The sequence below is a fragment of the Garra rufa genome, chromosome 10, assembly GCF_049309525.1.
Source record: "Garra rufa chromosome 10, GarRuf1.0, whole genome shotgun sequence".
NCBI classification, from domain to species: Eukaryota; Metazoa; Chordata; class Actinopteri; order Cypriniformes; family Cyprinidae; genus Garra; species Garra rufa.
Window position 1 is genome coordinate 9,270,527 of NC_133370.1, and position 71,497 is coordinate 9,342,023.

The 71,497-nt window shown below is 36.1% G+C and overlaps 6 protein-coding genes and 1 long non-coding RNA gene across 11 annotated transcripts in view; 2 read left to right on the forward strand and 5 right to left on the reverse strand.

Moving 5' to 3' along the window:
* svilb (supervillin b) overlaps positions 1–1,556 on the forward strand; it is a 78,347-nt gene extending 76,791 nt beyond the window's left edge. For all 5 annotated transcript variants that reach the window (XM_073848073.1, XM_073848071.1, XM_073848069.1 and 2 more), the window contains one exon: positions 703–1,556. In XM_073848073.1, coding sequence (XP_073704174.1) covers positions 703–789 — 87 coding nt within the window. In that variant the 3' untranslated portion in view covers positions 790–1,556. The remainder of the gene's footprint in view (positions 1–702) is intronic.
* A 12,799-nt stretch (positions 1,557–14,355) lies between these two features.
* On the forward strand, positions 14,356–18,007 carry LOC141344999 (uncharacterized). Its single transcript, XM_073849896.1, has 6 exons — positions 14,356–15,112; positions 15,459–15,539; positions 15,645–15,794; positions 16,287–16,445; positions 16,549–16,647; positions 16,753–18,007. Exons 1-6 carry the CDS (start codon positions 14,835–14,837, stop codon positions 16,955–16,957), a joined length of 972 nt encoding a protein of 323 aa, XP_073705997.1. The 5' UTR covers positions 14,356–14,834; the 3' UTR covers positions 16,958–18,007.
* A 2,547-nt stretch (positions 18,008–20,554) lies between these two features.
* On the reverse strand, positions 20,555–27,186 carry LOC141344916 (uncharacterized). The gene is made up of 6 exons (XM_073849808.1): positions 26,960–27,186; positions 26,372–26,632; positions 26,150–26,251; positions 24,494–24,534; positions 21,682–21,819; positions 20,555–21,457 (listed from the first exon to the last, which is right to left on the reverse strand). The coding sequence occupies exons 1-6, from the start codon at positions 27,045–27,047 to the stop codon at positions 21,293–21,295; spliced, it is 795 nt and encodes a 264-aa protein (XP_073705909.1). The 5' UTR covers positions 27,048–27,186; the 3' UTR covers positions 20,555–21,292.
* A 7-nt stretch (positions 27,187–27,193) lies between these two features.
* Positions 27,194–38,810, reverse strand: LOC141343921 (CD48 antigen-like). Its single transcript, XM_073848597.1, has 6 exons — positions 38,783–38,810; positions 37,889–38,212; positions 36,643–36,903; positions 35,242–35,291; positions 34,373–34,429; positions 27,194–27,268 (listed from the first exon to the last, which is right to left on the reverse strand). The coding sequence occupies exons 1-6, from the start codon at positions 38,808–38,810 to the stop codon at positions 27,194–27,196; spliced, it is 795 nt and encodes a 264-aa protein (XP_073704698.1).
* A 14,707-nt stretch (positions 38,811–53,517) lies between these two features.
* Positions 53,518–57,352, reverse strand: LOC141344914 (uncharacterized). Its single transcript, XM_073849806.1, has 6 exons — positions 57,235–57,352; positions 56,550–56,858; positions 55,990–56,253; positions 55,736–55,852; positions 55,206–55,255; positions 53,518–54,257 (listed from the first exon to the last, which is right to left on the reverse strand). Exons 1-6 carry the CDS (start codon positions 57,287–57,289, stop codon positions 54,087–54,089), a joined length of 966 nt encoding a protein of 321 aa, XP_073705907.1. The 5' UTR covers positions 57,290–57,352; the 3' UTR covers positions 53,518–54,086.
* Positions 57,353–62,979: 5,627 nt separating this feature from the next.
* Positions 62,980–63,996, reverse strand: LOC141344915 (uncharacterized). The gene is made up of 2 exons (XM_073849807.1): positions 63,691–63,996; positions 62,980–63,373 (listed from the first exon to the last, which is right to left on the reverse strand). Exons 1-2 carry the CDS (start codon positions 63,977–63,979, stop codon positions 63,012–63,014), a joined length of 651 nt encoding a protein of 216 aa, XP_073705908.1. The 5' UTR covers positions 63,980–63,996; the 3' UTR covers positions 62,980–63,011.
* A 4,281-nt stretch (positions 63,997–68,277) lies between these two features.
* LOC141344905 (uncharacterized) lies at positions 68,278–71,316 on the reverse strand. Its single transcript, XR_012356865.1, has 3 exons — positions 71,204–71,316; positions 69,519–69,644; positions 68,278–69,256 (listed from the first exon to the last, which is right to left on the reverse strand). It is a non-coding gene; the product is annotated as an uncharacterized lncRNA (long non-coding RNA).
* Between the last annotated feature and the right edge of the window lie 181 nt (positions 71,317–71,497).

Sequence of the window (71,497 nt, forward strand, 5' to 3'; positions counted from 1 at the left end):
TTTGTTTAGTGATAATTGTTCATGAGTCCCCTGTTTGTCTTGAACAGTTCCACTGTCTGCTGTTCTTCAAAAGAATCCTTCAGGTCCCACAAGTTCTTTGGTTTTTCCAGCATTTGTGTATTTGAACCCTTTTTTTTTTTTTTTATCAATGACTGTATAATTTGAGATCCATCTTTTCACACTGAGGATAACTGAGGGACTCATATGCAACTATTACAGAAGGTTCAAATACTCATTGATGCTCCAGAAGGAACAACGATGCATTAAGAGCCAAGGGTGAAAACTTTTGAACAAAATAGATTTTTCTTATTTTGCTTAATATCATATTTTTCATTTAGTACTGCCCTTCAGAGGCTACAGAAGATAGTTACATGTTTTCCAGAAGACAAAATAAGTTAAATTTACCCTCTAAGTTTTCACCCCCTGGCTCTTGATGCATGGTTTTTCCTTTTGGAGCATCAGTGAGCATTTGAACCTTCTGTAATAGTTGCATATGAGTCCCTCAGTGTGAAAAGATAAATCTCAAAATCATACAGTCATTGTTGGAAAGGGTTCAACATGCATTTTGTATGATCCCTCTTCATTGGTAAAACAATTAACATTTAGCAGATTCTGAAAAGGGGGTGTAAACTTTCGACCTCAACTGTATATGCCTGTGTGCTTCTCTCTTTTAACTCATTACAATATTTTCTGTGTTCTCAGCGAGTGTTAGACATGAAGAGAGAAGAGTTTGACACTCTGCCCGGATGGAAGCAAGTAAACCTTAAAAAAGCCAAAGGACTCTTTTAGAAACCTGACGAAAGTCATCCTGGTGACAGAATTATCGCTGTCTATTTCCTCCATGGTCACCGGTTCTGCACTCACCTCGCCATTTCGATTAAAAGAGGTGGTCGTGCACTGAGAACAGGGTAAACGGTCAGGTCAAAGGTCACTTTAGGATCTACAGATGCACCTGCTGTGGCGTCCGCTTTTGATGTATTTCTAAGTCTGTGGAGGTGATGTCTGTGAGTCTGTGTGCGTCTCTTCACCACATTCATGTACGACTATTTGCAGTTTGTGAGTGTGTCTAGTACATGATATCAATTCATTCATCTTCCCATTCGGTCCGATCTGCGATGGGTTTTTGTTGTAACGTGTGTTTATGTTTGATAAGTCTGCTGAATAATTGGAAATTGTATAAACTTTGTAGCAAAACAAAGAAGTGGCAGAAAATCCTGTGTGATCGCGCTAAATGTTGTCAGATGTCTTAGAATATTCCTTTTTGATTCAAGAGGAGTTTACATGCTGCGTCTGTATTTTTTGTGTGTGTTATTCTTGTGTGAATGGCTGTTGGTTGTGATGGTGCCGGTCTCTTTTTCTTGAGGTGTGAGGGAGATCATGTTTGTTTGTGTTGGGACGGCATGGAATAATGGACGAGAGAAAGATAAGATATTAATTTAAATGTACAGTATAGTGCCTTGCTTTTGTGTACAGTTTCTATACCAAACACACTAGTCTGCATTTCAGAGACTTTCTTTGTGATAAAAGAAATAGTGAATAAAGAAAGCATATTCAAATATTTTGTCTAATTTCATATATACCTTTTAACTCATTCTACGGACTATATGGAACAAAACAGGCTGTGATAGTGGATTAAGTATTTTGAATTAATAAGGTCAATGTTCAGTTACACATTTTGTCTTTTTTTGTCGTCAATATTAATAGCCCCTATTTAATAGTAAATTGCCATAAAACTCCTGGATTGACTTTACCGGTAAGTACAAATATGCACTGTTCACCTATCCAACGTAGTTCTGTTTTTTTACCGGTAAAGCACCATTCACATATGTTTTAATTTTTGTGTTAAGCGAAAATTAACCTTGGTTTTATTATAGTAAATGTGTAGTAACCATGTTTTTTTTTAGCGCATTGATTACCATTTGTATAACCTACAAAACTATGGTTATACTATGTTTAGTGTAGCAAGACCATGGTTAATTTGAGTTTACCATGATTTAACTATAGTAACCTATGTTTTTTTTTTTTTTTTTTTTTGATTTGTAGTAAAACTATGGTTAATTTTTGTAAGGGTTGGCCCAGAGACATCCTAGTCCATTAGAGGACGATTGGCCCAGACATCTTATGTCTTGACATCTGAACTCATACATGCTCATACTGGTATTCTTTATTCTGCCTGCACACAGGGCAGATTACTGGCAATTTACTGGAGATGTTACAACTTCTGATAATTTGCTGGAACAAATGTCCTGTTCACACATGGTCTCTTATGGTAATTTACCAATAATGACTACTGTGTGTGTGTGTGTGTGTGTGTGTGTGTGTGTGTGTGTGTGTGTGTGTGTGTGAAAGGGGCTATTAATGTCAACACCATCACAAACTGAAAGGAAATATCTATCTTGTGTTACTAGATGCTAAAAAGAATTATTTAAATTAAGATAATCTATCAAAAGACATTATTTTACCAAATTAAGGTAGGCCTATGTGGTTACATCTTTGTAACCTCATAAAAAGGTGGACTTTCTTTCCAGTTTTTTTTTTTTTTTTTTTATTCTAAAGGCATTCATTGTGGTGTGAGTAAACGCATTCAGTTTCAGTTTTGATCTCTTTTTCGTGACATAAGCCCAGAAAATGTTGCTCACTCAAGGCGGGTGTCACTTGAAATGAAAAGTGAAAGTATTTTCCTCCTCGGCATCATTTCAAGACAAACTGTCAGGACTGCACAGCGATGCTACAGGTAAATGATTGTTAAATTCTTGACTTTACAACTACTACAAATACATGTTTTTTTAGTAGGCATATTTCGTTTATTAAACATCTCCAATCGATGAGGCTATATAACGTTAGACGCGGAAGAAAAAGCCTTTATGACGTTTAACAGTAGAAACTAATTATAATAACATTTGTGATCCTGGACAACAAAACCAGTCATAATTAGCACCGATATTTTTGTAGCAATAGCCAAAAATACATCGTAGCCTATGGGTTAAAATTCTCCTTTTTTTCCTTTTATGTCAAAAATTAACTTTAAAGGCTTTCTCAATATTTTGATTTCTTTAGCACTCTCAGATTTCAGATTTTCAAATAGTTGTATCTAGGACAAATATAAAAGCATACATAAATGCAAAGTTTATTTAGTCAGCTTTCAGATTATGTCTCAATTTCAAAGCTTGAACCGACTGGTCATGGTCAATGGTCATATTTATTTTACATTTTCTTAACAAAGATAAAAAGCGAAACTAAACTATTAATAACCATGACAAATAGCTCGTGTGCTTTCGTTTCTTTTCAATTCATTGAATTCAAGAAAAGCTTGTCAGCCATAAATCAAAATAACTATCAAGATATTACAAGCTACACCAAATCGTTTTACGAGTGGATGTAGTCCTTATTTTCCAGTTGTTGGTGTGTAAATAGTTGTTACTAACGTAAAATCATAATAAATTAACAGTATCGCATTCAAGAAGCTTTTAGACTCTTTCTGTCAACGTTTATAACAATGCTAGCGGCACGTTTAGCATGGTTTTACCGACCTGACGCTGTTGAAACTATAGTTACCATGGTAAATATTTGTGGAAGAAATGATTGTGTCTGGTCAAATATCTAACAAGTACTTTTTACTAAACAGTAATCGCCTTAGGGGTAAATGGCAGTTATACACTACAAACTACTGGAACATACAGCTAAGCTAGTAAGTGAAACGCAAGAATTATTTTTTTACAGTTACCTACATGATCTGACTGTTCTCCTGAGCTGGTCATTTCAGATTACATGAGTGTACAGATATACTGAAGACAGCCGATGGGTAAGCCTAATTATGGTAATTTACAGTCACATATAACAGGCCTTTCAGGTCAGGGCTGATTTGCATGTAAACTGGCTGAAAATAACATTAGGCCTATAGTGACCTGTCTTTTCTTTTCTTTCCCACAGAACACAAAGGAGGAACTGTGGGGCGGCATAGTGCTGTTGACTCTAAAATCAGTATTACTGCTCAGAATAGAAGCAATATTTCAGCACCTGTGCTATTAAACTCAACAGTCACTGGAAATATTAACATTGCTAATAATTACTTCACAGGTGTGTTTGTGTTTAAGCATCCCTCTCTGTTGGTGGAAGTAATATAACTAATATATTGTTAAGCATATCATAATTTATTGTTTTAACTTTGTTTTTGCTATAGGACCTGAAACTAAAGTCACAGGTTTGTTAATATGTTTCTTAATTTACACTACCATGTAAAATTATTGTTCATATTTGGGATCATGTTAAGTGCATAAAGTACATATAAGAGAATGATTTTGCAATATTTTTACATGTTAATCCCATTGTTGTTATAATAGAAACAAAAACATTAAATTTGTTGTCAATAAAGTAAAAAATGTTACTACTCAAGTTTGTTTTTCCTACTGTAGGGTCTGGAACTCAAATCATAGGTATGTAAATTTATTTGTTTATACTGCACTGTAAAAAGTTTTCACCAGATTCAACTTAAAAACCTAAGTTCAGCAGCTGCCTTAAATTTTTAAGTTAAATCAGCTTAAAACTACAAGTCATTTGAACTTATTACAATGAAAATTAGTTGATTTAACTTGTGAGTTTAAATGACTTGTTTGACTTGACTTGAAGTTGGTTTAACTTAACATTTTAAAGCAGCTGCTAAATTTAAGTTTTTAAGTTGAAACTGGTAAAAACTTTTTACAGTGTATAGGCAAAATAACCCTGATCTAAAAATTGTATTGCGACAGCTGTATAAACACTTTTTTTTTTTTAACAGATACAAGCTTACTGATCACAGAATACAAGCAGTTCCTGCTGTCCGAGTATGCCTACATTACAGAATACACCACCCGTGCCGGTGAACAGGTGCTGCTCAATGACCGCTACATTGACCCACTGATACTTCAGAAACACAGAGAAAAGAAAGAGCGTGAAAATGAAATGCGCTCTAGAGGGGAAAGATTCTTCAACACCAGAGAAACCAACCAGAGAAACCAAAACGTAAGGCTTGATCAGCTTTTCGGTCCAGAGAATGGCTTCAAAAAAGTGGCTCCAAGAGCTGTAATTCTCCAAGGTGATTCTGGAAGTGGGAAATCAGTCACTGTGCAAAAGCTCATTCTGGATTGGGCCGGTGATGAGCTGTACACTACACTCTTTGATGTAGTATTTCATCTGAGATGCAAAGAGCTCAACAGTCTTTCTGGTGAGATGAGCCTGGTGGATCTCCTGGACTGTAGTTTAACTCCAAATGAGATTGGTCAGGTCTTAAAAGACATACCACAGAAGATCTTGTTCATTGTTGATGGTTTTGATGAACTCATGCTTTCTGGAACCAAAGAGACACCACCTATAAAACCAGACATCAAATCTCATCCACAGGCCATTGTTTGCTCTCTTCTGAAAGGACGCATGATGAGAGAGTCCTTCCTGCTGGTTACTACGAGATCCACCGCTGTAGACAAACTGGAGAACATTCTAAAAAAGCCACAGCGCTTTGTGGAGATCATGGGATTTTCAGAGAAAGGAGTGAGTGAATACTTCCAAAAGTTCTTCGAGGATGAAGAGTTTTCAAATCAAGTGTATGAGCAGGTTAAGATACATGAGATGCTCTACACCGCTTGCTTCATCCCTGTCATCTGCTGGATTATCTGCACAATTTTCAAGAGAAAAGGAAAAGATGGAGTTGTAACAAGCGAGCTGACGACAACCACATCTATATTTGTTGATTTTGTTTTCACACTCTTGAAGCATCACAATAGTTTGAATCAGCATGAAGATCTTGACCTTCTCAAAAACCTGGGTCAGCTTGCAGAGAGAGGAACTCTGAAACATCAAGTCCTGTTTTCCAGCTTTCCAAACAGCCTTCCAAAGCCAATCTCAGACTTACCAAACATTCCCTTCCTATGCACATTTCGCCAACAAGAGAGAACTTATTTAAAGGAGATGTTTGGGTTCTTGCACCTCAGCTTTCAGGAGTTCTTCACGGCTCTCTTCTACATGTTAACAGACGAGGAAGAAGCAAAAATAAAAGTTAAGGAGCTACTGGAATCAGCAGGCAATGGGAGGCGCAATGTGCATCTCTTACCTGTCATCCAATTTCTGTTTGGTCTCTCAAACAAGAAAGTGAGCCGTCTAATCCCAGGAGAACATCCAAAGTCGACAGCTACTGTTATTCGTGCCCAGCTGGAGAAATGGATCAGCAAGGTTATAGAGAAGAACACCATGGGTGGATTCTACATGAATGATTTCATTCTTTATTGTCTGTATGAGCTTCATAATAGGGACATATTGAAGAATGTCATGAAGCTGTGGGAACGCTCGGGTATTAAGATTCACTGGTCTTTGAAAGGAGTCGACTGTCAGGTTGTGATGTACTGCCTCCAGTATTCTTCTCGCATTATGAGTATGGAAGTCAAATGCAATGCAAAAGATCTAAAGATGCTTCACTCTGCACTTTGTAGGTGTACAACTTTATGGTAAGTGGTCTTCAATTACATGCTCTTACATGTGACCCTTTACCACAAAACCAGTTCTTAGGGTCACTTTCTTAAATTTAGAAAATATAAGCTGAAATAAGCTTTCAATGTATGATGTATGGTTTGTTAGAATATGACAATATTTGGCTGAGATACAACTATTTGAAAATCTAAATCTGAGGGTGCAAAATAATAATAATAATAATAATAATAATAATATTAGAAAATTGCCTTCAAAGTTGTCCAAATGAAGTTTTTAGCAATGCATATTACTAATCAAAAATTAAGTTTTGATAAGTATGGTTGAAAATTTACAAAATGTGTTCATGGAACATGGTACAGTCTTTACTTAATTTCCAAATGATTTTTGGCATAAAAGTAAAATCTTTAATTTTGACCCACACAATCAATGTATTGTTGGCTATTGCTACAAAGATACCCATGCTACTTATGACTCTTTTTGTGGTCCAGGGTCACATATGTAACGCATCCCATTGGATTTACTTTGTATTCCAGCGAATACCATCACAGTAGTATTCAAAAGTATTGTTGCTATCAAATGATCTTCTAAAAAACCTTGCCATGTATTCTCAGTATTGTTCTTTTTATTATATCAAAGGTTTGGTTTGCAACATGAAGACTTAACAGTTTCTGATTTGTTTTTGTTTTTTTTGTAGGTTGCATTTTGATTCAATTTCTGACACTGATGTTGACCTCCTGACATCAGCCCTGGGGAGTAGAAAGAACGTGGGCTATTTGACGTAATGTTCTCTTGGTTGTGGATTTTAAGCTACCCTGCTTATATTTGTAAATGCAGCAATGACACAGTTCTCTCAAAAATTAGTTTAGACACTAAATGACCTGGGCTGCGTTTCCCAAAAGCATCGTAAGCTTAAGTACATCGTAGACCCATTGAAACCAATGGAGCTACGATCAACTTAAGCTTACGATGCTTTTGGGAAACGCTGCCCTGGTCAAACCATAGTCTGGTTACTAATTTAACTCCTGCAACGTTGTCATAGAAATTTTGTTCTTTATATTTATGAATCCACCACAAATCCATGTTTTACTGTCGTAAACGATAGTAAATAAGACAATTAGGACATGTTTTTAATGCTATATCATGATTATTAAAGCATTGTTGTGAATGCATTGCAGTATGGAGGATGGAGCCCTATCCGATGAAAGTGTGCAGAAGATCCTGAAAACTCTCAGTGGACAAACATCAGTGGGTAACATTCGTCTGGTGGTGAGGAGCATCAGCAACGCCAATGTGGATTTAACTATGAACTTCCTTGTAAAAGAGATGATGGGAAAAAGTTTCAGGTAAATCAAACACAATGACAAATGTAACAAAGTAAATCATTGTCATAAGGGGTGAGGATATGAAATACTTTGCAGATGATTCTAAGGTGATAATATACTGTTTTAGTTTAGTTTTAAGGTCACTATCAAACATGATTTATACATTATTGAGCTGATTACTGGCTTTTAGTGATAGAGAGTCAAGAAATGAATCAATAGATGATTTCTAGGCATCATTATAAGATAACAAGTATACCTCTCATCTCAACTTTGTTTAGCTGTAGAAAGGAAATATGTTTTAAATGCTGTATCTGGTCACAACATTTCACAACTTATGTCTTATTTTTGTATAAATATTCCATTTAGCCATATTAAACTAAATGCATTATAATTTAAAAAATAAAGAGTAGAAGAATGCTTTAACATTTGTTTTTGTACTGTGGATTAATCTTCATTTCATTTGTTTTTTTTTTACAGTGTATGTATTGCCAGTCAAGCAGAAAACATAGACAAAAGTCTTTGCTCAGAGTTCACAATGGCAAGCAAAAATAATTCTGTCTGGTAATTAAATTCATATTTATTTCATATTCATTTATTCATTAATTCTCAGTTAATGTGTCTTTGATTTGTTCGCAAAAATAACATATTGTAACTAAAATAAGCCATTGAAGATAGATTTGTTAATAGAAAGTAATGAATAATTTCTCCTCTTTGTTGCAGGTTTACTATTGGCCACTCAGGGCATCAGGGTGAAATCTTAGAAAAACATGCTGTTTGTTACTATCAGGCTTTTTCGAAAATATCCTTTGGTTTTTGTCCTTTTATTTCAATACCTATGACTGATTTCCTCAAGACATCCCATAACCTCAAATGCTTCTCAGAGATGTAGGTATTCTCATTTTACTCTGCAATTTTGCTAATATCTCCATACTTTTCTTTTTTTAGTAACACTTGTATTTGTGTATTTTTTTTCCCCAGGAAAAATACTGAGTTTGGTGTGAATGTGGAAGCACTGCTGTCTTTCCTAAGTTGTGTTCCTGGTTTAACTCAGGTAGACATACATGCTGAGTACCTCACAGATATTTGGACTTCAAAGATTGTGTCCTACCTTCAAGTCAATCCAAAGATTTCTCATATAAAGTAAGAGAAAGTGAGAGAAAGTAAAAAGTGTTAAGGTCACTTATTCAGACTGATCTGTTTTTAAAAACACCTGTGATGTTTTAGGTTTCATGTGAGCAATCTCTTGATTAGTGATGAGGAAAGGGTCTGTTCAACATTTTCAGTCTTTAGAAAGCCATTTGAAGCGTAAGTCATGCTTTCATTTTATTTGACTTGATATGTCAAGACTGTGTTTGTGTTAACTAACTGTTGGTCAAATCTATTGCAGGTACAAGATGCATGTCAGTGAAAGAAAAAATCCATCATTGAGTCTGGCAATGGACAGATGGGGTTATGATATTGCGTAAGGAGAAGCATGAAATATCCTAAACTTCTGGAACAAAAATTTACAGATAATTTACTCACCCCTTGTCATCCAAGATGTCCATGTCTTTCTTTTTTCAGTCGTAAAGAAATAGTTTTTTGAGGAAAACATTTCAAGATTTCTCTCCATATAGTGGACTTCCATGGTGTCCTCGAGTTTGAACTTCCAAAATTCAGTTTAAATGCAGCTTCAAAAGGGCTCTAAATGATCTAGCAAAACGATTGGTTATTTTCTAACAAAATTGACAATTTATATACTTTTTAACCTTGAATGATCTTCTTGTGTAGCTCTGCGTGAACTCTGTGTGTTCCAGTTCAAGACAGTTAGGGTACGTCGAAAAATCTTATCTCGTTTTCTCCTCCAACTTTAAAATCGTTCTACATCATTACAAAAGTATCGACGCAGCGTTTATAAAGTGAACGTCTAAAGAGGATCAGACGCCCTTTACAAAAAAAAGGTAAAACAGCGATGTAGGACGATTTTGAAGTTGGAGGAGAAAATGAAATGGGAGTTTTTCGACCTACCCTAACTGTCTTGAACCAAAATACACAGAGTTCATGCAGAGCTAGACATGATGAGTATTTGAGGTTAAAAAAAAAAGTATACCAAATTTTTTTTTTTTTTTTTTTTTAGAAAATAACCAATAATCTAGATAAGACCCTTCTTCCTCAGCTGGGATCATTTAGAGCACTTTCAAGCTGCATTTAAACTGCATTTTGGAAGTTCAAACTCGTGGGCACCATAGAAGTCCAATATATGGAGAGAAATGCTGAAATGTTTTCCTTTAAAAAACGTATTTTCTTTTTTGACTGAAGAAAGAAAGACGGGAACATCTTGAATCTTGGGCGTGAGTGAATTATCTGTAAATTTTTGTTCTGGAGGTCAACTTCTCCATTAACCACTTTAACCAATTTAAATTCAGGATAAAGCTCAAAACCATTTCAAATCCTTCTGTGTGTACATTCACTGTATGAATATGAATGTTTCTTTCCAGATCTGGGTGCAGTGGAGAGTCGGTATACTCACATCAACTGGACAAACCAGCAGTGGTGAAGCTCAACCTCAGTTTTCCTCCTCTTGAAGGGTCTAGTGTCAGTTGGGAGGTTCTTTTCAAAAGGCTTTACCAACTCATTCAATTGACTGAACAGTGAGTTTAATGACTTAAAGAGATTTCGATACATTATCATGCTTTTATTCAATATGTTTATTTTTTGTATTAGATCCCCTGAGTTAGATGAGCATGTGGATTCTCTGCTGCTGTTCCTTCAGTCTGTTCCTGGTCTGAAGGAAGTAAAAGTTTGTCTAAACCACCTGATTGAGAGCTGGGCGGCTGGACTATTTACCCTCTTCCAGTCTTGTTCCACCTTACTTCACTTGCAGTAAGAATAACCTTAAATCAAACACATACCATGGTGCAAATACCATTTATTATTAATATGGTAGACATTCAGTACCATGGTATATATCAAACTATAATGTTACCATCTGATACATACTAAACTAAACTTAATGAATTCTCTTTTGGCAGATTAAAAACGGATATATCTGTTGTAAATGATGTGGAGAGTCTGGGTATAATGAGAAATGATAGAGTGAGGTAAGAAATCTACTATTAAAGGGTTACTCCAGAATTTTGTCGTTAATCACCCATGTCATTCCAAACTTGTAAAACCTTGGTTCATCTTTGCAACACAATTTAAGATATTTTAGATGAAAACCAGGAGGTTTGTCACTGTCCCACTGATGGCAGATGGACTATTTTGACGATGCCTTTCATGTTTTTTTTGCATCTTGACAGTGATATTTACCTGGGAGTCAATGGAACAGTGACAAGCCTCTCGGTTTTCATCCAAAATATTTTAAATTGTGTTCCAAAGACAAATAAGCTTTTACGGGTTTAAAACAACATGGGGTTAAGTGATTAATGACCAAATTGATAATTTGAGATGATTTTATAACACATTGTTTTTATTTGTCACAAAGGTTTTTTTGGTAGTATGTGTGTGTACAAGGTTATGGTGCCTAGTTTTTAAAAATCTGTTCCAATTTTAAAAGTTGTGAAATCTATTCCAGCATTTTGCAGTTGTTTGTATTTTCCTTGAGCTTCTTGGATTGTAAGGTTGTCAAGTTGCTTTAGATACTCGAAAAAGCAGCTGCTACAACAATATCACTAGCTTTCCAACAAGTCTGGCTTAAACTGTCTTTTATGCTTTTAGTAGCGGTTGTCCTCTGTTTTTTTGTAGGCTTTCTATCGGCTGTAATCATCTGAATTATATAGATGGCTGCTGTGATATCAACTCCTTTGAACCCCCAGTACACAAAGTGCTTCCCTGTGTCACCATCACATTAACAGATGACCCTGAGAATGCAAATGCTGACTGGAGGAAATTCTTTCAGGCCTACAACCAGCTGAAAGACTTGACTGGGTGGCAAGTAAACATTTTGATACCAGAGAGAGAGAGTGTGTGTTTGTATGTGTCTGATTTTAAAATGGTGAGAATGACAGATAAATAAGCAAGGTTTTACTTCAAATTGATTCAAGAATTTGTATTTGTTTTTTTTTTTGTTTTTTTATACAGTTCTTTAGAATATGAAGAGGGTGTGAGTGATCTGCTGTCTGTTTTGAACTCGGTCTCTGGTCTGAAGGAACTGGATCTCATCTTCAGATTTATGACTGTGGATGGAGCATCCAAAGTTCTGGACCTCATTCAGACCAACTCCAGTCTGACTGCATTAAAGTGAGAATTCACTCCTTTTTTGTTTACACATACACATATATTGCAGTCTCTCAGAACAAACACAGTGAATTTGTAATAGTGGCATATGCACACTAAACTCACAATACCATATTCATGATAACAAAAGCTCACGTTATTATATTTGTGGTTTAGTTTTGGGGCAGTCAAGCTTCCTGAGACAAGTAAAGTGAAGTTCAAAAAGGATGGCAGGGATGAATTCTTCAGGTAAGGCATTAGCGATTCCTGTATTCTAAATGACTAACATCCATGAAGATGTGTTTCCTACTATCTAAAGCTTTATTAAAGAGGACATGGTTACTAAACTTACTGAAGAGCCAACTCCATCCCATTACTCGACATCCAACGCCCTCTAGTGATGCTACGAAGCAAAAACATTGTTGGTGTGTATCAAAATACACAACAATTTTAAAACTTTCAATAACAGGTCATTAACAAACATGCTTAAGGGATTTGTAGTTTTGTGAGCATTTGAGTATGTTATATACAAAACTAAATGTGTATGTAAGATGATGAAGCTTAGACACACACAAATAGACACAAATTTGACTCAAAAGCTCAAATCTGACAGTTGAATGGTCACTGTCGCAATGCTCTTTCTATTTTATATTTCACCCTGCTTTTATTACCTTTTAAATGAAGTTATGTCTGTGATTGTTTTTCAGTGTCCAAAGGACGAGTGAGAGTGAAGACAGTGATTCAGACCAACTGAAAGGTATTTGGTAAGATGATATTTTAAATTTTTTAGTCACTTAAACACTGCTTATAACCCATTTTACTTAATCTAACTTGGTACTACAGAGTGAAACAAAATAGTCTGGGAATTGATTTTATTGATTGTAAAAAGTAGGTGTTTGATGGGGAAAAAATGTTAAAAGGATTAGTGATGTTATCTGAATGATTCATTACTTAAAATATTCACAGGTCTCAGTCTGCAGGACAGATGTCAGATGACAGTGATGAAGAAGGCAGGTCCTCACCTATCAATAACTCCAGCGATGAACTCAAGTGAGAATCATAAACTTACATTTTAAGACACTGTTAGAATTATTATTTTTGCCTGCAACTTAGGGATGTAACGGTATCAAAACTTCACGGTACGGTAATACCTCGGTATGAATGGCACGGTACGGTATTTATTGAATTATTTACAGGAAAAACAAAACTAATGAAGAGACTCGAAAAAAAGTGCCAGAAGTGTTTATTAAACAGTTTACATGAACACTGAACACATCAATGGCATACAAATTAGCCATCTATCTGTAAACTTTGAAACAGAAACTTAAATTTTTCAATTTTAGTAACAAAAAAATATTAAAGCATGTAAAAAACAGTCAAATCAGTTTAGCTGAATGAGTTGTCTGAATCTAGTTGTCTGCTTGAAATAAGATTTTTTTCTTACCCCATTGGCAGATTATTTAACTTGTTTTAAACAAAAACTCACTTAATTTTGACATGTTTTTACTAAAAACAAGACAATAATTTTTACTTGTCTAGAAAATCCTTCTTGATTTAAGAATTATTAGAAAAAATTTAGATATTTTGGCTGGAAACAAGACAAAATTCTAAGTAAGAAAAGCATTTTTTTGCAGTGCAGTAGGCTCTCATGCCTTTCTTTCGCATTAAATTAAAAACAATCCTTTAAAGAACTTTTCTACCTGGACAAGTGCATCTATTATGTTGCCTAGTTTAGCCTCTTTAAAACTGCACCTTTCCTTATTTTAAACTTAGCCCAAAAGCCACGTGTTGACTGTGAAATTTATATGCATTTATGGTACATTTCCGTGTCAATCCATGTTCATTTTTACAGCGAACAATGCACTGTAACATTAATTCAGCGCATACAGCGCAGCAAAAAATAGACTCGGTACCGAAACGATCGCTGCACTGCTACAAAGGCACCGCTTCTAGGACGTACTGCCGGACAGCAACCGCGTGCAGTGTGAACGCTCTAATCCGTTAACATGGGTGCTAAAAAGAATACGTAACGCATACGCACTTCAGACGGAGCAGGTTCGACCATTTCCATCTCTTTTCCTTGCTGCTACAGTCTGACTCTGTAGCGACAACAGACCGCAAAGGATGATGGCCACGCCTGGGCTGATGGGAAATGTAGTTCCCGCTACCTCCCGTTCGCTCCATTCGCCTGAGCAAACTTTTCTCAGAAGACCTATTGTTTTATCGAGTCATGCGACCACGGTAGTATCGAAAAAAATTGTTATTGCGGTATGACGGTATTTACAATACCGTTACATCCCTACTGCAACTCCATACTGTGATCAGTTACATCTGCAAAGAAACTTAACAGAGTCTATGTGTTTTTCACATGAAGTGATTCTGATGAACTGGACGATGTGAAGTGTATTCTCTGCTCAGATCTCAGGATGTGGAGGAGATTACCAGGCCAATACAAGTAGAGAACACTGCATTTCTCGAACATAAACCGCCAAATAACTGCGCATTCACTATATGTGTTCAGTTGTTTTTTTTTTTATATATATTTCTTGTTTAACAGACATTTTAATTTGTTGCAAGACATTTTTAATTTTGAGGTAAGCCTGTTTAGAACCAGAGAGAACAAAATGCAGTACATTGTTAACATTAGTCGAAAGTCCATAATATATATCCCCACCATTTGTGTAGTGTAATGTGGTATTTTGTTACGATTAATTTTTTTTTGTATTTCAGCCTGTTTTTGAAGTGCACCGGGTCCAGTCCCAGTACAAAATCACTGTTCTCAAGTGTACAGATCACCTTGTCTGAAAACTCAGCAAAGACTACCAGTGACTGGAAAAACTTCCTACATGCATATAACCAATGCAAAGGGATCTCTATACAGTAAAAATAATCATTGCATACCTAAATATTTTGGGTTTCACCATGAAACAGAAAATTAAATCAATATTTTTGTTCAATCAATTTCCATGCAACAACAGAAGTCCTACATTTGAGGAGAGTGTGGACACTCTGCTGCTATCTTTGCACTCTCTGCCTGGTCTGAACAAGGTGCAACTGACAACAGACAGTCTGACTGAGAACTTTGCTGCAAAGATCCTCTCCATGTGTCACACATGTCCCAGTCTCCAAAACCTCTGGTATGAAAAACTAAAGAGACTAAAGAGCAGTCTGGATATACAGCTACTGTAGATAACTGTCTTTGTTTTCCAGTTTGGAAAAAAAAAAGATTTAAAACATGTTTAAAATGACAATTATGATGACATTTGTGATAACCGATTCCTTTTAAATCAATTCCTTTCAGCCGAAAATATAAAATTGTTGCCAAAATCAGGCCAATTAATATTATTTAAATTGATGTAATTTTTATGTTGTTATTTTATTCTTAAATTTGAATATTAACTTAAAGCAGTCAATGATTAGATATTAAAATGCATTAAAGTGTTCATTTTTAAAAACATCAGCCATTTTTCTATTGCCTGTCAGTTTGCAGGTGGAGTACAGTAAGAGATACAGTGAGCTCAATGTGTGTTCCTCTCTCAGCATCGCCAGAAACACAGACTCTATGTAAGTTTATCCCTAACTGTGTTGGTTGTAAAGAAATTACACCGAATTCTAATACAACCATAGAAAAATGAACTTGTGACTTAACTAGTTGTCTTTTATTTCAAGCTTGTCAGTTGACGTCCAGTTGGCCTGTGATAGCATGATTGAAATATCTCCATCATTCATTTCATTCACATCACCATGTTCAGAGATTCCTAAACTGGATGGACGAGAGCTCTTTGAAACTCTTGACATCCTTAAAGGTTTAGAAGAAGGGTAAGGATTCTGCCATTTCATTATGTACCTGAAAATTAATTATCATTTGCCATTTAGTAAAACCAATTTCAGTTAGCTCACCCAAAAAATGAGAATTAGCACACTATTTACTCACCCTCAAGCCATCCTAGTTGTATATGACTTCCTTCTTTCAGATGAATCCAATTGGAGTTATATTAAAAATTGTTTTGGCTATGGATATTTTTGTTACAAGTACACATTGATTCGCTACATGAGACCTTTTTTCAACCCCTGGAGCCATGTGAAAACTTTTTTTGTGTGTTTACTTGTGTTATCTTTGATTATTTAAATTTGTTTAATGATCTGAAACATTAAAGTGTGACAAACATGCAAAAAAAAAAAAAAAAAAAAATCAGGAAGGGGCCCAACACTTTTTCACAACACTATACACTTTAGATTAAATAATGTGCTAATTTTCATTTTTCCGTGAACCAAACCTTTAAGTTGTCTAAATTTTTGCCCATAAACTAGATGTGAAGAGCATGAAGAGCTTGTGGGTGATTTGATGTCCACCTTGGTCTCTGTTCCTGGTCTGCAGAAGGTCAGACTCAAGATCAGCAGTCTAACGGAGAACTGGGTGAAGAGGACTTTGTCCTTAACTGAAATCTGTCCCAGTCTTCAGGAGATCAGGTATGTGGATGTTTAAAAGAAATTCCTGATTGTCCTTTAGTGTACTTTATTGTTTCTTAAATTAAAAATGAAAAATAATGGAATTGAAATGTTAATGTTTCAGATATGACTGCAAAGAAAGTGGAGGCTTGTTGTTGGACGAGGTAGAGGGGATTCTGCAGAGCTCTCAGATTGATTCAGATTGCAGGATAATTATCACAGGGTCTGTCCTATAGTTTTATTTAACCATTTATTGTTTCCAGTTTTATCATCACCAAAAACTGTGCTTCACTGATGGTTTAATAATTGTTGCTCAATCTCTTTGAAGGATAAAGCGCAGTAAAGCCACAGATGGGTGGACTGAAATCATGATGGACACATCCAAATCATCATCAGCCTCTAATGAGAAAGTAAAAGTCACCTTTTTTAGGGACTCTCTCACAAGACTATTTGCAATAGATAACATTGAGACAGAAGACACTAGTGACGACGAGCCTGAGGACCCTGAGGATGTAGACTTTGTCTTTCTTTAGATAAATGGCAGAAAGTAATTCTGAAAATTAAGTCTGTTTATTAAACATATTGTTTATTATATTTTACTCATTGAGTGAAAGAATTATAGTCATATGGAAAATGTAAAAACTGTGGCTTTCCTCTATATTGTAAAATTAAATGAACCAGGACAAAACTAAACTGGGTGTCATAAAATGAATATTGAATGTGTAGTCTGACTGCAGGAGCACAGATCTGACCATGTTCTTATGATGGTAGTCATTTACAGCAATACAGTAACGAGTCTTTTGACAACGTGTTGATTTTGAAACAAGAATTATTTTCAAGGCTGTTATGGCATTTACGTGCATTAAACACGATCACTAAATACTATTAATGAACTAATCTTTACACAATTATTAGCAATAATTGTATAGCAATAATAATTAAGTTAAATAACTTTATCATTTACTTTAATACATACCTAATTCATTCATAAGAAGTGATTGAGTTTGAAGCGATATTTGTAAATGTTTAATAATTAACTTTAATAATATTATTTTATCAACTCGGGCATGAGACTTGGCGATCAAGATTGAGCCCGAGGAGATTGGTTTTGGTTTGAGATTGGTTTTGAGCCGATGATAGTGAAACAGTCACGTGGTTTACTGCCAATCCAGCTTCGAATATTATCAGTCACGTGTTATTGCAAAACGAAACTAAAAAGAGTTAACATAACATTCAGTTGTATCTGTTTCCTGCAGTCTCAGATTTTATGTGAATTGTGGTTTCCAGACTTCAACATGGTCTTTATCAACATGGTTCAATTTTATGTTGTGTCTCTGTGGCTTAAGTTGATACTGTATATGTCTTTTATTTAATTTTAGAATTGTATTAAACAGAAAACCTATAGTCAGCCTGTCTTTTCTACGCTCAGAGCTTGTCAGCATCGACTGGATAGATTTTTTTCAAACAGTTCTAGAATCGGTCAAAGATATACCACTGCTTCCTCTACGTTCTTTGTCTGCACGAAAGTTGAAAATGAAGTTGACAAGCCTGACAAAGGCCTGGGCTAATTCAATCCTTTCATTGACTTGAGACTGTTCCAGTCAAAAAAAAATCAGGTAAGAGTTAGACCATGGCAGTTGTTATTCTGTGGATTTAGGCTGAGACTATATCCAAGGCTAATACTAGCTTAGCCTTACTTTCAGCTGTACATATGCCCTCATTTACAACGTTGAAGTGACAGAACTATTCAGATAAACTGAAACCAAGTTGTGTTTATACTGTAGCGTAGAAGCTGACTGGTTACTGGACGAAGAAGTAAGTGTCTTGAAGAAGTCACACCCAAGGCCTGACTGCACACTGAGTTTTCAAGGGTTTGTACATGTTAATCAACACATTTCTCATTTTATATCTCTGATCCTATCTAAATAGGACAAAAATGACTGAACTTGTAACTTGTTTTGAAGAATTCGCTAGTTACTTTGTCTTTGCATGGTTTGTTATAAAGGTTCAGATGCAATAAATCTAAAGAGTGCAGAGACTATGTGTTCTCGAAAAACCCAGCAAATTATAGCTGTAACCAGCAGGTGAAGATTCATCTGAACAAACAGGGATTGTTGGCAGAGCGTTTGCGAAAGTAAGGTTTACACATTCAGGTCATTTGACTTATTTTTTTTTTTTTTTACAATTTTCTATATGTGTATGATGATTCATTAGCATGTATTTGGTCATATCCTGTTTGTGTTAGAAATATAAAAATAATCTGCCGTTTAAATCACTTGACAAAGAGAAGTCTTTCTCTGATGACAATGTTTTCTTCACGCTCTTTCTTTTTAAGGTCTTTGTTTCCGGACTGATTTACAGACTAATAACTAGAAATGCGCTGGAGGGAAACAGCTGGATGAGGATTCATCAAAGTCTCTCTTTTTTTTAAATTAATATTGTTGTTCTTTGAATGACATGTATTTTCCAGAGAAAACAGGTGAAGGGGTGCATTTTTCCAAATGCAAGTTTTATTTGATTTTATTTTGATTTATCTTTGAATTATGAAATTACGAGTGATTTAAATGAATGTATTGCTCTTAATCATTTATGTACACTCTTAAAAATAAAGGTGCTTTAAAAGGTTCTTCACAGCGATGCCATAGAAGAACCGTTTTTGGTTCCACAAAGAACCATTCAGTCAAAGGTTCTTTAAAGAACCATCTCTTTCTTACATTTCTATAATCTGAAAAACCTTATTTCGCCATAAAGAACCTTTTGTGAAAGGTTCTTCAGTTGTTAAAGGTTCTGTATGGAACCATTTAGACAAAAAGGGTTCTTCTATTGCATTGTAAAGCACCTTTAGTTTTACTATGGACTATGATTTCATACACCAACTGCCAAATTACCAGCAATTATACAGTATCTGGCTTCCACAGAATATATGCTGTTATATTTCATTAAATTAGTTGATCATGAAGTTTAAACAATATTTCCGAGAGAGTGATTGGTTTATCTATTGGTTTATGTTGTAGAACTCTATTGACAGCTTTATAAAATATGATTGCAGTGTGTTTTTGCTTCATATGAAGGTTTTGCTTCATTTTGCCTTGCAACTCTTTCTGCAAACTGTTTTGTTTAATGCATGCATGTTCTGTCTAATCAGTCTGTTGAAAGTCTTAGTCATATCTAGTAATTTGACTTTCTAATAATGATCGAAAGATGTAACTTCTCAGAAGGGGCTCTAGTGACACCAACAGAAAAGGAAGTTACTTTTTGCCACCCCATGATACCTATTTTTATCATTTTGTAGTTGTGCAAGTAGGGCTGCCAAGTTAAAGTGTAGCGTTTGTCTAAATACCCAATTATTTTATATAATCAAAAGGTTTCATTCTGTTATGTGTTTGTTGATCTATGAACAGACTACAGTAGAATTTTCTGGACTCGACACTATTTTTTCCTGCAGTGGTTCAGATTTGTACTTATTCATTTTTATTTCACTCACTAATTTTTTGATCTGTATGTTTCTGAAAAATATATTATTTTTTGAGGCCTAAAAAGTTTTCTTTAAAAAAAATAAAAAAATAAAACAGAACTGTATGTATTTATGTTTGAATGGTAGCTTGATAATACATTAATTCATAAACATTATAATCAAACTATATGTCACAGGCGTGTTGCAGTTGAACAAAATTGTGTTGCAAACACACCAGATTAGGTTGTAGTGGTTCAATATAATAAAGTTAATTTGTGCAATAGAAAATATTTATCAAAAATGTGCAATGCATACAATCACTTTAAATGTATTGTAGAAGACAATTGATAAACAACAATGCTAAATTACACCTGTCTGCATAAATGAATAAAAAAAAAATGGTAAAAGCTGCAAATTCAGTGGCTTCATAACATGAGGACAGCCTAAAACAAAAATAAACAGAACAAAAAGAGCTATTAAATAAATTATTGAAGCAAATTGAGAAACAGTACAACATAAGTACTTGGCTTCACTTCACCTCAAAAATAAGTAAAGGGTTTGTTACAGGAAAAATCCCTTTTTTCACATTCTTGGATATTTTCATATATAAGAGATCACTGTACTTTTAAAACATATTAAGTTTCATGGCTTCCTCTTCCAAAATCCTCCCCATTATTTAAAAAAGCATTTATTTAACCAAGCTCCAAAATGACAGGGCAAGATATCAAAAAATAGTTATCAACCACAGGCCCTGCCCCTCTGGCGTTTAGTTGCTTAAAGCTGCAGTCACATTAAATTGCAATGCTTGTAATATGTTGTCACACATACAGCAATGTTTCAGTCATTCAATCCTGCTGATTTTAAGTTTGGGTTCTTTTAATTCAGCACTGGATACAGTAAACAGATGCTTGTTCAGTTACGAACATACTCAATGTACACGAATTCAATAATCTTTACCGCCCTTAGAGCAAAGTGGCTTTTTACAATGTTTTTAATTATATTCTCATTACTTTTTGTATAATAAACTTTCCAGAAGGAATGGGGGCGAATGGGCAAACAACTGTTTTCTGCGACCCTTCAAAATAACTCATAGACTGAGAAATACTTTCCAGGAAGTGGTTTTCAGGTGTTGCCTGCAAAAGCGGTGGGGTATCTCTAACAGAAATCAACAGAAAGCGAAAGAGATTTTGCATTTCATCTTAGGCCACATGTACAATTTTACAATAAAAATCATTCAGTGCTTCTTTAAAAAAAGACCAAATGTACAAATACAAATCTTTCACACACCCTAAATCAACTATAATGAGAGCACATTGCACTTACGCTGCTTATTTAATGAGAATAACACTGCCTTCCTGAACACATGAATCACTTTGAATAACAGCAAGGGTTCAGCTTTATTTGAAAATCACTTTTATTCTGATTGTGGGTGTGCAGATTCATACCCGACTGGCTGTTTATTGACTACAGCATAAACAGTGTTTTCAGCTTCAGTTTTGGGGGGGTTTGGTTGCTTCTGAATGGCACAGTAGACAGTGACTGGTGCATCTGGCTTCTTGTTCTCTGTAAGTGATGAACTCTAAAATAAAGAACAACAAAATCAGCTTCAGATCATTTAAACAACTACAGATTGCGAACTGGCAGGTTGTTTCCCAAACGGATATAATAATTCTGTCATTTGAATGTTCACTTAAGCTTGTCTTCACTTTTATTCTTTATTAAGACATCTAAACCAAACTAACCATGAGTTAATTTTCAACGAATTGTAATTAAGTGAGATTAGAGTCATTGTTTAATCTTCACCTGATTCATAGAGTCATCTTTGGGTGTGGTGTGGATGGTAACATCAGTTTTTCCTGGATCTCTTGCAGTGTCATACACTGTCTGAGGTTTTTCTGATTTCTCCAACATCTCCAGTGACTTTTGGGGCTTGATGTTCTCCTGTGGACACAATCCAATCAAAATGTCAGACTGCTGCTTTGGCTGAAATGAGTGGTGAATGCTTTTATTCAGATAGCATTACCGACAACCATCAGCCACCTAAGTAGTACCAAAGAATATAGAATACCCAAGACATGTCACTCGTATAGATCTGAATGGGGAAAAATGCAAGGATCATTATGGCCGCGAAGCCCCGCCCTCTTAATGAAAAAGCCAATCATTGATTAGTAAAGTCAGCGCGTCATTGCAGCTGCCATTAGAAGTCCCGGTTGCAATCAGTGCCCTAAAGCCGCGGTCACACTAGACTTTGAGCATGCGAAATTCCCTCGGATGCCGCTGCAAAGGACGTGATATGACGCGATGCTCTGCAGCGTCTTTAAAAAAAAAAGTATTCTGCAGGACAACTAATACATTTAAAATGTAAAAACATACAATCTTCTACACTTTACCGCAGTGCTGCAGTTTTAAATGTTTCAATTTAAGGGTCTTTTCATTCAGCTAGAGGTCATGTTTTGACGTATCGATCTCCTGTTGGTCACACAGAGTCATGTGATGCGAATTCGTTGGTCAGAGTTCACCAAGCTTGAACTTTCAAACGCAGCGAAATGCGAAAAATATTTTGCACGGGCTTGCGTTTTCCACAGAAAAACAAACAGTGTTCCAACCAATCACCGTCAAGGGGTTGGTGTTGTGGACTCTGCTCTGCCTCTCGCACATTTTGTGCACCACCACGAAAATCCACAACACCAACCCCTTGAGGCAGCCGTGGCCTAATGGTTAGAGAGTCGGACTTGTAACCCAAAGGTTGCAGGTTCGAGTCTCAGGTCCGGCAGGGATTGTAGGTGGGGGGAGTGAATGTACAGCACTCTCTCCACCCTCGATACCACGACTGAGGTGAGTCCCTTGAGCAAGGCACCGTTCCCCGGGTCCCCGTTCCCAACTGCTCCCCGGGCGCCGCAGCAATGGCTGCCCACTGCTCCGGGTGTGTGTTCACTGTGTGTGTGTGTTCACTACTGTGTGTGTGCACTTGGATGGGTTAAATGCAGAGCACAAATTCCTAGTATGGGTCACCATACTTGGCCTCACTTCACCTCCTTTCCTGTCCTCTGACCACAGAGACGCGTTTTTTTTACAGCCAATTTATGGGGCAGGCAGCGAGCGGATCGTGAAGAAAGGTCAGCTGACTGTGACACTTTGTTTCAGCCTAGAATCGCTGATACAGCCTTTAAGACGTGCGCTCAAATACTGCACATGCGAACTGGCTGATCGCCTGAAAATAAGCGTTTTTTAACGCTATTGGAGCACAAGGAACCATATTTATGAGGCAGTTCTTGTCAGATTTCATTGGTGATTTCAAATATGAAATTGAATCGTAAGCTTGGTTTACAGTTTTGAAGAATTTGATGTTTCCCCAAAGAGATAAGAGCTGCACTTGCATGCCAGAGAGGCATTTCAAAGATGGCCGCCGAGTGACATGACTTGCCTTAAAGAGATAGTTCACCCAAAAATTAAAATTTGATGTTTATCTGCTTACCCCCAGGGCATCCAAGATGTAGGTGACTTTGTTTCCTCAGCAGAACACAAACAAAGATTTTTAACGAAAACTGGTGCAGTCTGCCAGCCAAATAATGGAAGTGGAAGGGCACCAGACCTTTACAAGTAAAAAAAAACATGCACAGACAAATCCAAATTACACCCTGCGGCTCGTGACGATACATTGATGCCCTAAGACACGAAACGATTGGTTTTTGCTAAAAACTGAACGGTATTTATATAAATTTTTACCTTTGATATACAGCCAAGTCCATCTGTCCTGAGCACGAGTTTAGCATCCGGCTTGTTACACGTGAACACGCTCTGGCGTAGGATACGCAAACACCGGAAGCGATCTGTGGCGTGTATACGACACTCATTGTTTACACAGTGCACAGAGGTTGTGGGTATAGTGGCTATTCAAAATGGTAATTACTTGTGCTTATCCTGATTGTTCAAACAGATTTAAAGCTAAAAGATTACGTTTGCAAACTTGCAAACTCATCCGGGACTTTTCACCGATTTCCCCTTACGGCGTTTGCGTATATTACAGCAGAGCGCGTACACGTGTAACAAGCCGAATGCTAAACTCGTGCTCTTGACAGATGGCCGTGGCTGTGTATCAAAGGTAAAAAATGATATAAATACTGTTCAGTTTGTTGCAAAAACCAATCGTTTCATGTCTTAGGGCATCAATGTATCGTCACAAGCCGCAGGGTGTAATTTGGATTTGTCTGTGCATGTTTTTGTTTACTTTTAAAGGTCTGGTGCCCATCCACTCACATTATTTGGCTGCCAGACTGCACCGGTTCTCGTTAAAAATCTTCGTTTGTGTTCTGCTCAGGAAACAGAGTCACCTACATCTTGGATGACCTGGGGTTAAGCAAATAAACATCAAATTTTCATTTTTGGGTGAACTATCCCTTTAATGGGACTTTGATAGTATATAGTATTAGTATGAACCAGTATTTTGAAAGGGTACACTCTTTTCTGCGAGTGTAGGATTTTATTACCAAAAACTATACTTTTTGTATAGACCTAGAAACAAAACATGTTGGATACTTGTTTCAAAAGAGAACAGATCTTGTGATACCATTTATTAGTGTCTGCGGTTAATGAAGAATAGTGATTTAAAACTTACGTCGACTTCCGCATAGATTGTTTGTTCAGTTTTCTGTGCACCTATAAATGTTCAAAACAGAAAATCAGTTTTCAAGAAGACAATTTTCAATGACAAAATCATTTACAAGATATGGCTATCTTTTTTATACCAAAAACAATAAATACATTTCTTATTTCCATCTGGAACATTCTAAAAGAAATATTTGTTATATTCAACCTTACTGTTTGGCTACAGTATAATCATCAACTGTGGCAACACTGAGAAATAAACTGGAAGTACAATTACAGTAAATGAATTGCTAATGGAAGGCTAGTAAGTGAGTCAGAGGTTTTAAACAGAAGTTTCTAAATTTGTGGGCAGTTAACACGAAATAGGAAGGTGGCAAACCATGTGGTGTGACATGTAGAACTCTGTCTCAAGCTATTGCAAACAGCAATGTGCTATTTCTTTTACACTTATTATGCATGTAGCTTTTATGACCTTTAAAAAAATACATTTGCTACATTGCAAAATGCTGTCTTGTGTTGAACCACTCTCATATGCCATGAATTCAGGATCTGAATCCAGGATCTGAATCCAGTTTAGAAATAACAGCTTGGACTTTTGCTTCCAAGTCGATATAGCTGCAAAGTCAACATAGGCCTCCACATGCTTTTCTAGAGATAGATCAACTCAAGTTTCAAAATGTTTTAAATGTGAAAACTTGGCATGCAGAAAATTTAGGGCCACTTTAGTTTTTATAGTCCATTTGCAGATATAATCATTTGTGTCCCTGTGCCACAAAACCAGTATTTAGTAGCATGTGTATATTTGTAGCAATAGCCAAAAATCATTAGGATATTAAGTAAAGATCATGTCCCATTAAGATATTTTGTAAATTTCCTACCCTAAATATATCAAAACTTAATTTTTGATTAGTAATATGCATGGCTAAGAACTTAATTTGGACAACTTTAAAGGTGATTTTCTCAATATTTTGAATATTTTTTTATTTTTTATTTTTTTTTGCACCCTAAGATACTAGATTTTCAAATAGTTGTATCTGGGTCAAATATTGTATCCTAACAAACCATACCTCAATGGAAAGCTTATTTATTCATTTATTCTTTCAGATGATGTATACATCTCAATTTAAAAAAAAAGAACCCTAATGACTGGTTTTGTGGTCCAGGGTCACATTTAATAATTGCAGCTTTTTTTTTTTTTTTAATTTTGAAGACTCTCTTTTAGAGGTCTGCCAAGTTTTCACATTTAAATTATTTTGAAACTTAAGTTGATCCGTCTGTTAAAGTAACACATGGGAAGTGATGTTATTTAAACTGCAGCCCTAAACACTAACAAAACTACTGTATTTTTGGTCTAGAAAAAAGAATGAAGTTATACACTCCCTGCAGAAAAGGGTAGGGTTACATTACTATGTGATGCCAAACTTTGTAAGGACAAATTGTTGAATTTTATTTAATTTATTTTTTTTTACTGCTGAAATACTTTAAAGGGCAAACATTCAGTTTATAATCATGGCACAAATATCTGAAATTATCTGACCACATTATAAAATTATTAAAACACATTTGACATACAAATGTAAAGTATTTTGTTTTCACAGAGATACTTTTGAGCTATTTACTAGTTGCAGTTAATATGAAATATTAATGAATTTCTTTGTGATGATACCTTTTTTTATCTTGCAGACCACCAGCAATGAACAAATTATGAATATGCAAATGGGAATGAGCCAAAGAAGATGCAAAGATGTTTCTTCAGCTTGCTGTCTTTCTGGACCCGAAAGAAGAACATCAGAAAATCAATTTTCCCATACTGAAGTTTAAACCAACAGGCATTTCAGTTCAGTATTTAGCTACATGGTTTCTGTTTCTCCTTCTCGGGGAGACATACCTTGATTAACAGCGCAACGTTTATCAACCATCTTTGTGTCAGTCCTCCAGCTCACTAGGTTGCTGTAGTTACATGTGATGGAGTCACCAATGCAGTTCAGTCTTAGAGTGTGATTAGCAGATGATGTCTCTTCCACTTGTGAACAGCTGCTACTATCATAGATTAAGCTAATGATAAAGTTACTTCCATTACATGTAAAGTTACAGGGGTCAGGACTGGATAAATTTGATGTTAAAGTCAGGATAGGAGCATCCACTGCATCTGAAACACACGCATATGATACATGAAAAAATTTAAGGTCACACATATTAATTCAGACATGGTAGAATTTGCCAATAATTTATTTATGCATAATTTATTTTGTTCAGACTTTTTGAAATAGAAGTAATTTTGTTAACATCAAAATATGTTCAGCAGGTTTTTAAAATCATTATAAAAATTCCTTATACGAAGTAAGTACAAATTCTTAGGTTACAGCATTTTCTTGTGCTTTACTTATTTACATTATTTTCAGATAAAAGATACAGATTTCAAATATTGAATAAATATAAATAACAATCTAATCTGCACTTATATCATCACTCTCACCTATAACGGATACTCTGTATGTAACAATGTTTTTGTCTGATTGTCCACTTGTTTTTGCTGTGTAGAGTCCACTGTCTGTCTTCTGCATGTTCTTCAGTGTCAGAGAAAAGGTTTTATCATTGAAATCCACTCTGTCTTTGTAGGAATCATGAGGCCTTACTTTTTTCGTTTCATTAAAATATTTAACTATATTCACTGATTTATCATTTGTCCAGGATAATTGATCAAACTCTGTTAGTCCTTGTGTCTGTATATCCAGTTGAACAGAAGCTCCTGTCTGAACAAACGCAGGGATCTCAGCACTGAACCCTGAGGAGAGAGAAAATAAGAACAAATTAGAAAAAAAAAAAATCTTTTATTAAAATAAAAAATAATAGCTGTTTGGTTTCCGGTTTCATGGACAGCAATTATACAGCTGACACAAGCTAAATAGTTTAGCTGAATTCTAATTTAGTTATTACTTCTTGTAGTAAAGAACACAAAGTTGAAGACCAATATCAAAACCAAAAAAAATCAAACACTACACTAAACAGTGTAGTGGGGACATCAAATTACACGAGCTATAAGAATTCCATTATTGTAGAATCCCACAATTCACAGTGATCTGTATTTATTGTAACAAATCAGTTAATCTCGTAAAATCCTGGCAACATTTCAGTGAAACATTTTTGAAGTAAGACCAAAACAATTCCAAAAAAGACTTGATTAATATGTTATAAAAAGACTGATAACTAAACATTAAGAATAAAAACTTTAATTTCAGAGATAATTTTTTTTTTTTTTGCTCTTTACTTTTGTGATTCATCACCAGAACAAATCATTAACCGAAGACTTATTCAAAATAGTAAAATGATTAGATTTCGTACCTGATGTAAGAAGAACACAGGACAGGAGCACCCTAAATGCCATCTTAACAAACAGAAATAACAGCTTTGTGCAGGTTTTGCAGAAAAGGAAGTTGAACATGTGACTTATTCGACCTTGACTTACTACCACTACAGCTAGTTAGATGTAGATTTCCGTATTGTGTGTGACACATCGCATAAGAGGCGACAGGCAAAGTGTAAATATACCTGGCTTTTTGGCTAAAACTTGTCTATTGAGCTCATGTGAAATTCCACCCTAACTATTTAATGATCATGTTTTTGTTCCACAGGGTCTATATGTAGTGTTCCACTTCACCCTCATCTCACTTCTTTAACACCATCCCACATCCTGTCAATCATGCCTCAAAACATCCCCCACCGGTTAAGAATGCGCACACAACACGTACACATCTTCACAATCATAATCTAACACAGTTTATAAATATGCTTATAAAATTAAACACTAAATAACAGTGAGCAGCTTCAATGTTCATTAGCTATAATCAGACCTAAATGTTTTTACATGACTTATAAGCAGCTTATTTTTATAGCTATAGCTATACATTATAGATGTGTCATTATTTGAAGTATGAACTCTGTAGTGTTTTCACTTTTATCCTGCTAACCATTCAAGACCTGGAATCCATCTGGTGGCCAACTAACAGTTATTGTGAAATGGCAAACATATCAGTGCAGTTTTATGATACTATTTTTAACACTGGCATGCCCTATACTGCCTTAAAACATGACTGCTTACAAAAGGGTAAACCTGACTTCCTGGGTAAATCCTCTGACTCATGAGTGATTCCTGAATCATTTAAGCTGGTATGCACATTAAGGCATGGTTTCCAGTAATAAAAATCTCATTTTAAAACTAATTTGAGAAAATTTTGATGGAATAAAAACAGCTTTATTAGATAAGACATCAGATGAAATCCACATATAGCAGAGAACTGTTTTGATCTAATCCATGAAAAAACAAGCCAAAAAATATACTTAAAGACACACATTGAAAATTAACAGAAAAATACAATTAAATTTCTTTTTTTTTAAGTTACAATGTTACAATTTTCAGTCTACATGTTAGAAATGAGCAATAGATAATACAGAAATACACAATTTAAACAGTTATAAAAAAGGCCATAATATCAGCACATCTGGATAAACACCTTACATTAAGCTATAAAATAAATATCAACAGATTAGATTTTTAATCTCTTGTTTCTTGTTGCAAGCATGTATACAGTGTGTAGCATACAATTGTATATGTACAGTGCAAAATACTTAAAACGTGCTACAGTCTATACATGACACATTTTTATTTTATTACCGTAGGAGCATTGATCCTCGAGGTCCGGTGTACCTGCTCCAACCCTAATCAAATACACCTGAACAAGCTAATCAAGGTCTTGAGGATACACGTTGTTGTTTTTTTATTATTACATTATCACATAATTACAAGACCTGAGATTCAAGCATAGGCCTATCCACCTCATTTTTTTACGTAAAAAAAGGCCGCCATTGTAAGTTGAATGTACACTGTAAAAAAATAAAGCCGTAAAATGTACGGTAAAAAACATTAATTTAACAACATTAGATGCAACATACAACCCTAATGTACAAAACTGCCAAGAAAAAACTAAGAAGAAAGTTATTTCAACAAAAAACATCAAATAAAAGAAAAGAAACACAGGGAATTCTGTGAACGTCAATTTACAGTAATTTACTGTTCTTTTTCACTTCCAAAAACGGTATAGTACCATAAAATTACTTGCAATGTCCAACACAGTTTTACCGTTAACCATTTCACAGGTTTTTACCGTTACCGTTAAATACACGGTCATTTTTTACAGTGTATGAGGCTTCCAGATTTTTTCCTATTTATTATTATTATTATTATTATTTTAACTCTACAGCTCCTGAAATTGTTTAATATTGCAAACTGGTATTTTTTTCTCATTATTTTTATGTATTGTCACATTGGTTTGTATTGCAAATATTTAACGGTTTACTACACTTTAGGCAGAAGACTCACACATTCAAAGAAAATAGTTTACTTGCAAAATCAAAGCAAAGCTTTCATAAAAGCCATAGTTAATCATCTACATTTTTGAATAAAAAACTGTGAAAAACTTACGCAAAATATGAACACTTCTTAAAAAAACATTTGTTTAAAAATCAACCAAACATTTAGTTTATGTTGATAACTGTATTAAATACATTTCCAGTACATTTTATTTGTAATATTTCTGCTATTCGGCTATTGAAGTGATTTATCAACCAAACTCTCGCTTCACTATCGGAAATATTTCAAAGTGTCTGTGTGCTGTTGACACGCTAATGGCTCGTATCGATTCTGTTCAATATGAGGAGTCCTTCAGTCCTTTACTTAACAGAATGACATTGCTTAAGACTGTGAGGTAACCTAAAACCCACTTTTATGTGGCGTTTAAACCTGTGTATAAATCTGAAATTCAAGATAAACATGACGAGAAGCATAGCACATAAAAATAAGATCGCCATCTAGTGGTTATATGTTAAAATGCACTAAAAAGGCTTGTGGTTTAGCTACTGAACTACTGTAAAGCAATTTCTGAGAAACACTGTTGAAATGAATTGAAATGAACTCCTAGACAAACAGATTTGTGAATATGTGCTTGCTTTCTGTTCTGTGTGTATGCTGGAAGAAATATCTTGTTTGTACATAGTCCTGGGTGTGTAAATAGCACCACAACACTCTTGTAGCTAATCAGCAATAGGTTGTTTGCAAGCATGAGATTCTGATGACACGCAAAATGCAGCTGGAGGGCAGTTAGTGATTTTTCTTTATAGGAATCGCTAGCAGAAACTCAAAATGCCTATGTTTTGAGTTGTTTATGGAAATTGGTGAAACCAAGAAATTTCATTTCGTAAAGTGTATGACAAATTTGCTGTTCATAAGGAGGAAAAGGCAAGAAATTGAAAAGTGGCTTGTAAACCTGCGTCTGCGGTCAGGAGGAGAGTCGGATAATGCTTGTATGTGCAAATAGTTAATAAAAGATATAATAATATTAACATATAAAGAAATATATAAATAGATAAAGGTACCTGTACAGCAGTAGTTTCAGGAGTGACATATATCCTGCATCCTTCATATGTGGGAATTACTTTCGAAATAGTTTGTTTGCAATCAGCCTTAGTTGCTTAGCTTATATTCATGGCAGGCATTTCAATTTAGTTGAAAAATCACTCCTCTTCATAACATAAGGATCACATCCAACTTATGTTGTAATTTTCTGTTCATACCTTTCTCTTGTAATAGTAGCTAAACCAGTAGAGTTTCCTCCTTCTCACCCATCATGCGTGCAGTCACGCATGTAAAGCCAAAATTTTATTTAAATTCTGAACTGATTATAGCCTAGAAAGCGAGTAAATACTGCTTCCATAGTCACTAAAAAGCTGTCACTCACTTCAATTTACTGCAATTTCACAATGTTCCGTTACAATCAAAGAAGCTCTCGAAACCACAAATATGTGCGTTTAGCATTGAGTGAATTACTGTCTCACCCTGTATCTATTCATACATTTCTTTATTAATATCTTAACATATTATTATATCTTTTCTTAACCATTTGCACACATAAGCATTATCCGACTCTCCTCCTGACCGCAGACAGAGGTTTACAAGCCACTTTTTTCCAAGTTTTTCTGTGATTTTCAGTCAATTTCTAGCATTTCCCCCTTATGAACAGAAAATGTTCATTCATGATAAAAAGATTTCCTTGGAGGTTCTGCTAGTGATTCCTGTGGAGAAAAATCACTTCCTGCCCTCCAGCTGCATTTTGCACCACAGCAACGACGTCATGTGCAAACAACCTATAGGTTCATGATGGGTAAGAGAGAGAGTGAACAAGCAAGCAGGAGGTTTGTAGAAAGACTGTAGAGCAGGCCCAGGGCTGTCAAACTCAGTTCCTGAAGGCCACAGCCCTCTGCAGAGTTTACCTTTAACCCTAATTAAACACACCTGATCCAGCTAATCAAGTCATTGGCTGTATCCGAAATCGCCCCCTATACCCTCAAATAGTGCACTATTTGAGGGGACAGCCATTTTAAGTGGTGTTCAAACCATAGTGAACGTTCCCGAGTGCACTCATTCAATCCCACAATGCACCGCAAAAATTAGTGTACAACCGATGTACGCTCAACAGCTAGAGATAACTCATAATGCACTGTGAGAGTCGCGCGCCGACTGAATTGTCCCGCGTCTCGCCAGACGATGACGCCCGCAGCTGAATCATCCATCTATTCGCTTGTCCACTGCGTAATACAGCATACCACACGGGTACAAATTCGTTGTAAATTGATTATTAAATTGTTTAACCAGGGTTTATATGTAAACTCCTTGACATAGTTCAAGATAAATCCTTTAATCTTACTACTCGAACTGTCCGTTTTAAATGATTGTTAAACAGTAAGCAATACTATGCAAAAGCGGCAGTCCTTCCGGTGCACTCAGTGTCCGAATCAGTGTTGCCAGACGTACGATAATTATCGTATTTGTACCATAATTTTGACCTCTGTACGATGTACAAGCAATAATACCACAATGTACGATAATTTCAGAATTTTGTGACACCATGGTTGTTGTAATTATAGAGCTTCTATTCTCAAAGATCTAGCTGTGTGGATCCTACGTCTACCTGCATGATTGTGAGGAGACGTGAACGTGGCGTTACGCATGTCTTTCATCCAATCTTACGTCTTCTCAACCAATATCATCGTGGAGAATGGCTCTCTCTCACGAGCACAAGTTAACGTTCCTGTCGCACTTAGGTCAGTTGTTTCAAAACTGAGGTTATTAGTTTAACAATAAAGTATAGAAAATGAGTGCTGAAAAGGATAAATAGTTGTGACATCTAGATTAATAGCTGTATTTTGAACGTTTGACTCGGGTAAGATAATTAGTTTAGCATTGCAATAAGGTATAGAAAATGAGTGCTGAAAAGGAGAAATAGCTGTAACATCTAGATAAATATCTTTATTTTGAACGTTTGACTCAAATACGATAATTTTCTCCCAAATACGATAATTTTGAGCTTCTGGTACGATACTTGGACATTTCCAATCTGGCAACACTGGTCCGAATTCACGCACTCGTTTTCACTCACTCCTTCAAGTGGACTGAATGAGTGGACTAATGTAGGGAATAGTGAATGAGGGTATAGGGGGCGATTTCAGATACAGCCCTAGTCAAGGCTTATTTGGAAACTAGCCTATTACATGGTTTGTTTGTAGGAACAGGGTCTGAACTAAACTCTGCAGGGCTACGGCAGTCAGGAATTGAATTTGACACCCCTGCTTCTAGGCCTAACTATAGGAGAAAAGCCGGTCAGAGGACTGTCACCGGAAAATGAAAGGATACGATCAGAAAAGAGCTGGGAAGTACGACCTGTTTTAATACTGGAAAAGCTTTCCAGCTCTGGAGCGACGTTAGAGATCTGGAAGGCCTACAAAACGGACACTGAGGTTGCTTTGCTTTATGCTCGACACGTGAGTAACATTTGATTAAGCATGTTATTGCTACACGCTTACACGAAAAGTAATGTCAAAATGCACCATCTTGGAGAGTATTCATGCAAATGCAGTCGGCTTTGTCTTGACTGAATTTGAACAGTTGGGAGAAATACAGATGTGTCAAAATATATGATGAAAAAACATTGCTGGTGTGCATGTTGAGACAAAACAAAGGTACTGATATATTTAAGAAATGGTGCAAAACAGCTCAGACTTACATTTTAGTCGAGGACTAGGCTTAAGCCTCGTCTGTGAAACCAGGGGATAATGTCATAAGATACAATGTCTTCATCTACTGGTATCAGTCAAAATGCATGAAAAAGACTCATTTGGCATTCGAACTGTAGGTATAAGTAATACTATATTAGCATTTATGCTGCATTAGCTCATCTGCCTTCATACCCTTTTTAAATTGAAATGTTATAATTCATATTTATACATAAAAAAATAAAACTGTTTGGATTTGGATGTTTGAAACTAATATTAAACTAGAGGTAGAGAAAGCACATTTAAATTGGACATCTTTGGCTGAATTTCTAAATAACATACTAGCATGTTGTTCGCATTATGTCTACCATGTAAAAATATGACTGAGATAGTAAGAGGATGTCATTTTGCGATCAGGCTTTGTGACAACTTCCCACATTTTTTTTTGAAGTGTCACCTGGTGAAATGGTGGGTGATGTATTGTTTGGTTGTTTACACACCATTGCATAAATTGTATTGTCTGTTTCAGGGGGGACTGTTGGTTTTTGGTGTTGTCCTACGGTGCAGTAGGTTGTTTCGGGCCGTTTATCTCCAGTTTCATTTTGTGTCTGGGCCTGAACCTAATGAAATAAATATAAAAAGAATATTTTAAAATGCATTCCTGAACAATAATGTTTAACAAGTACTAAACTAAACAATTTAATAAAACATTCACTAACCTGCAATATAGCCTATACAACAAGCATTTTATAAAAGCATAGCCTGTTAATATATAGATTATTCATACCTGGTTTGGAGTATCATATGTATGGCAGTCACTGTTGAGGTTCTGCATTTTTTGACCCTGAAATTTAAACAAAACAGTTTATTTACAGTATAATGTTCCATTAAGAAGAGTGTTTGTATACTAAAGTAATGCAAAGACTTGCATAAACAGAACAAAAAATGCTACATTAAACATGCTGTGTTAATCAAACATGTCAGTTTATAGTTTGAAATGCTACATTGTGCCACAGTAGTCAACATTTGAAGTGGATCAAAACCTTTCATCAAAGTTGTCCTAAAACCACAACAATACCCATTCTTTTCTTAGGACAACTTTGATTTTTTTTTTTTTTTTTTTTTTTATCCACGTCAAACTATATTTCACTGTATTGTGTTTTTACAACTACTGTATAATTGTTATCTACCATTTTCTCTTTGAACCTGCATGACATGCATATTATGACTCTTATCACAAACAATTCAATCATCTTTCATCTTTGCTGGTGCCTAAAAGGACATTTTTATCAATTTTAAATGACTGTTTTAAGTTGCAGAAGATTCATTTGGGATTGGGCATATCACTGTTTTCTTGAGAGGGTTTAATTATAAAATAATCTTTTCTATTTATAACTAAAATGTGTGTAAATGCTTTCTGCTATACAAAGTCAAATATTGCCTTTAGGAAAATAATGTGGTTATGCCTCTTGTTTAGGTCATTTATAGTGATGTTTGCTTTACATTTTTTTTTTTTTTACATCAAATATATGATACATGTTCTGAAAAGGCTGGTTTGTTAGATGGAAGCTTTGTGTGACTGAAACCAAAACATCAAGGCAGCACATGACAGCACATCTCTGATTTAATTAAGGATGAACGTAATTCGAAGCTTACCTCAACTTGTGCATAGAGTGTACTATTCTCTACTACCTCCATCTGGGCACCTATGAGGTTTAGAATATACAGTAATAAACATCAAGACTTATCAAATAAAAATAATAATAATAATAATTTATTCATCTAAAAAAGCAAAATTGTATTTTTGCAAATTAAATTTAGCACACGGTTGAGGAAGAACAGTAGAAATTTTTTATACTGGCTGTGAATTACAAACTGCTCTAAACTGAGTTTCTTTATGTTGTGAAATTGCTGCATCTGATGGTTTCCTCATGTGTTCAGTGTACACATGTTGTGTAAAAATTTCAGTTATTATTGAAGATAATGATTACATTAGTCTTGAGTAGTAATCCATTGTATTGGATTTGTTCTTGAATATTATTCAATTGATGTTTGCCATTCCTTTTTTACCCCCTTTTTTGGCACCAGCAAAGAACAAATGTTCAAACAAATGTTTCTGTCCTCCTCACCATGTGCAAAACATTCTCATGTTTAAACCTGAACAGACTGAATATTGTGTCGAGCTGAATATGGGATCTAAAAATTAAGCTCTGAACTAGAAGAACTAATGTAATGTAAAATTAATAGTGGTTCTAGGGATATTTCTGGCGGATTACTAATTTAGGATATTTATTAATGATGCAATCTGAGGATATTCAATAGAAAAAAATTACTTGTACCTAGTGTCAGTTTTACAAGGTGATTTGTAGCATCGTATTCCAAGCCAACAGTTTTTAGACAGTTTTTCATAGAGAAAGGAAAGGAGGTGAAGTGAGGCCAAGTATGGTGACCCATACTAGGAATTTGTGCTCTGCATTTAACCCATCCAAGTGCACACACACAGTAGTGAACACACACACACCCCAAGCGGTGGGTGCCCGGGGAGCAGTTGGGGGATCGGTGCCTTGCTCAAGGGACTCACCTCAGTCGTGGTATTGAGGGTGGAGAGAGTGCTGTAGATTCACTCCCCCCACCTACAATCCCTGCCGGACTTGAGACTCGAACCTGCAACCTTTGGGTTACAAGTCCGACTCTCTAACCATTAGGCCACGGCTGCCCCGTATGTATGTATGTATGTAAGGCAACATGGACATACCTTTTATACACTTGCGATAGAGAAATCCTGCCAAAATGAGCAATATCATCAGAACACCTACACCTACACCTACTAGCCACCAGGGGGTTGACTTCTGCTCCTCTGTGGTTTGATCTGGAAAATGAGATGTATATCTTTAAAAACTACAGCTGTCAGTTCAGGGATTGTGATGTCACTCTACAGTTTAGCAGTTAAGATTAGATATAGTAAACCAAAATGAGCTATTTGATCTGAAAAATGACTATTAAATTGCACTTTTACCATATGTGCTTGAGTGTGTGTATGTGTGGTTAGTCAGATACCTTTAACACAGAGCTCTTTAATGTTTATTCTGTGGTCTTTCCAGCTGACAGGGTTGCTGTGGTTACAGATGATAGATTCCTCATTGCACTTGAGAATGAGATCGTTGATTTCAACTGATGGCACTTCCTTTGGAGAGCAGCTGCCACTATTATATGTGGAATTAAGTGTGAGGTTATTACTTCTGCATGTGAAGTTTACAGTACAGGAGTCACCACTTGACTGGTTTGAGTACACAGTCAGATCAGGATCATCCACAGCATCTGAAACACATGTTGGAACATATAACACTAAGGTATTAGAGATCCTCTAACTATTGTTATAAATTTTCAAATACCAGTAGCTGTTAACTAGGTAACTTGGGGTGTACCAGTTCACAAAATCACATTTCGGTTCGATACGTTTTCAATACATCAAAAAGAGAAATGGCAGAGAAATTTCAGTAATTTTAATTTCTTTTTTTTTTCTTTTTTTGAGTAAAACTCTTTCATAAGGTATGATATTTTTTTCACTTTAAACAATGCAGTGTGCAGAACAACTGTCACATCTCATCACTTTAACATTTGCTTCTTATTTATTTGGTTCCACAGTGTTTGCTGATTTTCAGTGTTTCATATTTAAACTTTGTGTAATTTAATTATTTTATATTAGGTCTGTAGAATGGTGTATTTGTATTCGTTTTCAAATGAAATAGGATTAGTCCAATGAATCATTCAGTTTGTAATGCCTACCGATCTTAAAGCCACCTACTGAATGGTTCAGTATGAATACATGTATCTGTACACCCCTGTTAACATAAGACCTTCAGTTCTAGATGGTTCTCATCACATTTAGAAATTATTGTAAAAACATTTTTACCTATTTATTTTATTATATATATTTTAAAATCTTTTGTGTTGTCAATTTTATATCTTAATGCATTTTATCTTTTGGTGTTAACTGAAATGCTTTGCCTTTTTACAAACAAGTAAATGCCAAACTATAACCTGCAGCCTACTATTTGTTTGCATCATCTGTGTGTGATTTACTATAAAAGGATCCAAATTTGCAGAGTTCATAAAGTGGCAAATAAACTAATGACTCAAACAAATGTATACATATATTAAACATTAGGCTATATAAAATAATTTTTTAAAGATGTATAACATTTCATTTCATAGCATTTCACAGAAATTGAATATTGTTGAACATAAATGAGTTTTATGAACTGAACACACCAAGTGTGTAACACTCTTTAATCATACTCACCTAAAACAGATATTCTGTATTCAGCAAAAAATGTATTACTGTCTTCTATTGATTCTGCTGTGTAGAGTCCATTGTCTGACTTCGTCGCGTTTATCAGTGTCATAGAGAAGGTTTTAATATTGAATTTTACTCTCTTCTCATAAGAAATGCCATTTAACACTTTATTTGTTTCAGTTAAATATGTAACTATTGTTGCTGATTTGTCTTTTTTCCATATGAAGACTTGAATCTTTGGTAGTTCTTGTATATCGAGCTGAACAGAAGCTCCTGTCTGAACAAACACAGAGGTCACCGCACTGATCCCTGAGGAGAGAGAACATAACTCTGATGTAGCTGGTCAATTTGTTAGATCAACTATACAGCCCCCCCACCCCGCAAAAAAAAAAAAAAAAATATTATTCATGCTCGCATAAATTGCTATCTTCCCTCCTATTAGGAAAAATTCCATGATTTGTTTTATTTTTCTTTTTTTTTAAGACCTGACTTTATTTTAATGTTTGCATCCCCCAGGGTGCTTTGCCTCTTTTGGGGGTATAAATTCCTTGAAAATTCCCTAATTTTCTCTTATAACATTCCTGGAAACATTCCTGGTAAAAAATCTTAATTCCCCATCAGTCATTCATGTTCGATGTTATGTCGACTGACGTCTATGGGGTCTCGCTTGGGAGCCCAATCACTCTGAGCTTAAGAAAAAAATAAACATTGGCAAGTTGAGTTTGCATGCCAAGCTACTCCTTTGTATATACAGGTATATAAGACACCAGCGTGCAACCATTAATTCAGCTTTTTGCTTCAGAGCCGATCGCTTCAATTTTTCACTTCTGAAGAAGAAAGAAAAAGAAGAATAAGAAAGAAACCTGCTCTGGCTGCACAGAGAAAGAACATCTTTCTCACCTGCCCCCGCGTGATTCCAACAAACCATCGGGTGCAAAGTGTTTATCTGCTTGTCACCAATGGCCCCCACCCCCGGTACTTTTGCTGCAGATGTGAACAGTACCAACTCTTTCAGAGAAAGAGCAATTTCTTCTGTCTCTGGGTTTGTCACACCCAGGTCAGTTTACGAGCGATGCTTTGCTTCCTCAGACTCAGCCTATCCCTCCAGCCAAGATTTCACTGTACCCAAGAAGAACGGTGAGTTACAACCCATCCTGGACTATTGAGTCTTGAATGGGTCCCTGCACAAGTTACCGTTCAAGATGTTAACCTCAAAGCGCATTCTTTCTTATTCGTCACCAAGATTGGTTTGCAGCCATCGACCTGAAGGACACATACTTTCTTGCCTCGACACAGACCGTTTCTTTGGTTTGCCTTCGAGGGTTGGGCGTATCAGTACAAAGTCCTCTGCTTCGGGCTGTCCTTGTCTCCCCATGTCTTTACCAAGATCACGGAGGGAGCCCTGGCCTCACTTTGTGCATCTTGATTCTCAACTCAACGACTGGCTTATATAAGCTCACTCGCGAGATCTGTTGTGCAAGCACAGGGACTTGGTGCTTCAGCACCTTAGCCATCTGGGGCTTTGGGTCAACTGGGAGAAGAGCATCTCTTTTCTCTATATGGAGCTGGATTCGGTCAACATGACAGTGCCCCTCACGAACAAGCACATGCAGTCAGTGCTGAGTTGCCTGAACCTTTTCAGGCACAAGACAGTGGTTCCTCTAAAACTTTTTCAGAGGTTCCTGGGGCATATCCTGAGGGAGTCTCATGGCGGCGCACACAGTTGCTGCGGCTCAGTGCTCTACCAGTCAGTGCTTTATTTGGCTATGTTCGTACGCTTTTTATTTCATCTTGTGCACTTTCTGTGCTGTAAATGGCATCTTCAGCCGGAGTGAGCTCCTAGAAATTGGAATTTGCTCTGGGGGCAGTGTTACAGCCGAGTTTATCAGCTTGCATAATATCTCAGCGGATATAGCGAGAACCCCCGGCTCACCATGGATTGCCGTAGAGACAGGAAGCTGGCTAGGCTAAGAAGGCAGCCTTTCAAACCATCGCTTCCTAGCCTATTACTCTCGAACGCCAGATCTCTCACAAATAAGATGGATGAACTAAGGCTACAGATTGCTACCAACAATGCGGTGAGAGACAGTTGTGTACTGTTAATCACAGAGTCTTGGCTTCAACCATCTATTCCGGACTCAGCTATTGGGCTAGCAGGCTACACTACACAGCGTCAAGATAGGACAGCAGATTCCGGTAAGAGCAGAGGAGGGGGGCTCTGTGTGTACATACAATAACAGCTGGTGTACAAACACAGTGACTGAAGACAGATACTGCTCCATGGACTTGGAGTATATTATTGTTAAATGCAGGCCCATTTATCTTCTGAGGGAGTTTACAGTTATTATAATAACCACTGTTTATATTCCACCTGACGCTAATGCTTGCTAGGCTATTGGACTTTTACATGGGAGTATTAGTAAACAGACGAGCATGCATCCTGACACTGTGTTCATAGTAGCAGGGGATTTTAATCACACCGACCTGAAAACCGCAATTCCTAGATTCCATCAGCATGTTAAATGTGCTACTAGAGGGGCTAACACTCTAGACAAGGTCTATTCTAACATCAAGGCTACAGCACTACAGCACTTCCACACCTGGCTCAGTCTGACCATGTGTCCCTGCTTTTCATCCCTGCATATGCCCCCCTCTGTAAAACTGCCTCTATCAGCACAAAAGTCATCAAAACTTGGCCTGATGGGGCCTCTCAGCATCTGCAGGACTGCTTTGACAGGAATGACTGGGAGTTGTTTGAACATAAGGACATAGGAGTGTTCCCAGACAATGTGCTGTGCTACATAAAGAGCTGTACAGACATGGTCACAGTGGACAAACATATCCAGGTTTTTTCCAACCAGAAGCCCTGGATGACCGGGGAGGTCAAGCGGCTGCTCAAAGGGAGAAACACCGCTTTCAGGTCTGGAAATCGGGAGCAATACGGTGCTGCCCAAGCTAACCTGAAGAGAGGCATCAGAGAAGCTGGATTATAGGAGGAGGATCGAGGACCATCTGAACAGCAACAACAGCAGGCAGGTGTGTCCAGTATCTCATTAATTTCAAGATCAACCCTGTAGCTGCTGAGGGTGATGCCACACTAGCAGAGGAGCTAAACCTCTTCTTTGCATGTTTTGAGGTGGAGCCACCAGAGACTGCCACGCCACACATCAAGGCACTCAGCAGCTTAACCCTCACAGTCAGAGAGAGGGAAGTTAGGCATATATGCTGAGGTCCCATTACCAAAGAAATGTCACATCTCAAGCCTAAGTGACTACTGGCCAGTTTCACTCACACCAGTGGTAATGAAGTGCTTTGAAAAACTGATCCGGAGTCACATTACATCATTCCTGCCACCAAGCTTTGACACTCACCAGTTTGTCTACAGGGAAAACCGATCCACAGAGGACGCTGTGGCAACAGCTCTCCATGCTGCGCTTTCCTACCTGGAGAAGCAGGGGAGCTACGTCCGGATGCTCTTTGTGGATTACAGTTCGGTGTTCAATACCATCCTTCCCGACAAACTGATGGATAAACTTTAGTATTTCCAGGGATAAACTTAGGGGCTTCCACACTCCCATCTGCATGTGGATTAATAGCTTTCTGTCTGACCACAGTCAGAGGGTCAGAATGGGCCGATACACCTCCATGGCCCTTAGCCTCAGCATCGGCTCCCCACAGGGCTGTGTTCTGAGCCCCCTGCTCTACACTCTTTACACCCACGACTGCACCCTCGCTCACCATAGCAACACCATTGTGAAGTTTGCAGATGACACTACGGTCGTGGGACTCATGTCAGGAGGGGATGAGTTAGCTTATAGGGACAAGATGGAGCGGCTGTCATGGTGGTGTAAGATGCTCATATAAGCCTAATATTTTGTCCTATGGAGTCCATTCATTCTCATTCAGAGATCAACACCTCTTGACTGGCAAGACGGCCGTGAGCGGAAACTCAAACAGTGAAAGTGAGTTGTTCAAAAACTTTCTTTTTAGTAAACTCTGTGTACACAATGTTCTCAATGCTCGAGTTCATGTGTAGAAACCCATGCGATACTTCGAGCAAAGTTTAGAGCCAGGACAAACAGACTTAAAAACTGTTTTTATCCAACTGCTATAACCACTCTCAATAAATCAAAAACACTGGTTTCATGAGATGTGAAACAAAATAGACAGACAATGAATGTGACTGTGTACAATTTTCCATACCTATTTATTTATTATTTTTTTTTTCTCATTTATTTATTTAATTTGTTCTTAGACTAATTAGGGCAGGAGTGCCCTTAGGTCAGGTATCGAGGCATGTAGTCATCAACACAGATGCCTCCAAGATGGGCAACGGGCAAGCAGCCTCGGGCTTCTGGACGGGAACTTGACTGCAGTGGCACATCAATTGCCTCGAGTTGCTGGCAGTGTTTCTTGCTCTTCGCTGTTTTTGAGCGTTGCTGCAGGTGCAAGCACGTGCTAGTCCACACAGACAACATGGCGATGGTCACACACATCAACCACCAGGGAGTATGTTCCTGTCACATGTCGCAACTTGCCCGCCATCTCCTCCTCTGGACTCAAACGCGGATCAAATCGCTGCATGCCATTCGCATTTTGGGGGAACTGAATCGTGCAGCTGATTCACTCTCACAACTTCTTACCCTCCCCGGAGAATGGAGACTCCATCTCCAGGTGGTCCAGCACATATGGAGTCGAGTCAGGTAGACCTGTTTGCCTGCTGGTAATTCTCCTACTGCCAGTTGTTCTTCTCTATGGCCGAGGCTCTCCTCAGCAGGGACACATTGGCAGATAGCTAGTGCCAGGGCCTCCTGGCACAGACCCTGTGCAAGATCAGGGAGGACAAGAAGCAGGTTTTCTGCGAAAAGCTGGAGTGGAGGCTGTCCCCCTTCACTTTGAACGTGTACGTTGGTGCCATCGTGGCCCACCACAATGCAGTGGATGGTTCGGCCCTAGAAAAACATCATCTGACCATCAGGATCCTGAGAGGTGTGAGAAGGCTAAATCCACAGAGACCGCACCTCATCCCATCTTGGGATCTCTCAGTGGCCCTCCAGGTTCTCTTCGGGCCATTTGAATCAGTAGAGCTAAAATACCTCTCTCTTAAGATTTCGCCACTAATCGCGCTCACTTCTATCAAGAGGGTAGGTTACCTGCACGCATTCTCGATCATTGAATCGTGCCTTGAGTTTGGTCCGGACCCGGTCTTAGCAAACTTTCACAAGATTTTACAATCTTCACGTAGCGCCTGTATCCTCCTGTGTTTTAGGTAACATTAGGTAGTTTGCGGGAGGTCGGCTTGCAGTACTGTTCCTTACTGCTCCGTGCATTCTTTTCCAATTGTTCCCCTTTGGTGAACCCTGGGTCCTCCGTTGCCCCACAGTTCTAAGTGAACTAAGTGGAGTACTTTGTTACTGTGTCTGGCGGGGGGTCTCCTCCCCCACCCCCCTCTGGATGTGGCTTCAGTATTTCTCCATGGTTTATTCCCACCTTTTTCCCCACTATCTGACATAACGTCTCCATTCCCTCCTTTGGGGAATGAGGGTTACAAGACTAACCGAGGTGTTTTTCAGTCATTGATTTCTGTAAATATTCTTTCTAAAACTGTTCTAAACATTCTTGGAAACCTCACCAAGACCAAATATTACTGGCAGTGAAATGTAGAAAAACAGTTCCTAGCAACATATAATGTTAGTGTGCAAAATTATGCATTATTGTTCCCATTTGTTTCTACATAGGTCTAATGCTGGAACATATAATATAATTTAATAATCCTTTGCTAATATGAACTAACAATGAACAAATGTATTTTTTAAAAACATTTAAGAAATATAAATAAATATTGTCAGTTAATGCTACTTAAAGCTACTCTTTTCTTAAGGGCAGCTTATTAATTAAAGGGGTCCTATTATGCTTTTTCACTTTTTGAACTTTAGCCAGTGTGTGTGGCAGTGGCGTAGGCAGAAATTGTATTTTGGGCGGGCCATTGAAAAAGTGAGCGGACCAATATTTTTTCCTAGAAAAAATATTACTTAAATAATAATTAAACCTTAGAGTGTAGAAAAAATAATAGACAAACAAACTGCAAAAACACACCTTTATTTTGCAATATTTGGCAAAGGCAATAACAAAACACCGTCTAACCATCATGTTCAACAGTGCTCAATAAAGGCTGGACAAACCACCAGCATAGACAATAACCTGTCTATTTTATTCAGGTTAGTCAGCAGTGCAGAGCAGACAGTTCACCCGAAAATAAAGTAGGCTAAAAAAGTAAAAGAAATTAAAATAATGAAAACTCTCAGCAGAGAACGGTTTGAAATAAATAACAACACACTCCCTAATTTCTGTTAAATCAACAATATACAATGCAATCAGCGGCTGAACAAGCTTCTTTAATGTTTTATTTAAAAAAAAAAAGAGTTGGCAGGGAAATACCTTCAGATTGGGTTGTGAAGGTGGTTAATCTATTGCAGTTAGATCGGCGGGAAAATCCGCGTCAGGCTGACCGGGGGAGATCACTGGCGCTGCCGCCAGGGAGCAAGCGGCGGCCGTCACCAGCGCCTGACTATCCTTCTCGTGAGTTAATGAGTCTGAAAAACTGGACTGGGTGGACTCGGTAGATGAAGGCAGTGGCGTGTCTTCTTCCTCAACTCTTTTTTTTTAAAATAAAACATTAAAAAAGCTTGTTTAGCCATTATTGTTTAGCGATGTTAATACACTGAATGCCGCCAGAACCCGGCGCGCAGAGAGTCTTCCTGTCGCCCTAGCAACCATAACAACCAATTAGGCCTAAAGAAAATATATTCATATAAACCTGGTTTTATTCGGCAATGAATAAATAAATCAGGTTTATATGAATATATATATTTAATACATTTGAATAATGAAAATAAACTAAAAATGTATTTTGATCAAACTTGCCTGGGTGGGCCAGGGAGTAATGTGGGCGGGCCAGTGCCGCCCTGGCCCATTACTGGCTACGCGCCTGGTGTGTGGTGTGTATGTTTGGGCATAAAAAACATCTACAAAGTTACAAATCTCTAAGTCCACTCTAAAGGGAGATTAAAAAAAAAAAATCCCTTTTCAAGAACTACAACGAAACGACACATTTGGACTACAGCGTTTGTTTTCCGGAGGCTATTATGTCACAACGTAAGTCCCGCCTACTGAAATTCAATTCGTTGGCGGGTGGGGGATTCGCCTAACTTTAGCCATGTATTATGGACAGCCGCTTTTGGGATGCTACAGCGAGCCTAGGTCGGCTCGTTTAAATGCAACCTTTAACTAAAGGGTCCGTGAACTGCTCCGGTAGCCGTGCTGAAGCAGCGCCGTTCACGTGTGTGGTCCAGAGGGTTCAAACACAAGCAGATCTGCGGCTGCTGTAAACACGAACACTGTTATCATCCGTGAAGGCACGTGCACAGGTAGGGCTCAACCTGTGCAGAGCACATGCCCTTTTGGTATAATTACACTCAGAAGTGCCTTTTTTGGGGGGGGAGTTTAATTTTAATTTTTTTTTTAATCAGTGCTATTGGTACCCGTTTACGTCTTTTTGTCTTTTTAACAAATATTTAACCAATTAAAGGCATTAAAAAGCGCATCTCTTAGAACCGCTCAAACTGTCAGTCAAACTTCACAACTCCGCCCCTTGAGCGCCGCGAACTTTTACAGCACATCAGTCAGAGTTAGCAGAAGCAGAACATCTTCGTCTTGTAACGGTAAAATATCTTGTTGTTTGAATAAGTGCAACGTTGTCTTTATGAAATAAACGTTAGTATGTCTATAAAGGTTCATATAATGCATCACCACACCGGTGTGATGTTGACGTAATGTAATGTCGTCGTTTTATTGATTGACAAATTGCACACATTCTTTGGTCAAAACCCCGCGGTGTAACTGCATTTGAGTTTGGCACAAAGCAACCGAGTGATGGTTGTCAGCTAGGTAAAATATATTTTAAGAAATTTCTATTTTGATTTTATGGCTATCTGCTGAACGTGCTGATGCATATTATCTGTATACAAGTTATTAACCCTCTGGGGCCTCTTCAGTCATTTTTGACCGAAAAATTTTATGTTTTGAATTTTTAAAAATCGTAGCTTCATCAGAATGAGATGACACTTGCTGACTTTTGTTGCATTAGCTATGTGAGTACACAAAAAAATCAGTGACATGATTCGGATATGTTAAAGGGTAAAAATAAAAATAGTCACACTTGGCTCCTTCGCAATCAAAAAATGACCGACATAGGAAATGAATGGGAAATACGAAAAAAAGCGATAATTCAGAGAATCTTTTGGTAATACAAGCTACAAATCAGCCACTGTGGTGAAAAGAAGTGTTCAGCAAGCAAGGACTGACACTCTAAAATATACAGAACTGATACACACACAGAAATAAGCAGAAAAATGCAAAACCTGATATTTATCCAATCAAAAAATATCTAAACCTTGCCAAAAGTAATCTTTTAGAATGTCTAAATGTTTTTCTAAATTCAAAGCCTGTTAAAATGAAGAAACAGTAAAAAAAAAAAAAAAAAAAAAAAAATAGGAATCCCTAAGCCCCCTGTATATGTATATAGGGAGAGACAGGAGGTTACATGACATTACACAAGTTTTTATTTTTTTATGCCACTAGATAACGCAATTTTCACTTAAAGATTGTAAATACTCTATTTTAATGTGAAATGTTGTATTTATTGAAAAAGAATAAATACATAATTAAAAAAAAAATATAATAATAATTCTAGTGGGAAAAAATTGTTCATTAAAACTGTATAAATATTGCATAAATGTATAAAAACTGCTAAAAATTCTAAATAATAATCACAAAATATTATTGAACAAAAATGTATTTAATTGATTTCCTGAAGAAAAAAAAAAGTTACTTTTTAAGGCTTCGGTCACTTTTGACCGCGAGGGAGCCAAGTGTGACCCCTAAATGAGGATTTTTTTGGTGGTGGAGGGGTTGGGGGGGGGTGCCCTTTTTTCAGTTTCAGCACATGCCCCTCAAACGGTCTGTGCACGGCCCTGCATCCGTGGATGCGTCGGCACTTCGCTGTAGACATGCAGCGTGTGGTAAGAGATTTATTCATCAGCTTCACTAGCCTTATGGTTTCGGGCATGCAAATAATTAAATACATTAGCACAATAATGATAATATCACGTATCCGCGATCTCGCAGGCTGACGATAGGACCAACAATAGTGTATTATTTACTCACCGTTCATGCATCCTAGGTGTATGACTTCCTTCTTTCAGACGAATGCAACCGGAGTTGCATTAAATCAAGTTTGGCACTCATAGAAGAAGTATAGACTGAAAATACGCCAATCCATAATAAAAAAAAAAAAGTGTCTCACATGGCTCCGGGGCGGTCGGTAAAAGCCTCCTTTAGCGATCAGATGTGTTTTTGTAAAAAAATAAATAAATAAATATCCATATTTAAAACGTAAGAATCACTTTGCTGCTTTGGGACGGGGCGCAGCAGGGCGGAACGCGGTCTACGCTGTTTGCCAATCGCAATGCAGTGGGACTGCTGACCAATCACAACACATTTGGTTTTTCGGAAGGCGGAACCCGGATCTAATCGAGCCTTTTGTGCCAGCCTGGGGAGAAAGCTATTGTAATAATGTAAATTATGTGAAAAATAATGCGTTTTTCGAACTACTAAGCATGACAGCATGTTCAAGTACACCCCAAAAAACAAAATAAAGACTTTGTAAAGGAGCATAATAGGACCCCTTTAAACAATTTGAGTCAGGTCATTGCTTCTTAAAAAAAATACATATTTTACAAGGTGATCTCAGGAACGATCATAAGTAGTATGTTTAGAAGTTGTAAAAATGCAACAGTCTTGAAAGACATAAATTTTTATATCGGAATCTAAAACATTTACTCTGCTTGTAATAGAGAATAAAATAAGGTCGAAAAACTATGCTGTCATCATCACAAAAGTGCAAAAGCAAAAGTACTATTAGGTAGATATTACCCGGCCATCTTTCTAACATACACTAGTGCTATGTTGTGGTAATTTATTTTGAGGCAAAAATCGACATATGGTGATACAAAGTTTTAAGATAAGATTTAAAGTTTTTGTAGTCAATTTAGAATAACTTAATTTCAAAACTTAACTTCATAATATGAAATTACTTAAAACCAAGAATAACATTTAAGTTTCATTCAGAATTGTTTCAACAAATGAATAAGAACATAAGTTTAAATGATTTTATACAAATTACAGTCAAGAACCTGAACCATACCTTAAGCGGTCATCACTGTCCCAATAATCATTAATAATATATGAACACATTTTTACCTGTTTTGACGGTCAGAAGAAAAATAAGTGATAAGAGTAGGTGATTTACTGACATTCTCCTAAATTAAAAAGTTTAAAAGCTTAAAAAGAAACCGAACTCAAAATGACTGTTGCGTTGCACTTCCTAGTAAAAACGGAAGTTAAATGTGACTCTGATGAGGGGAGGGGAAAAAAAAAGTTCCTGTTGAGCCTCATAAGTTGTGGGTTTTAATCAGAAATAAAACAAAAGAGCAATAAACCTAAAAGACAAAATGATGGAAACTCGAGTGTAGAAACGCATTTCAATTAACACATCTATTTATCTCATTGTCAATGTAAGCATATACCACATCAATCACTCAAAAGGTATTTAATAGATTTTTACACAACTTTTAAAGAAAGATAGTTTTGCAACTTCACACTTCAACTTTGCACCACATCCTGTCTTTCTCACATCTACTCTGCTGGAATAAACTGCTTTTGAATTCAGCAAAAAAACTTTGACACTTTTTACTCTCAGTAGATTTTGACACTGACATAATGCATATAGAGCCTCAAGTTACAAAAGGCTACAAAGAGGAAACTCAGTTGCTTGGAAACGCTGAGCTTAGTCTGTGGGGCGGAAACATGAGCATTAAAAAAAGAACCAAACTTTCCGGTGCTCAGTCAGTTGAGACTCTAGCAAAAACACTTCCTACTCCTACTCAGCAGTATGTGTGAGTTTACTACTTCACTAATGAAATGAAGGTCGATCAGAATCAATGAATGTTATCGCCATATACAGTATGTAAAGATCTGTATACTGACACCAATGCACACAATGTCAAACCAGATGACATCTACAAACAAAAGATACTGGATCTTTTCTCAGCACTAACTTCTTTATTGGTTGGTGGTTGGGTGTGAGTCTGTTGCCCTTCACTTCCGTTAATGCTTCACAACCCCAAAGTGCCACAACATTTTGTTTTATATTTTGAACATGTATATTTACATGAATGCATTTGGAAGATGCTTTTATCCAATTTTGTTGAAATCTAAGGAAAATTGTGGTAGTGCTAACTTTCTTTTAAATAAATGCAACTTGTTTTGGTTTTCCGTTTTCTAATGCAATAAATGCAATTAAGACATCAAGGGCCAAATCAGCAAAAATGGCAATTTAGTGTCAAACTGTAACCCCCATAAATGCACAGAGGGGAGTGGAAAGTTCTGCGGGTCCTGACCAAAAGTTCAGGTGAGGCAGCGGTTTAATGTCCTTGCATAATTCAGCCTGAGGGTGGCGCTCCAATGCTGCTTTGCTGGCTCTAACTACATAGACATTATCCCCCGGTTTCACAGACAAGGCTTAAGCCTAGTCCTAGACTAAAATGTAAGTCTGAGCTGTTTCAACTGAAACAAAATTGCACTGATTGATCTTAAAATATATCAGTGTTTTGTCTCAAGATGCACACCAGTAATGTTTTTTTTTTTTCTAAGCATGTTTATAAAAATGACTTAAATGTCCTAATTGAACTATGGCCTAATCCTGGTTTAGTCTAAGCCCTGTCTGTGAAACCAGGCCTATATGTACGCCTTAATAAAACTTTGTTTGAATATTGATATAAAATAAGTTCATGCAGTTTAGAGGAAAAAGCCACTTTGATTCTCAGAATCAGCTTCTTGTAGAAATAGAATCAACAAATTCAAGGTGAATTGAACAGTATTCAAGGTAAATTTACCAAAAGATGCAGAGATGCTTTTCTAGCTTGCAGTATTTCTTGACATGAAAGAGAAGACCAAAAATGACCAGTCTTCCAAGAATAAACTTATTTTCTGTTTCTTCAACTGCAAGTGTGTTTACGAGTTAGAGCGGATACAGCATGTTTTTAGATTAACAGTGCAGAGTTTCGTTACCCGCCTTTGTGTCAGTCTTCCAGCTCACTGGGTTGCTGTAGTTACACGTGATGGAGTCACCAATGCAGTTCAGTCTTAGAGTGTAAATATCAGATGATGTCACTTCCTCTTGTGAACAGCTGCTACTATCATAGATGAAGCTGATGCTAATGTTATTTCCATTACATGTAAAGCTAAAGGGGTCAGGACTGGACCAGCTTGAGTTTACAATCAGGACTGGAGCTTCCACTGCATCTGAAACACACACATATTAAAATGTTTAAAGAGACAGTTCACCCAGAAATTCATTAATTACTCACCCTCATGTCATTCCAAACCCGTAAGACCTTCGTTTGTCTTCGGAACCTATGAGTTCTCTGACCCTCCATAGGCAGCAAGGTTCCTACCACATTCAAGGTCCAGGAAGGTACCAAGAACATTGACAAAATAGTCCATGTGTCATGACCCGGTTCAAAATTATAACATAAGGAGCACAATTAAGAAAACCGGTTTCAATAAAAATAAAGAATTTATTTAAAGCAAAATAAGTCTAGAGAAAACACAAGAACAAATCAATTAATACTTAGAAATGGGATTTTAAAAAAAAACTATGGAGATGTGGAAACGAGACAAACACTCCCAAACGCACTCTTCAAACAAAGAAACAAAAATGACAGTGAGGCAAAATCCAGGAGCTTCTTAAATAGGGGGCCACAGGAATTGCTCTTTCCCAGCATAGCAGTCCCGCCCACCAAGGAGGAGTCTCGACCCTGAAACTCTCACCAAAAAGAAACACACACAAAAAAGGGGTATGTATGGTGGTAACACCATGTGACCAGGGGCGGACCAAGGCAGTTGCCTTGGGCCCCGAGCTGCAAGGGGGCCCCCTCAAAAAATTTTGGTTGAGGTGTTTTTTTTTTTTTTTTACTTTATGGCAAATGTCAAAAATTATCTGAAAAGTCATCAGAATACTTTTATATAGAATATATCTTAGGGGCACTCAGGCGCGGGCGCCCTCGAACACCACACTGTTGGACTATTCTATTATTTCACGTCACTGCGCTTCCAGAACAACAGAAGTGATTGACAGACGGGGTGTGCACGGAGCTAAAATAAAGCGAAGCAAAAAACGAGGAAATGGGAGGAAAGCAAAAAAAAATAAATAATAAAAAATAGCAACACTACCAAAGCTATCAATTTTTTTTTCTGATGTCACCGTCACCAGCTGACGACGGTAACGTTAAAGCTAAAAAGCAGAAATAAGCTGATGTCGATTCTTGTGACACTAACATTATACATCTAAACGTGGTCATAACGTTCATAATCGAAATCGATTTAATCGTACGATTATGCAATCGAAAAGAAATCGTTTGCGATAATGAGAGCTGTTTGCGTAGCTTCTCAGTGAAATACGCTGTGTAAAAAATGGTGCTACATCTCAGAGCACGTGAAAAACCCACCTTAAATAATATTTTTACTCCAAACTTTCTTCATAACATCAGTCGAGTGTTTCAAATTAATCCTTCTGTGAAATTATGTGGCTTCTTACACGTAATAATGCACAGAACATAGTTCATAGATTTCTAAACAGTGTTGAAGGTATTGCAGTATAAATGTACTTTATTATAATGAAAATTATAATAATACGAACTTCAGTAAACAATATATTGTCGTAGTCGTGTGTTCATTAGTCACGTTGAATCAAGGAAAGCAGTTAAATCTTTATTTAGTTTTATTCAGCTGAAGCGATAAGTGTTTTCTAGATTTCTCCTTCAGGTGATTTTGGCGTTTCCGAGAGACAGAGCGCCCTCTGGCCTTTGGATGAAGATTTACTGCTGATCACACAGAAATCAGTGCTTCACTAAAAGATATGCATGACAATCGCAGCTTCCGATTAATCACAATTGCGATTTCATTTATCGTGCAGCCCTACTTGTGAATATACAATAAATATTATTGCACAGGTAATATATTATGAAAATAAAATTTTACAGTTTTACAAGGAGGAAAAAAAGATGTAGAGGGCCCCATGTCTGTGTTTGCCTTGGGCCCCAAAATGGCTAAATCCGCCCCTGCATGTGGCATCAGTGGTTCAACCATAGTTTTATGTAGCTACGAGAATACTTTTTGTTGGGCTAAAAAAAACTAAAAAAGTTGAAAGTACAAAAAAAATAAACTTCTCACAGCTTCATAAAATTACGGTTGAACCACTGATCTTACATGGACTATTTTGTTGATGTTCTTGGTACCTTTCTGGACATTTACCGTAGTACTAGGAACCTTGCTATGGAAGATCAGAGAAATCTCAGATTTCATCAAAAATAACTTAGTCTGTGTTCCGAAGACGGACAAATGTTTTATGGTTTTGAAATAGATGAGGGTAAGTAATTAATTGTGGAATCTTCATTTTTGGGTGAACTATCCCTTTAAGGCCACACACACTGATTCAGACAAGCCTTACTTCTTTAGTTTTATGAAATTATTTAACTATATTATCTGATTTATCATTTTTCCAGGATAAATCATCAAACTCTGGTAGTTCTTGTGTTTGTATATCCAGTTGATCAGAAGCTGCTGTCTGTACGAACACAGAGATCTCAGCACTAAGTCACAAAAAACTAAAGGTTTAGTTGAATTTCAATTTAGTTAATGGCCATTTTTGAAGTAAAACCAAAAACAATTTCATAAAGACTTGATATGCCATTAAAAAGACTGTCAAATTATAGGAGTTTGTACCTTTGTTGCATAAAAGAACAACAAATGACAGGAGCAGCCTAAATGCCATTGCAGCAAATAAACAAGGAATAATCTCTGTATCGTTTCCACTTAGCTTTAGTGCTAATTCAAATGAAAAAAAAAATCGTGACTTTAAGAGTCAGCTTCAATGTTCATTCAAACCTAAATATTTTCCCATTACATATAACATTTGGGAGCTGATGAAGATGTCTCCATATAGGTGGCAATCTAACAGCTGCTGTGAAATGGCAGACACAACAGTGCAGTTGTATGATGCTATTTTTTTTTCCACTGGTTTGCTCTGTTGTCTAAAACATGGCTGCTTACAGAAGTCTAAATCTGACTTCCTGATTTCAGTTCCTGACTCACGACTGGTCCCACAATTTGTTTTAAAGTTGTTAAACCTCTTTTCGTTTGTACATTTAAGTCATGATTTTTGATTGGTCATATTAAACTTATTTGTTGACCTTTTTTAACTAAATCATACCAAGGGAACAAATTAACATTATAAAAGCAAGGAAACAAATTAATAAACAATAGGTACAAATTCTTAATTTGTGGCCAAGGTTTGACTAAAATGAGGGAATATGTTTAAAAAACAATGAACCAAACTTAGGGGGAATTAATTCTTAATTTTTAGGTAAAGATGTCTTCAAGATTAAGCCAAGCTGTCAAGAAAAAGAATCAACAAAAGCCTTAAATACATATACATGCATTCATACATACATAAATGTTTAACTGGATGAGAAACACATGGCCAGAAATAAGATTAAATGTCACCATCTAGGGGTTAGTTTTCACACTGTTTTTCACTTCAATTAATATTGTTCACTTGTTGTTGTTTTTTTTTTTGACATTTATATGTTCTGTAAAACAAAATCAAATTCAGAATTCACAGAAAAAGTAAGAAGTCACACAAAAATATTTTAAGACATTTTGTTTGTGGATGTTTGAAGTTAATATATTAAACCAATGCTAGAAGAATGCAACTTAATTGTACAAACAACTTTGGCTAAATATCAGAACAGCATACGTTGTTTGAAAAAAAAAAAAAAAACTATATAAAGATATTGCAGAAAATGGTAAGAGTCTGTAACATGATGGAGACTACTACAAAGGAACTACAAACAAGGCATAAGAAACAGGAAATATGAACAGAACAGGGCAAAATTAAAATTAAAAGTCCATATAAAGTACAGTGGTAAAGTAAAGCACAAGGAATACAAACCATGGGACATAACAAAGGGTGCCATTTTGAGATGAGTCTTGTGACAGCTGTGACAAATAGCCAGTTTCATTTTTAAGTGTCATCTGGTGAAATGGCGGATGGTGTCTGGTTTGGTTTGCACACCGCTGAATAAATTGTATGGTCTGTTTCAAGAGTGATTGTAGGTTTTTGGTGTTGTCCTACTGTGCAGTAGACTGTGGTGGGTCGATTATCTCCTGTTTCCTCTTGTGTTTGGGCTTCAGCCTAACAAAATGCATAGAGAAAGTGTTTTTAATAGTCCAATCCCTCACTGTAAAAATAATTTTTAGCTATAAATAGAGAAAATACCATTTAAATTTTTTTTCTACTTCAGATTTCATGTTTAGTTCAATGTCACTTGCCATTTATTTTTATTATTTTTTTGTGAACTTGAGAAAGAGCAAGGAAATCAAGGAAGACAACAAAAGCACAAAAGCACTGCACAGTTACATCAACAGTTTCATCCACAGATGTAACATACTACAAACAGTATAACGATATGTCTTGAGACATAATAAATGTCTGAATGCTTTCTGCTATAGTCTTTCTTTATCGACACCTATTGAAGAACCCACCACTGAAAAAAAAAAATTCAACTTTTTTTTCTCAGAATTGCGAGATACAAACTTGCAATTCTACATTTTATTTCTCAGAATTGTGAGATAGAAACTTGAAATTGAAAGAAAAAAAGTCAGGATTGCGAGATATAGTCAGAATTACGATATAAAGTCGCAATTGCGAGGGGAAAAAAGTCAATTGCGAGACATAGTCAGAATTACGAGAAAAAAAGTGAGAATTGCAAGATATAAAGTCGCAAGAATTCTGACTTTTTCCCGCAATCGTGACTTTATATCTTGCAATTCTCACTTTTTTTCTCGTAATTCTGACTATGTCTCGCAATTGACTTTTTTCCCCTCGCAATTGCGACTTTATATCTCGTAATTTCCCCTTTTGGAAACTTTTTTTTTTTTTTTTTTAGATGTTTAAATTTGCATATATACAATAAATATACAATTTAATATGACAAACCAAATATTGCAGAAATGGATGTAAATGTTATATCCTCCAAAAATATTTTTTGATGTCTAACATGATTAAAAAAAGAATTAGACATCATGACAGCATATCAGTGATGTCTGTGATGTTAATGATGAACAATAATTTTAAGCTTACCTCAACTTGAGCATAGACTGTATTACCTTCAACTACCTCCTCCTGGGCACCTATGAGGTTTAGAATGTACAACATTATAGTACCATCAAGACTTATCAAATAATAATAATAATAATAATAAATTATATTCTATAATAATAAATTCTCTATTCTCAAAACATTGTGACATTTTAAACCTGAACAGGTTTTGTTGTGCCAATGTGAATATGGGAACTAAAAATTAAACCCTAAACTAGAAAACCTAGAGTGTGCTTTAGTTAAAGATTAATAGTTGTTCCTATCTTTAGTTGGTTACTAACTTTGTTTAAATGATCTGATCAGAGGATATTTAGTAGAAACAAGAAGGGAGAAGGTGAAAGAACACAGTATTCAACAGTATTACAACTGACTAAAAGAGAAAAAAATAGCATAAATCTATTTTTGTATTTGTTTTTAATTACTTTACAAAAGCAGTAAAGTTCTTAATTGATCAAACATGATGAAAAGAGAAGTTTTTAACAGAGAATGTATGGGAGGCTACATTGACATACCTTTTTTATACTTGTAGTACAGAAAGACTGAAAGACATATCGAAATGCACGCTGCCACTGAAACACCCACTGACCACAGGAAAGATGACTTACTCTGGTTATTTTCTGGGTAGTTCTCTGGAAAGTTAAATTTAAATCATTAGTTGTCAGTTCAGTTCAGTAGTTAGACTAGATTTAGTAACCAAAATGAGATATTTGATTTGAGAGATGTTAATTTGCACTCTGAATGAGTGTCTCTGTTTTTGTCCAGATACCTTCTTTAACACAGAGCTGTGTAATGTTTATTTTGTTTTCTTTCCAGCTGACAGGGTTGCTATGGTTACAGATAATGAATTCCTCACTACAGTGCAGAATGAGAGTGTAGTTTTTGTGGGATGTCACTTCCTCTGGAGAGCAGCTGTTGTTCTGATAGCTAGAGTTAACCAAGAACTCATGAGCTCTGCATGTGAAGCTCAGTGTGCAGAAGTTACCACTGATCCAGGTTGAGTTCAAGGTCAAGACAGGAGACTCCACAGAATCTGAAACAAACACATTTTTTGTTTTTAATGTAACACAAAGACACATCTGTGTATCAGCTGTAAAAGGAGTGATCCTGTGTTTAAATAGTCAAATGATACATTCTCTCACTATTGTAGAATATTACATTCCAATAGCTGTTCATGGAATGTACTGTACATTAATATAATAATTGGATCTTCTTTTTAAATAAACATAAACATGTTATAAACATGTTTATAACATTGTACAGAATAAAAGACTCAACATAGACTGAGCAGTATTTTGACCTGAACACGGCAAATAAAATTACCCTCACCTATAACGGATACTCTGTATGTAGCAATAGTGTTGTCTGAGTCTCCAGCTGCTATTGCTGTGTAGAGTCCACTGTCTGTCTTCTGCATGTTCATCAGTGTTAGAGAGAAGGTTTTATTATTAAATTCTACTTTGTCCTTGTAGGAAGAGTAGAGCGTTTCTTCTTTAGTTTTATTTACATATTTAAATATATACTTTGAATTATCATATTTCCAGTATAAATCATAAAACTCTGGTAGTTCTTGTGTCTGTAAATCCAGCTGAACAGAATGTCCTGTTTGTACAACCACTGAAATCTCAGCACTGAACCCTGAGGAGAGAGAAAAATACCCATTTCGCAAAAATGTGTCCTACAGGCCAAGTGAATTTACCAGATAATTAAAATACTACATACACACAAACTTTTCTCTTAGAGATAATAGCATAATAAAAATATGATACAGCTATAATGCACATATCTGGAGTTACTTGTCTGTGCTTACACAAATAAACAATAGAGAAGAAAAGTTTCTCCTTTGGGCTTAAACCATGTACCTTGTTTTAAACTGATTGTCTTACAATTTTTTGTTATTCATATTAGTTTTAATGCAGGCAGCATAAGAAAAGTAAATAATATATGCTCTTTACAGTAGGTACATTTTGTTACATACATATTATATAATATTACATATGTTAATGTGTTTTACCTGTTTTGAAGGTTAGAAGACAAAGAAAAAATCTGAGTCTGTGATTTATTGCCATTGTCACAAATTAAAAACTTCAAAAAAAGAAGAGAGAACTCAAAATGACTACTGTTGCACTGACTTCCTTATAGATACTGAAGTTTACTCAAGAAGAAGAAACCAAATTCCTGACGCCAGCAAATTCTGTTACTCACATCAAGATGCATGTAAGCCTAAAAGAGGAAACTAAGGAAACTGCAAAATGGTGAGATGTCTCATGAAAGTTTTAGCTCTGGCTGATTTGGGGTAGAAAAGGGAGTAGCGTGGGGCTAGTTAAGACTCCACAAAAAACACTTTTTTCACAATATGTGTAAATTACTTCACATTTAATTTACTATCTGCCCACTTGAAGGGGTAGTTCACGAAAAAATGACTGTCACGCTGTCATTTACTCGCCCCCAAGTTGTTTCAAACCTGTTTTTTTTCTCTTTCTTTTTTTTCTGAATAGAATATCAGAATATGGGTAATCAAACAGCTGCTGGTCCCCATTGACTTGCATAGTATGGAAAATAAAAAAAAACAATGAAAGTCAGTGGGGACCAGCAACTGTTTTGATTATCTGTTTGATTAACTCTTTGACAAACAGAATCATAAAGTTGTCTTAAAAACTTATCTTAAATGCAGGTGAAAACAGGGCCATATATCCTTACATATATTTAAAGATACTATGATATCTTCATCTAGTAGACGACTGTAATGCAAGTCATGCATTTGCTGTGTGTGAAAAACAGACCCTGTTATGGCTAAAATCTTCTCATTTGAGTAAAAAATTTGTAAAAATGCTAAATGTTAATGCTGAACTCATATTTTTAACCTGTAACATGCCTGTAATTTTGCAAATAAACAATTATTGTGGTTATAAGAGAGAGGCATGATGCTTCACCCTTATTTACTTATACTCCAATAATTATAAAATCAAATTAATATTATCAGTTTCAGTGCAAACAAAAAATGTACAATAAAGTCAGAACACAGTTAATTAAACAAACAAACAAACAGTTTAATGGCAAAAAGGCAAGATCAAAAAATCAATTATTACTCTTATCACTCATTACTAATGAATGACTTAAATTTGCATGCTTGGCATGATATGTTAGAAATGTGTTAATTATTTGTTCGATGTCTATTGACACATTTTTACATTATATTTAACCTTTGCTATTTGTACTCGTCTGCCATGATTATTTAAATCATACACTATTGAATAAATTGTATGATGTTTTGGGTGTTGTCCAATTGTACTGTAGGTGGTGCTGGGGTGATTTTCTTTTTTCCTGCATCTGTGAATACGTGTATAGATAGTAAATATATAAAATGGTAACAAACATATTTAATTGGCTTTTTGACACATCTATCTGTCCGTCCGCTGTCCGTCCAACTATGTAGATATGTACTTCATAGGCTGTCTGATACGAAACAGGCTTTCTGCTTAAGGCTTAGTTATGGGGAATGCTGTTTCATTAAACTTAGCTGACTATTAATTCTTACACTGCAAAAAAATGCTTTTCTTACTTAGATTTTTTTGTCTTGTTTCCAGCCAAAATATCTAAAAATTCTTGAATCAGGAAGGATTTTCTAGACAAGTAAAAATGATTGTCTTGTTTTTAGTAAAAACAAGTCGAAATTAAGTGAGTTTTTGCTTAAAACAAGCAAAATAATCTGCCAATGGGGTAAGAAAAAAAATCTTATTTCAAGCAGACAACTAGATTATTTTTCTTACCCCATTGGCAGATTATTTTGCTTGTTTTAAGCAAGAGCTCACTTAAGTTTCACTTGTTTTTACTAAAAACAAGACAATCATTTTTACCTGTCTAGAAAATCCTTTCTGATTCAAGAATGGCTGGAAACAAGACAAAAAAATCTAAGTAAGAAAAGCATTTTTTGCAGTGTATACACACTGTTTAAGTCAGTGATATGCTGTTGCTTAACACTATCTAGTGCATCGGTAACGTGCTTGATACTTACTGCACCATATGTAAATTTAGCTACTAAAGTGTTATTTATGCTAACGTTTATCTGGGCAATGACAACACAACATGCCTGTTGCCTAAACTTCAGGTAGGCTATATGCTGTACTGCATTAAAGGGGCATGCTGCTCTTCTCATCTGCTTATTAAAGAAGAGCACTCCTTTGTGGCTTCTCTTCTTCTGTATGGGCATGCTGCCCCAGTCTATGCTATTTCAGAAGATGTTGATTTAAAGCTGTCAGGGTATCAGTTTTTTTGCTTTCTAGTTAAGCCTGGCTCACACTACAGGATTTTTAAAAACCTAACCGATTATGAAATAAAGAAGAGCACCCCTTCGCTGCTACACTCCTCCAGTAATGGGCAAGCTGCTCTTCTTACCTCTTCATAGAAAAAAAGCACCCCTTCCCTGCACTCTCTTTCCGTAAGGTGTTTCAAGTTTGTTTTGGGGGGTTATTAATGTTCTTCCTGCCCCTATCCATGCTAGGCTGCATGGATGGGCAGGGAGTGTTTGCCCAGAACAGAACCATACCCCCAACCTATATTTGACGATAATGGTCCTGACAGAACTTATTTTTTCTAATATTTTTTCCCTATAATTTTATTTAAATCCCAAAACAGACATTTACATTTCAAATGAATAATCTTGGGATATGCTACAAAATCAGATGTAACCTCCCATTTCAATTCGCTGTAATGATTAGCAGACACACATCAACAATAGCATTGGTAACTTAATGTTTTATATCACCTTATTGTCCGGGCAGCATCACTCACCTTGGAATAAATGACATACAATATCAACTATATAAATATATGAACGCTGCCTTTTCTATGAATTTGAGCACATCTAAACTCTAGCCTTTGCTTAAAAACCAGTCCTGTTATCATTACCTGAATAAATACCCTCACCCGTATTCATAAAAAATCTTAGTGCAAAGAGTTGCTCCTAGTGACAAAATTCTAAGAAAATTCTTAGAAATGTGGGCGTTTCCTCTTAAAATTAAAGAAAAGATCCTAGTAAAGAGCAATGTAATTCAGAAAGCATCTTAACCCTTTAAAGAGGTCTTAAGGTCCAGAATTGTTATGAGTATGGACAAGGACTTTTAAGAGGCTTAAGAGTTTCTTTAGCAGTGGAGAAAACTGACAAAACATGAGGAGAGCAAAGAAATATTTTGCACACAATGCATGACAGTGAATTAATAAGATGCTACACATGAGATTGTGCAGGGATAATATTTGTGATTGATTTTATTAGAGACATGCTAACATCTCCGACAAAATGCCATTGTGCAAGAAATTGAAGTAATCACTACGTTTATTACATTAACATATTTGGCAACTGGAAACAATGCAACTATGCAGCAGTGATGATTTGGGTCTGTTTACAACATACTATAAGCAAAGAGATCACACAAACAATTACAGCACTTCCAGAACCTTAATGTGTTGCTGTTCATTTCCTATCAAATACATCAAATACAACAATAACAGTGTGGTAAATAATATATGTATATAACTAAAACACTCTTAGGCTGATGATACACGCGGCAACTTTTTGAGCAATTTTATCGGGCAACTTTTTTTAAGCAATGTTGCTTGGCAACTTTCCCATAGAGAATGGGTAAAACATTTCTATCTGGATAATTTAGATCAGTTGTGGGCCCTGTATCACACTTGGCTGCCCGTTGACGGCAACATTTGTCAAAGTTGCCCGGCAACATTGCTCAAAAAGTTGCCCAGTGTATCATCAGCATTAAGCTAATATTCCTATGTAGGAGTTTCGAAGCTAAATTAGGAGGTTTCTGAGAGAATTCTTAAAAGCTTTAAGAATACGGGCACAGAACCAAGTCAAAAAGACGAAAAAAGAAAGAGGAGGAGCTAGTTGCTTTCTGCAGCCACGTTGTCTACCACAGGAACTAGCCCTTTGTTTAGAGTAAGTGTGGCTGTTCATATCTAAGTTTCTTTAAATACAGGTCCAAGGTCTTGTCTTCAATTATGCTTGTTACAAAAATATTAAGATGACCTTTAAATGATCAGAAATATTTATTTAAAATTTAAATGAATAATATTTCTTATTAGAAAAGCGATAAATTCCAGATGCAGTGTTTAAAAAAAAAAAAGCCAGTTTGTAAGAAAAAATCATGACTAAGACGTGACTTCAATGTTCATTCAAACCTAAATGTTTTTGCATTGCACATTGCATTAACAGAACAGCATGCTTTTTTTAACCATCAAGATATTGCAGAGAATAGTAAGTGTCTTTAACATGATGGAGACTACTACAAAGGGACTACAAACAAGGCATAAGAAACAGGAAACATGAACAGAATAGGGCAAAATGCAAATTAAAAGTGCATATAAATGTAGCACCCTCTTGCTTCTCAGGGTAGATTACCTGAGCACTTAAGGATGGGCGCTCGGGTTCGAATTAGATAGTCTCTCGACTTAATAAACTTAGGAACCTCTCCTTACTTACTGCTTTGAAAATAACGGGGTTATCTAGAAAATACCCTTATTTGTCAAACTGGGGGGGCGCGGGGGGGGGGGGGGGTTACATAAAGTATATGCAAAGTTTAAATGGTAAAGTAAAGCACAAGGATTACAAAATATGGGACATAACAAAAGGTGCCATTTTGACATTAGGCTTGTGACAGCTTTATGTGACAACTTTTATTTGAATTCATTTTAAAATAATGGCAGATGGTGTCTTGTTTGGTTGTTTGTGCACTGGTGAATAAGTGAGGTGTAGGGTTTTTTGGTCTTGTCCTACTGTGCAGTAGACTGGTGGGTCGATTATCCCCCGATTCCTCTTGTGTCTGGACTTTAGCCTAATGAAATTCATAGAGAAAGTGTTATTTTTTTTTTAAAGTTGAATCCCTTACTGTAAAAATAATTTTCTGAGTTGTAAATAAACATTATTGGAGTACATTTTACAAGAAAATACTTCATATTTTAATGAAGCTGACAAACGCGTTTGTTGACACCAGAGGGTTTATTCAGTGTGTTACTTGCCATTTCTTTTAATTTTTTGTGAATTTGTAAAGGACAAGGAAATCGAGGGAGACAACAAAAGAACAAAAACACACAACAAATATATAACAATACATCTTGAGACTTAATAAATGTCTAAATGCTTTCTGCTATACTCTTTCTATACTGACAACGTTGTTGTTCTGAGAATAAAATGGTTCTTTTAAGAACTGTTCATTGAATTTTTTCAGGGGACCCAAGTAGTTCTTCAGTGGCATTGCTGTGAAAAGACCCTTTTTTAAAAAGATGTTTATTAATTACTTTATCGCTATACAATTGAAAAAATAAACTAAATATTGCAGAAATGGATGTACATGATATCATTTAAACCTGAACATTTGTGCATGTTGTGTTGAACTAAAAATTAAACTCTAAACTGGAAAAACTAGAATGTAGTTTAAAATAAATAGTAGTTCTCAAAGCTCTTTTCTAGTTGGTTGCTAACTTGGAAGTTTAAATGATCTGATCAAAGGATATTTAGTAGAGACAAGATTGGAGAAGGTAAATGATTCAGCAGTATTACAACTGACTAAAGAGAGAAAAATACCATAAATCTGTGTTCATATTTGTTTTTAATTACTTTACGGAAGCAGTACATTTTCTTAATTGATCAAATTGAAGAGAGATCAGCTTTTTACAGAATGTGTGTGCAGCCAACATTGACCTACCTTTTTTACTTGCAGTACAGAAAGACTGAAAGACATCGTTCTCTGGAAAATTAGATTTATATCAATAGTTATCAGTTCAGCAGACTAGATTTAATAACCAAAATAAGATATTTGATTTTAGAGATGCTGATTTGCACTCTGAATGATTGAGTGTCAGTATTTTTGTCCAGATACCTTCTTTAACACAGAGCTGTGTAATGTTTATTTTGTTTTCTTTCCAGCTGACAAGGTTGGTATGGTTACAGATGATGAATTCCTCACTACAGTACAGGATGAGAGTGTAGTTTTCGTGTGATGTCACTTCCTCTGGAGAGCAGCTGTTGTTCTGATAGCTAGAGTTAACCATGAACTCATGAGCTCTGCATGTGACGCTCACTGTGCAGAAGTTACCACTGATCCAGGTTGAGTTCAAGTTCAAGACAGGAGCCTCCACAGAATCTGAAACAAACACATTTTTGTTTTTAATGTAACACAAAGACACATCTGTGTATCAGCTGTAAAAGGAGTGACCTTGTATTTAAATTTTCATTTAACACATTTTCTCTCTATTGTAGGATATTATATTCCAATAGATGTTTATGGAATGTTTTGTACATCATGACTGATTGACATTGATATATTAATTGAATCTTCTTTTTTAAATACAAAAACATTTTATTTTACTACTTATGCTTTATAACATTGCACAGAATAAAAGACTGAGTATAGACTGAGCAGTATTTGACCTGAACACGGGCAAACAAAGTTACACTCACCTATAACAGATACTCTGTATGTAGCAATATTGTTGTCTGAGTCTCCAGCTGCTATTGCTGTGTAGAGTCCACTGTCTGTCTTCTGCATGTTCATCAGTGTTAGAGAGAAGGTTTTATTATTAAATTCTACTTTGTCCTTGTAGGAAGAGTAAAGTGTTTCTTTTTTAGTTTCATTTACATATTTAACTATATACTTTGATTGGTCATATTTCCAGTATAAATCATAAAACTTTGGTAGTTCTTGTGTCTGTAAATCCAGCTGAACAGAATGCCCTGTTTGTACAACCATTGAAATCTCAGCACTGAACCCTGCGGAGAGAGAAAAATACCAATTTTGCAAAAATGTGTACTACAGGCCAAGTGAATTTACCAGATAATTAAAATACTACATACACACAAACTTTTCTCTTAGAGATAATAGCAAAATAAAAATGTGATACAGCTAATACAGCTATAATGCACATTTCTGGAGTTACTTGTCTGTGCTCACACAAATAAACAATAGAGAAGAAAAGTTGCTCCTTTGGGCTTATACCATGTACCTTGTTTCAAACTGATTGTCTTACAATTTTTTATTATTCATGTAAGTTTAATGCAGGCAGCATAAGAAAAGTAAATAATATATGCTGTTTGGGTCAATTTTATTTTATATACATATTATATAATATTACATATGTTAATGTGTTTTACCTGTTTTGAAGATTAGAAGACAAAGAAGAAATCTGAGTCTGTGATTTATTGCCATTGTCACAAATTAAAAACTTAAAAAAAGAGAGAACTTAAAATGACGACTGTTGCATTGACTTCCTAATAGATACTGAAGTTTATCCAGAAGAAGAAACCAAATTCCTGACGCCAGCAAATTCTGTTACTGGCATTAAAATGCATATAAGCCTAAAAGAGGAAACTGCAAAACGGTGAGATGTCACATGAAAGAGTTGGTCTGTAGTAGAAACAGGAGCAGCATGAAGCCAATTGAGACTCTACAAAAACTCTTTCTCCACAATATGTGTGAATTTACTACTTCACCAATAAAGTAAAAGTTGATCAGAATGATGAAGGATGAGAAATGGGAATATCCTCTTAAACAGTTGATTTAGGAAAAAACAAAAACTACTCTGAACAGGGGCGCCGCTCGCAATTTTGGGCCCTATGACAAAATATGAGGTTGGGCCCCCCCACCACACAAAAGCAGATCTCTGGGGGCCCCTACAGGGCGTGGGCCCTTAGAATTGTCCTAGCTTTCCCCCCACTTAGCGGTGCCCCTGACTCTGAAAACTACACATATGATGATATGGCAAAATACAGTAGGATCTGCACACTTGAAGAGGTAGTCCACCCAAAAATGACGATTGTCATCATTTACTTGCCCCCAAGTTGTTTCAACCCTGTATGAGGTTATTTTCCAGAATGTTAAGAACTTTTCTTAAATGCAGGTGAAAACAGGGCCATATATTCTTATAAACATTTAAAGATACTTGTAATGCCACGCCAGCAGAGGGAGCCCTTGCCCAGTACTGACTGTTACCACTCCCTCTGCTTTCTCTTTGGTTACTTCTTGTTTGGCAGTCAAGCGTTTTTCCTATTTTCTATTTGCCTAGCAAATAAAATTACAGATAAGGCACAAAACAATTTTTGTTTCTTAATTCAAAATTCTGGTTTTATGAAACATAAAAACAACCAAAAATCAACCAAAAAACACAATTAGTACTTTGTTGCTACTCCTCTGGAATTTATGATGGCCTGAATTCTTTAGGGCATGGACTTCACTAATGAAAAACAATATTCTTCATCAAGCTGGTTCCAACTTTCTTGAATAGCGGTTTGACAGATCAGATTTGCAAGATGGAACCTTGTCATGGACCGTTTTTTCAATTTCCACCATAAATTTTCAGTCGGATTGAGATCCGGACTGTGTGCTGGTCATGTCATTTGAGTTGATGTGCCTTTCCTGAAGAAAAGCTTTAAAAAAGGTGCATTATCATACTAACATAATCACCAAACGTCTTTTCTATTGATGGAATAAGAAAAGTGTCCAAAGTTTCAGTGTAAACCTGTGAATTGTTTGATGAGGTAAGGATTGCCATTTCCCCTGGTCTTTTACCTGACTTTTGTTTTTATTTCTGGGGTATATTTAAAGCACTTTGGTGCTTTACAAAGCAGCCCAAAAGACTCATATGTTTCTTCTGTAGTCATCCAGTAACTTTGTGTGAGAATCAGACCAGACTCAGAGTATGCTTATCACTAAATTTTATCCCCTTTGCAATAAGCTAAAATATTGTTAATAGTGGTTAACAATTTAACCCAGAGAGTTTTTCCCAACTTATCAGAAAAATGTGAAAATAGCTAATAAGGATAGGTGTGATACCTCATCTTATTATGCTCCATGAATGAAATTAATATTATGAGCTGTTTCAGTGCAAACAAGTGGCTGAAGTCAGAACACAGCTGGTAAGAAGAACATTTAATGGTGCACTTAACTTTTACAACATTCATGGATATTCCAGATTCTAAAAGGAAAATTAAGAAATGTGCAAAGCATGATCAACAAATTTAAAATCTATACACTATACAAATGAAGTACAGAACTTAACATTCCCTTCCCTTCCACCACCAATAAAAAATCTATATACACAAAAAAGCTCAAAGCTTCAACTGTACACTTTTAGAAAGTACACCACTGTAATATCTTACATACCACTAAAAGGTGCATATTACTGATTGCAAAGTTCTATTACAGAATCTAGAAATGTATTTACCAATGATTCACAGAATTTTATTTTTAGATTAATACTAAGAGTTTTGAAATTACCACTTGCTTGTGTGAAATTTGCACTAAATCATTTAAAAACTAATGCTTAAGGTCTGTAAATTAAACCTTAAAGGGGTCATCCAATGCCCATTTTCCACAAGTTAATATGATGCTTTAGGGTCCAAATGAAAAGTTTGTAATATACTTTGATTAAAAATTCTCTATGGTAGTGTAAAAAAACACTAATTTTACCTGGTAAAAATGCCTCTGTTCTCAGCAAGCGATATCAGTACCTGGCCCTTTAAATGATATGAACCTCTACTCACCCCGCCTTTCAGTTCTGTGGGGGCGTGTCATTACGTAGCACACGGGGTGTCGCCTAGACCAGGGGTTTTCAAACCTGTCCTGGAGCCTCCCCTGCCCTGCACATTTTGTATGTCTCCCTTATTAGGCACACCCAATTCAGGTCTTGCAGTCTCTACTAATGAGCTGATGATTTGAATCAGGTGTATTAGATGAGAGAGACAAGCAAAATGTGCAGGGCAGGGGAGGCTCCAGGACAGGTTTGAAAACCCCTGGCCTAGACAACAGTTGGGGGTATACGCCTTATTCAGCCCGCCGCCATTTTGAATCGAAAACGAGGCTGTGAGGGATAGCAGTCCAGCAGCGCCCACTGTGGCATATTGTTGCGTACCGGGACGTAGATTGTTTAGTCATAAAAATAAAGAGAAAATATAATTTCACTAATTTCCACAGGACAAAGAACTTCAGAAAATGTGTATTATTAAAGTTCGACAGGACATAGGACCTAACTTTCAGGTAACAACATTGCATTTATTTAAGAAAATGACTGTGGAAACTAGCCGGTTGGCTAATTGCTAATTTATAATGTGAGCATGTTTATCTTCCTTTAAAAGTTTACGCAGAGCTAAAATGTTATGTTTTACTACAACAACTAAACTAAATATCTACATTTTGTATAGATTACAAAGAACACAAGAGTGTGCTCCTAACATTTTACTCAGGATTGTTTTTCAAAAACACTGACTGGAATTAGGAAGCTTAAGGAGGGTTCAGCTCCGTCTGTGTTTACCTGAACTCAAAGACCTCACGAAAAGAAAACCTTGCGATCGTAAATGAAAAAGATATTATTTTTATGATGTTTTAAAAATTAACATGCTTAATAGTTTGTGTTAAGAGCCTGCAGTTAGATCGTAAGCCTCTTTCAGAGAACATGTTAAGTCATACAAAAAACAGTGGGTAGAAAGTTTATTTTTATGCAAAGCGATCAAAAGATAACATTTATTAATTAGTTTGCCGTGTAGAGTTTGGGGTCAACCCCTTTTAAAATCGCAAAATGATATTCAGAACATTACTTTTTGTTTCTGTTTTGCTTTAGACAAGGAAAACATCATGTTTATCGTAATTTCATAATAAAGGTCGGGAAGACGCTTATGACCTAGCTGCAGACTCTTAACACAAACCATTAAGCATTTTAATCTATATAACATCATTTGAAAAACTCTGTATAAGCGTTTAAAGGAAGATAAACATGCTCACATTAGAAATTAGCAGTCTTTCCACAGTCATTTTCTTAAATAAATGCAATATTGTTACCTGAAAGTTAGGTTATATGTCCTGTCGAACAATCCACGTTTTCTGGAGTTCTTTGTCCTGTGGAAAAATGTGAAATGACGTATTATTTTACGGTTATACAATCTACATACCGGTACGCAACAATATGCCACAGTGGGCGCTGCTGGACTGCTATCCCTCACAGCCTCGTTTTCGATTCAAAATGGCGGGGAAAATGGCACTTGGGCGGGCTTTGATGACACTGTACAACCCCATTCATTTATAATTTAATTTAAAAACCGGAGTTGGAACCGAAACTAGATGACACCCGCAAAGAAGTTCGGCAATTACGGCTTATGTGTCTGAATGGTTAGTAAACTTAATGTCACTTTGATTTATCTTTATATGTAATCTTCTGGCAGGGTAGACAGTACTGAGAGATCCGAACGCGGTGTGTTTACTGTGGTAAATAGACGAACGTGGTGTTTTTACTATGTTTACTGTGGTAAATAGACGAACGTGTTGTGTTTACTGTGGTAAATAGGCGAACGCGGTGTGTTTTCTGTGGTAAATAGACAAACGTGGTGTGTTTACTGTGGTAAAGAGAAGAACGCGGTGTGTTTACTGAGGCATAGCTGATTGAACAACAGCAAAAAAGTCATCTTTAACATAACTTACTCCGTCCTTGTATTGAAATATATAATAATTGCATCTGAGAACGGCCGCTCGATATGAGAAGAGGCAAATTATTTTACTAAATTAAAAGAAAACTACTGGGCGGATCTTGTCATTCTAGGGTGGTTGTGTACACACTCCCCCAACACACATTTCAGTTTAAACAGCTTGTAAAAGTGCATGTGGCACCGGATGACCCCTTTAATTTCAACAATCAACACTGACAAGTAGACAATCTGTAATAGATCTGTAGTATTTATGAGGTCAATAGTGATTGTGAAAATTTCTCTTCAAATTTAGAGGATATTATTTCGGTATAATATGCAACAAATGTTAAAATTATACAAATATTAAAAATATACATATTGACAAACACAGTACCAACTCGGGTACATTTTATATTAACGTACTGTATTAATGCACAGGTGGTCTACCAATTGAGGATTTAAACACTGTTGAATAAATTGTATGGTCTCTTTCAGTGGCAAATGATGGTTTTTGGTGTTGTCCAATTGTACTGTAGGTGGTGCTAGGGTGATTGTTTGTTTGCATCTCTGCTGGTATCTGTGAAGTGTATATATAATATATATAATATATATGCAAAAACATTAACTGATTAAGTTAACAGAGACAATTTTAAGGAAGAAAGATAAGTGTTTATTTTAAAAAAGCAACTTATAAACTTGTTTAGCCATATTAATCAACAATGCAATGAACAAAACCAGAAAATCTTTTAAGTTAAATTAGGAAATTCATTCAGCCTCAAGATATTAATACAGTTATCCAGTTACTATTTTTAACTTTGAAAATTCTGCCTCTGTCTTACCTCAGAACTGGACATTGTCTGGTTGGCATTGTGAGGGTGTCTGTGCTCTTCTGTAATTCCATACACAGTTTGAGGATTTGCTGATTTCTCCAACATCTCCAGGGGTCTTTGTACTTTGCTCTTTGGCTGTAGAGCAATTCAATAAAACAGTCATACAAATCCTTCTATAGCACTTTATATCAACATGCACATTTACATTTACTCTACAAGGTTAATGGTGTTTGACGCCCACTTTTAATTTGGTTAGGCTGCTTTCAATTTGTTTTTGTCAAAAAATATTAAAATTAAATGGTCAAGGGAATTGTGAGCAACAGTTTTTGGTTCTTTTCAAATTCAGGACGATAGTGGCTCTGTACAAAAAGCAAGGCCCACGTAGAATTAAAATGTTTGGGGTGGAAAAACCTGATGGCCAGACCTGAATTGAACTGAAGGTGACTGATGCTGTTGTGTATATGATCCACACAGCCATGTTTCAACATATAGGGGAGTGTTCTTTAATAATATAGTGACTATGCGTGACTATATGCATTACTTTACAGGTATAGTGTTGGCTGTCTATATGTACTTAGCCATATACACTACCGTTCAAAAGTTTGGGGTCAGTAAGACTTGTAATAGTCTTTAAAGAAGTCTCTTATGCTCATCAAGGCTGCATTTATTTGATTAAAAATACAGAAGAAAAAAAAAACAGTAATATTGCAAAATGTTTTTACAATATAAAATAATGTTTTTCATTTTAACAAACTTTAAAATAGAATTTATTGCTGTGATTAAAAGCTGAATTTTTATCAGCTGTTACTCCAGTCTTTAGTGTCACATGATCCTTCTGAAATCATTCTAATATGCTGATTTATTATTAGAATGATCAATGTTGGATAATATCAACAGTTGTGCTGCCAAATATTTTTTGGAACCTGTGATTTTTTTTTTTTTTTTTTTTTTAAGTTTTAAGTTTAAAATGTGCAGTGTTAAAAAATATTTATATTTTGAATAAACAATGTAAATTATTTATTATTAACTTTTAATAAACTTTTAATTATTAACTTAATGCATCCTTGGTGAATAAAAGTATCAATTTCGTAAAAAAAAAAAGAAATAAAAATGTACTGACCCCAAACTTTTGAACAGTAGTGTAGTGTATGTTCAGAAACAGGCACTGGTCTGATTAATTACGCAAAGTGTATGATTGCATTACACTGCCAACAACAAAAAAAAAACCAGAGAGTTGGCCCATGATGACCTCTAATTTGCCCTGCCATGCCATAAAAATAAGTTGGAAAAAAACATGACATTGGAAATCTTCATTTCTAATTTATCTTTACGCTTTAAGACTTTTTGTTCCATTTTTGCATTAAAATTTAGAGAATATACTAGAAATGAAACCTCAGCCTTAAATCAAGTTTGATTTTTGGCCCTTTATAGTGAAAAGTTTAGGCTCGTCTGATGTAAAATTAGTTAGATATTTAGTGGATGCTTTTATCGGAACTGTTTTCCTATAGACTAGGGGAAGCTGTGGCCTAATGGTTAGAGAGTCGGACTTAACCCAGAGGTTGCGAGTTCCAGTCTCGGGTCCAGCAGGGATTGTCAGTGGGGGCACATAAATTTGAACAAATGAATGTGCATGGATAATTCATGTATAATAAACACTGCAATATTCCATAAATAAATGGTATTTTTAATCTTACCTGAACTTGTGAATAGATTGTCTGCCCATTCTGCTGGGCACCTAAGTTCTGCTGGGCACCTAAGAGATTTAGAATATTATTATTTTTAAAGAATCTCCTGACAGTCACTGTCGCCATAGAAGGTGTAGATATGACTTTTTGTACAGTATGTGTGATCTTTGGTTTCTCCACTATGAGGCGCCATATGTTTATGTAAATCTCCATACCCGTACACACGTGAAATAGTCAAACATACACTAGTCAAACACCTTTGTGTATTCAGTTATTCATGTATACTACATTTTTTAAATGTTT

What these genes read in the sequence shown, in the direction of transcription:
- LOC141344999 (XM_073849896.1), top strand. Translation starts at nt 14,835, where the DNA reads ATGCAAAGGGATCTCTATACAGTAAAAATAATCATTGCATACCTAAAT. An exon ending in CCCAGTCTTCAGGAGATCAG is followed by an intron (nt 16,446 to 16,548) that starts GTATGTGGATGT and finishes TTAATGTTTCAG; the next exon opens with ATATGACTGCAAAGAAAGTG. An exon ending in TGCAGGATAATTATCACAGG is followed by an intron (nt 16,648 to 16,752) that starts GTCTGTCCTATA and finishes ATCTCTTTGAAG; the next exon opens with GATAAAGCGCAGTAAAGCCA.
- LOC141344916 (XM_073849808.1), bottom strand. Translation starts at nt 27,047, where the DNA reads ATGCAGAAGACAGACAGTGGACTCTACACAGCAAAAACAAGTGGACAA. An exon ending in ATACAGAGTATCCGTTATAG is followed by an intron (nt 26,633 to 26,959) that starts GTGAGAGTGATG and finishes CGTGTGTTTCAG; the next exon opens with ATGCAGTGGATGCTCCTATC. An exon ending in ACGTTGCGCTGTTAATCAAG is followed by an intron (nt 26,252 to 26,371) that starts GTATGTCTCCCC and finishes TTTCGGGTCCAG; the next exon opens with AAAGACAGCAAGCTGAAGAA.
- LOC141343921 (XM_073848597.1), bottom strand. Translation starts at nt 38,810, where the DNA reads ATGGTTTGTTGGAATCACGCGGGGGCAG. An exon ending in TTGGAATCACGCGGGGGCAG is followed by an intron (nt 38,213 to 38,782) that starts GTGAGAAAGATG and finishes CAGCTACATCAG; the next exon opens with AGTTATGTTCTCTCTCCTCA. An exon ending in TAAAGAGCTCTGTGTTAAAG is followed by an intron (nt 35,292 to 36,642) that starts GTATCTGACTAA and finishes TAAACCTCATAG; the next exon opens with GTGCCCAGATGGAGGTAGTA.
- LOC141344914 (XM_073849806.1), bottom strand. Translation starts at nt 57,289, where the DNA reads ATGGCAATAAATCACAGACTCAGATTTTTTCTTTGTCTTCTAACCTTC. An exon ending in ATACAGAGTATCCGTTATAG is followed by an intron (nt 56,254 to 56,549) that starts GTGAGGGTAATT and finishes TGTTTGTTTCAG; the next exon opens with ATTCTGTGGAGTCTCCTGTC. An exon ending in CAGTCTATGCTCAAGTTGAG is followed by an intron (nt 54,258 to 55,205) that starts GTAAGCTTAAAA and finishes GCATTTTGTTAG; the next exon opens with GCTGAAGCCCAAACACAAGA.
- LOC141344915 (XM_073849807.1), bottom strand. Translation starts at nt 63,979, where the DNA reads ATGGTTGTACAAACAGGGCATTCTGTTCAGCTGGATTTACAGACACAA. An exon ending in ATACAGAGTATCTGTTATAG is followed by an intron (nt 63,374 to 63,690) that starts GTGAGTGTAACT and finishes TGTTTGTTTCAG; the next exon opens with ATTCTGTGGAGGCTCCTGTC.